At 50.8% G+C, this 71,932-nt stretch overlaps 1 protein-coding gene across 2 annotated transcripts; it reads right to left on the bottom strand.

Moving 5' to 3' along the window:
• Positions 1-33,390: 33,390 nt before the first annotated feature.
• Positions 33,391-62,920, bottom strand: PLA2G3 (phospholipase A2 group III). Of its 2 annotated transcripts, XM_078883977.1 has the most exons (6): positions 60,584-62,910; positions 58,072-58,204; positions 50,169-50,303; positions 43,385-43,674; positions 37,987-38,169; positions 33,398-36,373 (listed from the first exon to the last, which is right to left on the bottom strand). In XM_078883977.1, the coding sequence occupies exons 1-6, from the start codon at positions 62,109-62,111 to the stop codon at positions 35,520-35,522; spliced, it is 3,123 nt and encodes a 1,040-aa protein (XP_078740103.1). In that variant the 5' UTR covers positions 62,112-62,910; the 3' UTR covers positions 33,398-35,519. The 2 variants fall into 2 exon arrangements, with proteins under 2 accessions (XP_078740104.1, XP_078740103.1); XM_078883978.1 differs by lacking the exon at positions 37,987-38,169 and having other exon boundaries at positions 33,391-36,373; positions 60,584-62,920.
• Positions 62,921-71,932: the final 9,012 nt, after the last annotated feature.

The following is a 71,932-nucleotide window of genomic DNA, read 5'->3' as shown; positions in this document are numbered from 1 at the left end:
ACGCCCTGAGACTAACCCCCCTCCATTGAGAGAGAGTGCCGTGTGCGCCACAGAGATCCCTGCAGAAGGAGCCAGGGACCCAGTGAACCACCCGGCGGGCACGGAGCCCACACCCTGGGGCCCGACGGGCCACTCAACCCTGCCTGGTCGGATCCAAGAGGACGTCGGCTGTGCATTTCCGGGCCTGGATGACTAGCAGCTGAGACGACCCAGCAGCAGGACCCGGACCTGGCGGCAGTGGAGGCGGCACTGCGGGGGGAAAAGGTCGCCCTACAGGGACCCTGGAGTGTTTGTATGCCCGGTTGTGTGTAAAGAATGGGGTTGTGCGGGAACTAACCGAAGCCGGGCAGCCAGGATGCATCTCTGTTCCCGCCCAGGTGCAGCCCCAGCTGCTATTGTTGGTACACGACCACCCGCTCGGGGCCATGATGGGGAACGGCGTACTCGGGAGACCTTGCGTCGCCAGAATCTCTGGCCCAAATTGGCACAAGAAGTGGCCGCCTGGGTACAGGGCTGCCATGCACCGGCGCAGTATCAGGTGCCCCTGAGGCCGTTCCACGTCAGCCGGGCGAACCAACTAGTGGGGATCTTTCGATCTGCCTCTAAGTTTGTCCCCCAGCCCACAGGTGCCAGGGGGCAGGAGGAGCCTTTGGAGTGGTGAAGGAGACCGCTGCGGGAGCCCCAGAGAACGGAGCAACCACCCACAAGACCGGCAACGAGGGCCGGTCGAGTCCAGCGGACTCCGCGGTGCTACCTCGTGGGGGCGGCCCAGGCAAGGTGCTCCAGTCAACCCGGGACGCGGATGGGCACCTCGGAGGGCTATATGGTGCCACAGCCACGAAGCCACTCTGCCAGCGTTGCCACCCCCGCGCAAACCCCCCACACGAACGCACGCACCCCCCTCTGAACACACACATGCACTCACGTAGGGCCTCGTGGGGGGGTTACCTGGCCCCTGGGCTTCAACCCGAGATCCCCCCTTGTGGGAGTGTTCCACGCTTTCCCAGGGCCAGGAAATTGGCAGACCCTCCGCCCCCAGGTCGAATTGCACTGTGGCGCCGTGGACTAACTTAAACCTGTGTGGCCACGGCGAGCTCACCGAGCAGCTGTGATGAGAACACACCCAGCACAGGGTGGGAGCCGAGTCCCCAGCGAGTAGCAGGGGAGGCAGCACTAGGAGGGCAGGCGCGTGGACAATGAACTAGGGCACAGTGGGGGGGGCTGAGCCTGGTAGGGGGGGCGGGGCAGCGAGCGGGCTAAAGGAAAAAGACGGCCGAGGCACGCCAGGTATGCGCCGATTGGCCAGCAGGATAGCGCGTGCTCGCTGCCCAGCTCCGCGCGGGTGGAAAGGTCGAGAATGATTGGCTAGGAGGGCAAGAGAACTTGGCCATGAATTTTTCAGGTGGGAAGGGATACAAGGAGGCAAGTAGGCGAGCGACGCGGTCAGCCTTCCAGCCACTCGAGCGTCCAAAGTGACGCTGACGAGCGCAGCTAGGACACGACCCAGGCAGGGACCTCCTGGACCCTCGACCCTCCCACTCCCAGCACGTCCGTGAGAAATCCTGAGTACGCAAGAGGGGTGAGGGATAGTGCGAGGGCTCCCAGATCGCTTTGTTAAGAGATAGGTGAGGAGGGTTGGGTACAGCTAGGTGGGACGCTGCTCACTGTATAGTTTTGGCTCTGGGCCACGCAGAGTTTTCTTACAGTCGCCCCAATAATAAACTTTAGCATAGAACAACGACGCCGCGTGATTTCTGTGGGTGTGGAGAGTGTGGACGTAGTGTGGGTACGTGCCTGTGTGGTGATCGGCGCGAATTCAATCATGAACGATCGAGGACGTTCGCGTGCATGTGTGAACAGTGGATTAACGCGCATGTATTGTCATCGATAGTTCGCCGTGGCACTGGAAATTTACGCACGTACAAGGTCATCGACTGTGTTTGCACTGGGGATTAACACGCGAATCCTATCATCATTAATTCGCCGTTGCACGTGGTGCTTGTCCGCGTGGTTACATGGCGCGCTTCACGCAGTCTCCGCATAGCGACGTTAACGCTCCACGGTGCGATGCACGAACATTTCCTAGTAATTTGAGCAGGGGGGTTGCGCTGTAACCCATTACCTGCGCAGAAGCTGCGCTGTTTTAGTGCGTGCACGTGGTGGGCAACAGATGCGGGTGGCTGCGCGTGCACGTGGTGGGCAGCAGGTCCGGTTATGCGCGCCCGCAGCCCCCGCAGCGTGGGTGGTGAGTTATGTGAGGAGCGTGTTGGTTAACCCGAGGTGGTGAAGAGCCAGCCACGAGCCATGTCCCACAGGGATCGGCCGCAGCCCGGTGCGAAGGAAAGGAGGTCCAAGGGGGAGAGGAGGAGGGGGGAATCGGCCCTCACATCACCCACATATCTAAACCAAGCAGATGGTTTCAGTGTGCTTGAAGGGATTGCTTTTTGTAACAGCGAGTCCTTTTGGGACATTCTTTAATGGGTTTCAGTTTATACCCGCAACCCTAGCTAGCATCACTGTTATTTAAATTATGGTATGGCCCCTATTTCACACGACGTCCCAAATGACCGTGTGCAGAATATCACCAAAACCACTGCCGTTATATTCCAAATGTATAGGGTTTACTTAGAATTCAATCTCTACACATCTTACATTGTCAAAGGGCAACAGGCTTACTACTTCCGCGGAGGAGTGCACTCATCACAAACCACTATACCAAGGCAAATGACCCTCGCAACAACACAACCAACATCGTCATACAACCACCCAACATGATCAGTAGTGGAATAAATCCCGCCTGCCACAGTCCCCATCTCCAGCACAGGAGCTGCCTCAAACAAGCCAATGAGCAGAATGAAATCCCCCACCCTTTCCCTTGGTTCCCCGCGGCGGGGCCTTTTGTTCAATCACACCTTTGGGCCCCCCCCCCCCTAATTTAATTAGCACGGCGTGCCCACGAGTCCAAACCCCCGTGCCCACAAGCTAATCCAATCCCACACACCTGCAACCACTCTCACACAAACCCCCCCTCCCTCCCGCAAGTCCCCAATCAAAGAAACACCTCACCCCCAAAACCATCACTCCGACTGCCACACTTTTGTTTCAAAATCTTCCATGTACAAATTCCCTATCACAGGAGACAATGGAGAGCCCATTGCTGCTCCTTCTTTTGTTTATAGAAGTCACCTTGCCACAAGAATTAAGTGTTCTTTAGACAGTGTTCAGCTAGACTTGGGATATATTTGGGTAAACCTTTGTTCGTTACCAGAGTGTCGAGTAATTCAATTAACTTTTTGACCGGAACCCTCGTGAACACAGAGGTCACATAAAAACTTACGAGAATATCATTATGGTTAGGCTTAATATATTTAATTATATTTACGCGATGTTCTGAGTTTTTGAAGAATGAAGAGGTCCTACCGACGTAGGGCTGTATTTGTTTCGTGCTAATTTGTACGTGGCAGAGCCTACTGTACTAACTATAGGTCGTAATCGGACATGAGGTTTGTGAATTTTTGGTAGCCCATAAAGTCTTGGTGGTTTTGATGCCCTTGGTTTGATCAGGTATTATTCTTCTTTGGGAATTCATGTCTTAGCAATGATTGCCATTGTTTTACGTTCCAAGGTGCTGGTTAGTTCTCGTTTAATTTTAAGGGAGGTACCTTCATCGAGTAAATATTAGATTTTATTATCGTAGTCCTCGCGGGGCATCACAACAGTTGATCGGCCCTTATCAGCAGCAAGAATTTGGAAGAGAATAATCAAATAATACATTATTTAAATACATGCCTACGAGGGTCAGCATACTTCAATAGGGATTACCATTGGTAAGGCTATTTTAATAAACACGATATACATGAATGACAAGTTCAAAGGGCTGGCATAATGTACATGCATAATGTACGTTGCCTCAGTAACCCCCCTCCCCCACATTGTGCAAGAGCGCAGAAGTGTGGTCACCACATCTACGCCTCTAGATAAGGAACGAAACAGTAAGACTTCTCCACAAATCTGGCTGTCGACTGATGAAGCTCGTTGTAATTACTGGCGAAACGTCGAACTCGGATTGTAAATGTTGTGGTTTGGCTCTCAAACACACTGGTGTATTGTACTAGTGATGAATTGGCATGTTTTCTTTACGTGACAATCCTTACTCGTTGGCTGTGTCGGGTGGTCCCAGAGAGAAACAAAGCACAGACACGGAGACACACAGACAGACACACAAGCAGAGACAGACACAAGCAGAGAGAGACAATATAGACACACAGAGACCCAATGCCTGTGTTGTGGCCTTAAATAGAGAGAGAGGGGGGCAGAGAGAGAGGTGGGTCTGTTGGAGTAGAGAAATTAGCATGGCAATTTAGCACGCTTGCTGGGTCTTCTCTCCCCCTGCCGCCGCGGGGGTGGATTTTCACACAGCTCTCTCATTGACATGCTAATTTCTCTGCTCCAGCAGACCCACCTCTCTCTCTGCCCCACCCCCACCCCCTTTCTCTCGATTTAAGGCCACGACACAGAGGCATTTGGTCTATGTGTGTCTATGTTGTGTGTCTCTCTCTGTGTGTCTCTGTGTTGTCTCTCTCTGTTTGTGTGTCTGTCTCTGTGCCTCCGTGTCTGTGTTTTGTCTCTCTCTCAAATGTAGTTCTACCTGATGACGACTGCTTGTGTTGCAATCAAAACGTCGTATTCTATTTAATTTATTTTCTTTCTTTTGACTTTACCGAAAGAACCAATGAGTAATTATTGCAGTCATTAAAGCTTCAAATCAAGTTTGGAAGCGTCTACTCGCTTAACGACCAAATCACTTAACGACTGGTTTTGTGGAACCAATTACCATCGTTAAGAGGGGTTCTACTGTAATCCCATTGGTTTTATGACGTCGTGTGACACGCCCTTTTTTTTGATTGGCCAATAAATGCACTATCAGTGATGCCATCAGGAGTCTGCTTGTATGTTACCACAGCGCCCTTGGTGGCAGGTCCGACTAATTACATAACAATACGGGGTGGGGGGGGGGGCTAAAATAGAAAAAATGCTTATTGCACAGTTTAAAGGTTATAATTTGCATAATATTTAAATTTCAAGATTGGATTAATTTTATATTTGCAAAAGTGTCTGCTCGTAATTGGAAGTAGCCTGGGGCAGCGGTTGTTCTCAATCTTGTTAGGCTACTTCTGTACACCCCCCCCCCCCCTGATGAATTTAGTTTCAACCGAGTACCGCCCTTGCCTGATCCAACATGGTTCTGAGAAATAAATTTATGGATAATGAACATCATAATGTTAACGAATTGTCCATTTTTTTAGGTATCCTAACTCGATAGTAATTGCAAGATAATTAAACTAATATATAATCATACGTGAAGTAATGTTTTTCGCTGGCTGGTTACTCTTGTAAACCACATTGTTTACAATCAATGAGTTACCATATGGATTGAAATGTTATCGTAGTTATTTAATATTGACAGATTCATACGGGATTGATTCACCATTGACTCTCACGTATGATATACAGTAATTGCACACATTTATAATACACCTCACATATTCCCTGGGACAATGCCACGTGTACCCCCAGTGGTCCGCGTACCCCTGGCTTAGAACCAGTGAGCGGGTGAGTGATTGCCAATTCCCTGCCGCTTGGGCTGCCACTAATCCGCCACATGCCATAAAGGGATTACGCGCTGGGTATTAATACAGACGACAGGGGGCACTCGTGCATTGTGTTATCGTGGCGTTTTTTTCCCACTTCTGGGCATGCCTTGCTGCGCATGCACCCGTCATTTTTGACATGCTTTTTTATTAAATATTTTTTTTATTAAACCCGAAACCACGATCATGACAGAGGGCATATGAACGTACATGCAGGGTTTAGCATATTTAAACTAAACTATAAACGAAACTCAGCAATAATTGGAAGGACGTCATCAACCAGTTTAATTCATAACTGGCTGTGAGGTTTCTGTACCTTTTAAAAACAGCTTGCCTTTAGTGCACCCCCCCCCTCCTTTTTTCCATCTGATGACGGTCGGTTGTGCTGCGATCAAAACGTCGTGGTTTTTGTTTTTAATTTATTATTTTTTATTCTATGGGGCCGTCCATAAATGATGTCACGCGATTTTGGAAGATTTTTACCCTCCCCCCCTCGTCACACGGCGTCAAAAAAAGTCAGACCCCCCTCAAATATGACGTCACAAAGCTCTGCCCCCCCAAAAAATATATAAAACATGCTTCAAATCGCTTTAAACTATTGTCATTGTAGTGCGTAATAAATGTGGCACTGCACTCTGATGTTATAAAATTATATTTAATTAAGTAGAACGTGTTTATATTTATTTAAAGTTGCGCATTTTGATGTGACGTCACATTTCTCAAACTCCCCCCCCCCCCCCTCGTCACACATCGTCATAAATGTCTGACCTCCCCCCCCTCCTAGGTGCGTGACGTCATTTATGGACGGCCCCTATCTACGCGACTTTACTGAAAGACCTGAAGAATATAAGCGAAACTATTTTATTGCTACCAGGCAAGGCCCACTGAGCTCTGTAGCTGTTTTTCAGAAGCGACCTGGCTATCACAAATGACAGCTTAACGAAGTGGCGATTTATAGCAGCCAAATACTATAAACGTGTGATGTTGATTCTAACTGTGGAGGGAAAACTGGAGGACCCGGAGAAAAATACATTGTTTTCCATTTACTCTCGATTCTGCTTCCCCATTGACCCTGGGACATTCGACGGCTCTGTGATTGGCCGTCTGCCGGGTGTCCTCGATTCTCATTCACCTGGAACAAAGAAAGATGCTGGTTTCCTTCTGTCGTTCAAGCTACACGATGGGTTTATAAGTCCCTCAAAATACCTCACAATCTAAGTGAGTAAATGATGTTACGTATCACTCACACGGTGCCTGTGTAATGTAGTAACTCGGCGGGAGACGACTTCACGGGTAACACACTCTTTATTTTATCAAACTCGTTCACAGGTGACTAACACCTACTTGTATCTCGGGTGACAAACACCCACTTAGTATCTCGGGTGACAAACACCCACTTAGTATCTCGGGTGACAAACACCCACTTAGCTACTTGGCGACTAACGCCCACTGAGCTACTCGGATGACCAACATCCACTTAGTACCTCGGGTGACAAACACCCACTTAGCTACTCGGCGACTAACGCCACTGAGCTACTCGGATGACCAACATCCACTTAGCTACTCGGCGACTAACGCCACTGAGCTACTCGGGACACTCCCTGCCCGGGGTATCCGTCTCGACTGTGGGTCCCCAGCCCGACCCACGGGGGCGTCGGACCCCGGGTCCCACAGCCTCGCCTCCGAGCCACACAGGGCCCCGGTCCCCGCAAGGACGGCGGGACTAGGGGTCTCGGGGCACTAGGTCTTCAGCTCCGTCTTCGGGTCTTCAACTGGGTAACTCTTCCCGAGTGCTCTCGCGCGTCCCCCTTTATACCCCACCTGCGGACGTCGCTGCGAGCACCCACTTATTCGACCAATCGCTGGGCGCTGGCTACGATCCTGTTTTCCCACATCTCATCGTGCCTCACCACCCACGCCGCGCCGCCCCGTCATCTGTCACTCCCGGCGCGCGCGTCCACACCACGCCCACAACGCGTGCCCAACCCCGCACCCCGCGCCGCCCCGTGATCCATCACTGTCACAGTCGGCGCACGTCAACACCACCACTACATCACCCCCTACCACATAGCTCGCAGCCGACCCGGCTGCTATAAAAATATACAAACCGCCCTGTGTGCCCCGTAACACAACACAACAACAAGAACAACAACTAACGTAACAACACAACACGACGCGAACACTACCATCCGCAACCATCAACCAATGCCACCGCGACAATAGAACAATATATACAAACCGGCGAGTGACAATAGCAATGTGTATGCAGAAAGGAAAATAAATGGAAATTTTTTTTTTTTCTTTCGACTCGTGCAGTGTCCCATTCTTTCCGAGCGTCCCTACAACGGGACATTACCCCGGCAGAGGGGAACACCGGGCGAGCTCGGTGTTGAAAAAAAACGTCTTCATGAAAATTGTTGTGCCTTAGCCCGAGTCCGCCTTGCCGGTCCGTCGTACGGCACCAGACGCGGTTGAACGTCCGGTGGTGCCGGCGGTTCAGGAAGACATCGGCCAGGCATCGAGGACCCGTGCGTGCCGCGGGGTTCAGGCTCCCGACGGTCAGCAGCCGTCAAGCCCGAGGCACCTGGGGGTGGGTCAGGTGGAGACACGTGAGGAGCAGCCTGCGACACCTCCCTCCCCGAGTCGACGGTCACATCACACGCCCGGTCGTTACGGCACAGAACGGGGTCACACGGTGCCGCATAGGGCTTCAGTCGGGAGGGGTGCACGTACCAACGGCGTTTCCCCCATTTAATCTGTATACTCTGGGGTCGTGCAACCCGCACAATTTCCATCGGTCCCCTCCAAGGTCTCAACAACTTGGGGGACGTAGCCAACGGTGCATGTGGACAATGCAGCCAGGCCTTATCGCCTGGTTTCCAATCATGCGTATGCACCCTCCGCTCATGCAATCTCTCGTTCGCAATTTGCCGCGACCGCGAATTCAACCTCGCCGCCTCCCGCGCTTCAGTCAATTTGGCGATATTAAATTTGATGAGGTCTGCCAATTTTGATTTTGCACGTGGCTGGGAAATCCCCAGTTGGACGTCCATGGCCGGATCGGCCTCCCGCCCATACATAAGAAAAAATGGGGAAAACCCCGTCGCCGCATGAGGGGCCATTCGATAGGCCGCGAGTACCCCCGGCACCTGTAAGTCCCAATCAACCTGATCGTCGCAGACCTGTTGGCACAACAAACACGTAATCGTCCTGTTCAGACGCTCAACCATCCCGTCAGTCTGCGGGTGGTAGGGGGAAGCACGCACCCTCATTGTACCCAACAGGTCGCACACCTCGCGCAAAAAACCGCTCGAAAAATTATTTCCTTGATCCGTCAGCAAGCGTTCGGGGGCGCCCTTGTCCAAAACATAACCCTGGACGAAGGCGTCCGCCACCGCTGCAGCCGACTGGTTGGCGAGTGGCCATGCCATGGGCCATCGGTTGAAGTATTCTACGCCAACCAGCAGGAACCTATTTCCCCTCGGTGTAGCAGGAAAGGGCCCCAAGATGTCCAACGCAACCAATTCATTTGTGCGCGAAACTTGAATGGATTGCAGCGGTGCATTAGCTGCCAATGGTGGCGGTTTTCTTTTGGCGCACCCTACGCATCCCTTAAGAATGCTCGCCACGTCGTTACCCATCCCCGGCCAATAATAGTCTCGCTGGATTAGGGCGAGCGTTTTGTGAAAACCCCGATGCATGAGCCGTTCATGAGCTGCCAGAACGACCCTACCCCGCATAGCAACAGGCACAACGAGCACGTGACCCCGGGACATGTTGTCCCACTTCATCAAAAGGCCCTGTCTGCACACCCAGGAACCGACCCGCGCATCCCCTACCTCGGGAGCGCCAACTTTGCGACGTAGCGTAAGTAGGGAGCTGTCGGACATTTGGAGACGGCCCCACTCAATGAGGGGCAATGACAACAGCGAATCCCTCCCCGTGGGAGCGTCGACTCCCAATTGCACTTTGGACAAGTTAGCAGAACCGGCACACAACGAGTCCAACCACTCTGTCCCCTCATCACTTGGAGGATGCGACTCGACAGTGAAATCCGCTTCAGACACGAGCCGTTCCTCAACGGGTAGCGGCGCGGCGTGAGCCAGCACCGTTCCCTGCGCAATTTCGGCCGGCCGCGACCCCGTATTCAGGACCCTTACGAACGGCTCACTGTCCCCTCTCACCATGGTTTGAGCAACCGCTAAGTCGAGGCCCCTTCTGGCCCTGTTAGACGGCCCCAACGGCACCCCCTGTGCCACCGCGCCCACCTCGAGTGGCTTCCTCAACCGACGGGGTACCAACATTTTCGATCCCGGGGGCACCCTTACAGTCTGAGTTGCCAGCGCCTGCACCGTCGCACAAACCGTGCGTATTTTGGTAGGGCTCGTCAAGAACGCAAGCCGCCGACCTGACGGAAGCTCAATGCAGGCCTGATCTATGAGAATTTTGATGGGCATTTTGGACAAAAAGTCCGTACCTAGCAAACAGGGAACGGCCAGCGATGATGATACAAAAATAGGGCCCGCCAATTTGATGTCACCAATGCAAATAGTCGCCCGAATCTGGCCGATGATCCCCAGGGATCCCCCATTCGCCGCATTAAATGGCACGTCTACTGGCAGAAGGGGTCTACTTTGGACGGACAGAATGTTATAAATAAGGTCCGAGATGATGGTGGCCGACGCACCCGTGTCAACAAGCACCCGGACCTCAACCCCGTCAATGAACCCCGTTACCACGGACGACCCGGCCGACGCAGCCACGATCCTGTGGGCCAATTCGGACCACTCGACTGCTTGCGGGCCGCGTACGGACCCCCCTCGCCGAAATGAACCCCCGGCACCCAGCCGCGAACCCCCCACCGCCAAGCGGCGACCCGAATGTGCCGTGTTTGTGGACCGAACGTGTGAGGTGCCGCGACTTGCCGGGTTTTGTTGGGATGACTTGCGGCCCTGGTCGTCGTCCCGACGTGGTCCTGTGGCGCGCTGACGCGGGGCCCGGCACCCGGCTGCGACGTGACCCCGAAGGCCGCAGTTGTAGCAGACGACGGACGTCGTAGGTTTCAGTTGCTCCAGCTTGCGGGGTGAACGTGTGGGCGAACGACCTCCCGTTCTCCACTCCCCCGGACGCGATGCAGCGAAGGCCTGCTCCTGATCCGCAGCTGGCTGAGGTTCGGCGATCGTGGCGGCCAGTACCGCGTTCCCCGCCAAATTGCAGACGACCCCCGGCTTGCGTTTGAGGACCTCGTACGCGTGAATGCTCGTGGCGATCGCCAGGGAGCAGATATCCATCTCGTCCCCCACATTGATGGGGACCCCCAACTCGTGGGCCAACGCCAGCAGCTGCTCTGTCACCATGGCGTCCTTCCCCTCCCTATCCATGCGGGGAAAAGCTGCGTCCGCCAAGGCGAGCAGTGCCGTGCGATAGGCGAGCGTCGTTTCTCCAGCCACCTTCCGCCGATCGTAGAACTGGTGGCGACACGTGGAGGGCGGTCCGAACACCTTCGCCATCAGGTGTAGTGCGGCCTGGAGCGTAGAGCGGGACGACCTTGCAGCAGATGTGAAGGCTGCAAGCGCGTCGTCGTCGAGCATCGCTGGCAACGCACGCAGGGCAGTGGTGTCGGACCACCCCGACATCTCCTGATGAGCGAGGAACCTTCGTTGGAAGGCTCCCCAGTCGCCCCCATCCGCCTTGAACGCCGACAGCGCGGGCAATCTTTGCTGGAGGACCCGATCGTCGTCGACGTCGGAGAGATTTTCCCGCGCTCCGCTGTAGTTGTGTAAAATGTCGGCTCGGTTGTCAGGCGCAAAATGGAGAGCTCCGGTGCGCGCTGATGATGTGGGCTGCGCTGAGCGGAGGTCTCCGGTCACGTGGTGTCCGTGTTTCCCGCCAATCGATGGCGGCCCCTCTAAAACGGCGGCAACTTCCAGACTTTTGGCGCGAAGCGCCTTTTGGCGGGATCCCGCCAGCCTCGCTCCTTCCTCCAACCCCGCAGCCGTTTTCTCGCCCGCTGGAATGGAGATCTCCGCCAAGATTGCAGCGGCGGCGAGCAGCAACTCCGCCAACCGGGAGTGTGCGTCCTGCAGGCTGGTGTCGGAGGCGAGCGGAGCGCCGGCCATCCCCGCGAAGGGCTGCATCGGCGGCAACTCCTCGTCCTCTCCTCCCGAGGTTGGTGTCCCCGGTACGCCGTCGTCGTCCCGACCTCGCTCGTGGGTACGGGTAGTCTTCCTCGTGTCCATACTTCTTGAAGACAGGTTTACTTCTGACGCCAGTTGTAATGTAGTAACTCGGCGGGAGACGACTTCACGGGTAACACACTCTTTATTTTATCAAACTCGTTCACAGGTGACTAACACCTACTTGTATCTCGGGTGACAAACACCCACTTAGTATCTCGGGTGACAAACACCCACTTAGTATCTCGGGTGACAAACACCCACTTAGCTACTTGGCGACTAACGCCCACTGAGCTACTCGGATGACCAACATCCACTTAGTACCTCGGGTGACAAACACCCACTTAGCTACTCGGCGACTAACGCCACTGAGCTACTCGGATGACCAACATCCACTTAGCTACTCGGCGACTAACGCCACTGAGCTACTCGGGACACTCCCTGCCCGGGGTATCCGTCTCGACTGTGGGTCCCCAGCCCGACCCCCGGGGGCGTCGGACCCCGGGTCCCACAGCCTCGCCTCCGAGCCACACAGGGCCCCGGTCCCCGCAAGGACGGCGGGACTAGGGGTCTCGGGGCACTAGGTCTTCAGCTCCGTCTTCGGGTCTTCAACTGGGTAACTCTTCCCGAGTGCTCTCGCGCGTCCCCCTTTATACCCCACCTGCGGACGTCGCTGCGAGCACCCACTTATTCGACCAATCGCTGGGCGCTGGCTACGATCCTGTTTTCCCACATCTCATCGTGCCTCACCACCCACGCCGCGCCGCCCCGTCATCTGTCACTCCCGGCGCGCGCGTCCACACCACGCCCACAACGCGTGCCCAACCCCGCACCCCGCGCCGCCCCGTGATCCATCACTGTCACAGTCGGCGCACGTCAACACCACCACTACACCTGCATATGCCTTTTATAAATATGTATAGTTACAATGAAGTGATGTGACGTGAATCAAACCGTGCAACTGCATATACATTCTGATTCATCAGTGACCTCCACCTTGTGGGCAGCAGAGGGCAGTGCAGGAAAATTAATTTCACTACCGAACTTCAATGCGCCGACTACGTCCGTCTCTGTATCCTCATGCAGGAGTACATTGACACGGTTCTCGGGCATTTACTAAACTCATTGTGCAATGCACTGTCGTGAGAGGGTAACAACATGAACAATCTTTGAATCAACACAAAAAACCTCTCCCCCGTTAATTTGTAACCGGTAACTTATTTGTCCACATGCTTATGAGCCACGCGAAAGAATGTTTCAGGAATATTTTTGGTTGCATGTTCACCCCAAGTTCTGTGTGTGGTTAACGCATACTTCATTTCTTGCAAAATGTATCTATTTGTTGTTAGAACATCTTAACAGCTCCTTTTTTATTGCCAGAAAGGGTAAAACAAACTCTTATTTTTCATACCATGATTGTGAAAAAAATGTATCCCATGATATAGCTGCTCACCCCAACCTCTAACTGCTCTTATACGTGCATTGTCTTCGAACTGTTTGCCTTTTGTAGTTCTCTGATCTGACACTGGTCGTTAAGACTAGGCCATGAAGAAGGCTGCCTCTGGTATCGGCCAATAAGTTTCAAAGACAATTCATATATTATCAGAGCATGTTTTGTTTGCATGTTCACCACATTTACGTGTGGTTAATACAGACTTGAATCCTTGCAAACGGTATCCATTTGGTGTTTGAACATCTTAACACCTCTTGTTTTATTGCCAAAAAGGGTAAAACCTATTCCCATTTTTATACTAGAAATCTTTCTGGTACTGTGTCTAGTTTTCGTGGTTGTGTTGTACACAGCCCTCCCAATACATTCGTGGGTTGTGCTGCGTGTAGTTCCAAATGCTGCGGAGAAATCTACAAGCGACCATTATCTTTCACATACTGAATTCAGTTCCCGGAGAAGCGCCCAGTGCGTGGAGACAAAACGCCGCGTGTCATGCCCAGAAACGCGGCACAAATTGAAAGCAAAGGAGAGATCCGTTAAATTACACCCAACATCTCTCACGATGGAGCATGAGGTTCGTACTTGTTTGTGTTGTATTCTACACTGAACAGTTTTCCTAGAGTGCACTGAACTGTAATGCCATGCGCGTGTATCTGTTTAACAGCATTACTCGGCTTGAGGAATAATTCAATGGAAATAGGAGCAAACATTAGCTTGCTCAAACAAAATCTGAAGAAAAACATTTATCCACAAGGACTGTAGAGTGGTGTACTAACTGATGTGTTTCCGTGGGGAGTCATACCCTAGTTTATTTCGCTAACATCATTATAATCTAACGCGCCACTTTATAAACATAAAAAAATCAATTCTAGCATGGACAAAAAATATGGCTATGATAATGGCGTATTATACTGCAAAATCCATTGACCATTTGTTATTTAATTCACTCCTGTTCTATGTGTATCACTACTGGTGAGTCTCCTGCCCTCTCTCTCTCTCGATGGCTGCCTGTATGGTGGTTGTGGTTTGTGTGTAATGGGCGTGTGGTGTGAGTGGTAAGCGGGGCGAAAGCGGGTCACGGTGGTGAGATGTTAACTACCTCGTGGGTTTGATCCCGACCCTTACGCCTGCTGTATATTTGGAATTTTCATGTGGATTATTCTCCGGTTCCTCCGGTTTTCCCCTCCACATTTAGAATCAACGTGCGTTTAGAGTACAGTATCTGGCTGATTTAAACTTCCACGTGCTAAGCCACTTCGTTGAACTATAATTTGTGGCCAGGTCTCTTTTGAAAAAATGCTCAGTGGGGCCTTATTTATTAAATAAACAAATGTTTTGTTTTATTTTAGTTTAGAATGTGAGAGGTGTGTAATGCCCTGGCAGGGCAGCCACCTGGGGAAGAAAGCCCATCCATCAAGCATTCCCCAACAACCGCCAGCACACCACACACACACACGCTGCTCAATTACCCCGACATCAGACCTATCCGGTTTTTTTCCAGGCACCAGAGCGGGTAACCTCACCCAAATCGACTTCAAAGGGAGGGAAACATTGGCCCGCCGCCTGATGTGCAGAGGGTACGCTCAACCCATGTAATTTCTCGCGGGTACAGAGGGCCCAATATATGTAGGACTTGAAATATGACGCGCCACGCGTTCTGTTGTTCTGTTGCTATGCAAGCGAGCAGTGTACAGTGGGGGGTATCTGAGGACGGGGTTGTTGTTGTCGGGCATGAGGGAGACGTCGTTAAGATGGGCGACAGGTGTTAGGGGTAACCGAGGACGCAGGCCGGTGATTGGTTAGGAGGGTGAGTAGTAAATGACCGGTGCCGCTCTGGCGGGAAAAACAAGGTCACGTGAGGCTGGGGGCCTGGGGGCGAGTGGCGAAGCGGGGGTGAGATAATTGATTGGGACTGATTGGTGTGGGGATAAAAGGATAGCGTAACGGAGAGACGGGAGTCTTGATAGGGATGGGAGCTGGAGCGGTTGGTGCCAGGGAGAGAGACGGAGCAGCAGTGAGTAGAGAAGATACGATAAGGGTAGCAGTAGATAGAGATTGGATAGAGTACGGTAGCAGTGGATAGAGATAGGATAGAGTACGGTAACAGTGGATAGAGATAGGGCAGAGTACGGTAGCAGTGGAGAGAGAGAACGCAGAGTGCGGTACCAGTGGTAGCAGTGCATCGGAGGAATACAGAGTAGGGTAGCAGCGGAGTAATGGACCTTGGGAGAGCAGGAGAGCGAACGGAGAGACATAGAGTGTCGTTGATGGCGGATAGTGTAATGGAGCGAACGGGGAGACACGGAGCGGTGATGAGGAGAAGGTGTGAACTCTAAAGTGCGGATAAACGGAACGAGAAAGACAACCGGAGTACGAGTCCTACAACTGGCGTCAGAAGTGATTAAAGAACTACGCCGACATGTCAAAGAAAGTTACGAAGAAGAAGAACTTGCCAGCAGCCTCGTCGGCCGACAGCAGCGATGCGGACGTGATACCTCCATCGGGAGTGGAGTCTCCCACTTCCCCGGGGGACGCGACTGATGGGGTGCCACCGTGTGACGAGGGCGACCCGAACGACGATGACGAACCAAGCTCGCCTCACGTATGGAGGACTGCGATGGCTGAGTGGGCGGCCAACATGATGGCGCTCGCGAAGGAGTTCGAAAACGATACGAGAGGCGCCGACGGGATCGGACCAGCCGCCGCACGAGCCTGCGACACCAGCGGTGGCCGGCGGCGCAGCTGTGTCTCCCGCTACGCCAGGAGCGGAGCCGGACGCCAATGAGGCGCCGGGGTTGCCGACTCCGAGCTCACGGCGCCGGCTGCACGTGGAACGGTGGAGGCTTCGTGACAAACCAGCTGTGGTGATGGCACAGCCTCTGGTGGTGTGCGCCGGCGTGGCCGGAGTACATCGGAGTCGGAGAGACTGGGGTCTCTGGCAGCAGTGGCGGCAGTGGCCGCTCGCGAGCCTGCCTCGCCACCCCGCGGACGAGCTATGAGTACGGGCATCGAGGACGCTTCGCACGGGACTGCTGGAGACGGAGAGGCGTCTTCCCGCGGTCATCAGGGGACTACAACCACGGATTTTTCCCATCCCAGGACTATCAGGTGAGTCGTGACACATTTAAAATACAGCCGTATCCTTCTCATCACCCATCCACGACACCACACACTGTAAATTTCGCACTGTAATGCTCTATTGGGAACGTTAGTTCATCGCGTTTTTGTACCGTGCTGAGTTCGTCAAATGTGGTGGCGTTGTTCAAGGGGTACAGATTGGAGTAATTGTCATTACGGGGGCTTCAGCGACCCTCTTTTCTTGGAAATTCTTGTTAGTTGCCAACCTCACCAAAAATTTTGAACCAGAGGATGCTATGTGTATTGTGACAAATGGGGGCAGTTGAGAAAATTGGCTCGCGTGCTTGTAACAATTTAAGTTGGGATGGTGTGTGTAACGGGATACATTTTTGTTCATCTGTTCTGGCCGTGCCATGTTGTTGGGCACAGATTTTTGCAAAAGATGCCAATTAATATTTCGAGTGAAAAGGAACGGTTGGAATTGCCATCGGGAAAATGCCTTAAATTTTTGTAAACTCCATCTACATGTGCTACGATGATTGGGGCGACGATTGTGACGATGTTGACGTTGATTGTGCCGATGATGCTGATGTTAACAATAATGACGATGATTGTGCCGACGATGACGGTGATGACGATGGTTGCGCCGATGAGGGCGATGATGTAACGATAGTGACGATGATTGTGCCGATAAGGACGATGATGTTTGCGATGTTGTGTGAGCAACGGGTGTGGTTATTAATTCACTTAAGTGTGGTAAGTCGAACAGTGCGTGTTCCGCCTGCGATGCTGAAGCTCGTGCCTTTGTGCTTGAAAGTGCCTGTTTTCGGATAACTGGGAGAAAAGAGTAAATTGTTGACACCATTAAACGCCATGGCACGGACGCCCTCCTTGGCCGGAGTTTTTACGATGGTGCGGGAAATTGCGGGCATTTATATAAATTGTCAATAAAAAGGGTATAGGTTAAAAGGAATAACAGTTAAATGGATAAAAGTTAAACGATTTAAAGTTAAAAAGTTCACGAGTCGGTTGTTATTTAAAAAGGGAATGCGTTGGGAATACGTTACAAGAAATACGGAAAAAGGGAATACGTTAAAAATGGAATACGTTAGATCATACATTGGCTGCTCAGAATTCAGAGTGGGTTGCGTGCTTGGCAGCGAGCGAAGGGAAATGCGCTGCTGCAGTGTGACGAGGAACCAGAATGGTTCTGGGATTTGCGATGTATGCGTGCTTAGCAGCGGACGTAGGAAGTACGCTACCGCAGTGTTACGAGGAACCGGAGTGGTTCTGGGATTTGTAATGTATTGATGATTTGACATCCGAGCAGGGGACGCGTCTCCGTAAGCTGCTTTTGAAATTTTCATAACGTCTTTAGCTCAGGGAAATATGGTGTCGGTCGCGCGTCCCTGTTGAAACATCACAGGGTTCCAGTGGGAGTCATGTTGATTTACCTGACGACGTCATTGTGTTTGCAAGAGTTTTTAGGCAAAATTGCAACGGTTGTGAACTGTGTTGGCTGGATACGGGACACTAATTTGAAATTTAAACCCAAATATGCCATTTTATTGAACACCTGTCAAGTATTGGGTCATGTTGTCAGCGCGGCGAGAGTGCCACTGACCGGGTGGAAAACGAGTTGGGTACGCACGTGGCCAATGCCGAAAACAGTATCAGAAGTGCGTAGCTTCATGGAAATTGCGTCATACTACCGTCGATTGGTTGATTTTTTTTTTGTTACGATTGCAGGGCCACTGCATACGCTGCCGCTAAGGGTGAAAAGTTCCTATGGGATGATGAGGAACAGCGTTCGTTGAAACGCTTCGAGACGCGTTAGCAGACGCACCGCCGCTCGGATATCTAAATTTTGAAGGGATGGTTGTTATTGCGGGGATAATCGATGGAGTGGAAAGAGTCATTGCATACGGCAGCCGTGTGCTGTCTGCCAGCAGAGCAAAAATGTTGTGTACCGCGCAGAGAATTGTTGGCGATTATATGCTTCATGCAGTTGTTAGACCATGTTTGTTTAGGTTATCGTGTTGCTGAAATTTTGTTTTGTGGTATCATTCTGCTTGAGGGTAAAACTTATTTGCGATGCGCGCGAGTGCTGATGCACTTGGGGGTAAAGGTAACCGAATTGACTTGGGTAACGATTTTACTGGCCGGGATTGCATAACGATGTTTATTGTACGCAAAGCATGTAAAGGGTGCGCGCGGCGAGAGGCGCCGGCGCGACCATATCGGGTGCCGTTGCGAGCACCGGTGGGTTAACTGGGTGACACGAAGCGGAGGCAGGCAGTTAACGGGCGCCTGTACGGTATATAGCCTCCGCGGGAACCATGACAAGTGAGAGACAGGGCCGGGTTATATTGTCTGATGGTGCCAGTGGGCACGTCACAGAAATTTTATCGGAACCTTGGTAGGGTCCCGTCGAGTTGTGGAAATTTGTATGGACCAGAGTATGAGGATTCGGTGGGGTCGCCGATGGTGGCATGTTCACCCGTCGGGGTTAAAGAAAAATGTCGTGCCTTATGATGCGTCATCTCCCATCCCGGAACGGCCTGTATTGGATGTGTCTGACGAGCGTACTGTGTGGCGACTGGAGAACGAACCTCAGCAGTCTCCTCCCCGTGTGCCTGCAGGATCGCCATTTTTGAGTCCGGTGACACCCCGGGACACACGAGGCCACGTTGGGGTCTCATCGAGGAATGGCCGGTGTAACGAAGATGGGCGCACGTTTCGGGCAGGACGCTGCCCTGCACTCGCGGACAGAGATGCCCTGTTCCCTGTTCAATCGAGCCAGGGCGATGGACCGGCCGCAGGATCCCGCTCAAGAAGATAGACTTTTTCATAAAATTTGGGAGACATGGACTTTGCGGGGATCACATGCATTGTTGGGTTGTGTTTAGCCGGGACGGCTAACTTTTTCAACAGGGGGGGGGTGATGTAGGACTTGAAATATGACGCGCCACGCGTTCTGTTGTTCTGTTGCTATGCAAGCGAGCAGTGTACAGTGGGGGGTATCTATGGACGGGGTTGTTGTTGTCGGGCGTGAGGGAGACGTCGTTAAGATGGGCGATAGGTGTTAGGGGTAACCGAGGACGCAGGCCGGTGATTGGTTAGGAGGGTGAGTAGTTAATGACCGGCGCCGCTCTGGCGGGAATAACAAGGTCACGTGAGGCTGGGGGCCTGGGGGCGAGTGGCGAAGCGGGGGGTGAGATAATTGATTGGGACTGATTGGTGTGGGGATAAAAGGATAGCGTAACGGAGAGACGGGAGTCTTGATGGGGATGGGAGCTGGAGCGGTTGGTGCCAGGGAGAGAGATGGAGCAGCAGTGAGTAGAGAAGATACCATAATGGTAGCAGTGGATAGAGATAGGATAGAGTACGGTAGCAGTGGATAGAGATAGGATAGAGTACGGTAACTGTGGATAGAGATAGGGCAGAGTACGGTAGCAGTGGAGAAGAAGAACGCAGAGTGCGGTACCAGTGGTAGACGTGCATCGGAGGAATACAGAGTAGGCTAGCAACGGAGTAACGGACCTTGGGAAAGCAGGAGAGCGAACGGAGAGACATAGAGTGTCGTTGATGGCGGATAGTGTAACGGAGCGAATGGGGAGACACGGAGCGGTGATGAGGAGAAGGTGTGAACTCTAAAGTGCAAATAAACGGAACGAGAAAGACAACCGGAGTACGAGTCCTACATATATATATATACGTCGTTCCGCACTCACGTCGCTGACTTTTTGAAGAACGCACAACGTAAAATGTACCCAAACAATATTTGTCGTTGCTTCGTTTTCGACTTAGTTCGTCCTTTGTGGGGTGCGGAGCAGGTTAGCGCTACGAGACTGGCAACCCGGACTTCGATTCCCGCTCACGGCCAACACCAGTGACGATTATTATTTTCGACTCCGCTCTTGAGGGTTTGAGGGGGTTTAGAAGTACTGAACAACTCAGAGTTCGCGCATGCGCCGGCATTTTTTCAGTCCCATCATGTTCTCTCGCGTGCGTAGCTAAAGGTGCTCGTAGTTGGCGTGGAACATCATAGCGAAATTTCGCCGCAACTCATCCACTCCTCGGAAAATCATACAAATTAAAGGTTAAGGTGAAGTCTTCTAAAAGTGCTGTTTAAGATTATGTGCTTTTTTCACTTAAAAATGCGTATCAGTTTGATGCATTGCTTAAAAATGTCACGACAACTTTTCTATTTTAAACAAAGGTACACTTTAAAAGTACAAATTGTTTTCAATTAAGCGTTTGATGTGTGAATACTGTTTCAAGGTTTTTTTAAACCCAGAATTAGTTATTGATGTGTACATCATGTGCTGTACAGTATAGTACGGGTGGTGTACACGTACCACACGTATTTTGTTTGCTAGTTATTCTCATGGGGGAAAATTCCCCTTTATGATAGACGTCATTTCACTACGAGTCGCAACTTTCCGGTCCCTAACACTGACGTATACGGGGACCGCCTGCACCCCTAGCATTGCGCCACCTCCGTGCGTGTTGGTATGGACCAAGGGCCTATTATCTACTCCGCGTCGTCAGGCCATAGTAGCAAACCACTGAAGCATGCCACGGTAGCATCTTGTCATGCCACGGTAGCATGCCGTCATGCCAGAGTAGCATGCAATCGTGCCAGGGTAGCATGACGTCGTGCCAGGGTAGCATGACGTCGTGCCAGGGAAGCATGCAGTCGTGCCACGGTAGCATGCAGTCGTGCCAAGGAGGCATGCCGTCGTGCCAGGGAAGCATGCAATCATGCCAGGGTAGCATGACGTCATGCCAGGGTAGCATGCAGTCGTGCCAGGGTAGCATGACGTCATGCCAGGGTAGCATGCAGTCGTGCCAGGGAAGCATGCAGCCGTGCCAGGGTAGCATGCCGTCGTGCCAGGGAAGCATGCAGTCGTGCCAGGGTAGCATGCAGTCGTGCCAGGGAAGCATGCAGTCGTGCCACGGTAGCATGCATTCATGCCAGGTTAGCATGCAGTCGTGGCAGGGAAGCATGCCGTCGTGCCAGGGTAGCATGCAGTCGTGCCAGGGTAGCATGCAGTCGTGCCAGGGTAGCATGCAGTCGTGCCAGGGAAGCATGCAGTCGTGCCAGGGTAGCATACAGTCGTGCCAGGGAAGCATGCAGTCGTGCCAGGGTAGCATGCAGTCGTGCCAGGGTAGCATGCAGTCGTGCCAGGGAAGCATGCAGTCGTGCCACGGTAGCATGCATTCATGCCAGGTTAGCATGCAGTCGTGGCAGGGAAGCATGCCGTCGTGCCAGGGTAGCATGCAGTCGTGCCAGGGTAGCATGCAGTCGTGCCAGGGAAGCATGCAGTCGTGCCAGGGAAGCATGCAGTCGTGCCAGGGTAGCATGCAGTCGTGCCAGGGAAGCATGCAGTCGTGCCAGGGAAGCATGCAGTCGTGCCAGGGAAGCATGCAGTCATGCCAGGGTCGCATGCAGTCATGCCAGGGAAGCATGTAGTCGTGCCAGGGTAGCATGCAGTCATGTCAGGGTAGCATGCAGTCGTGCCAAGGTAGCATGCAGTCGTGCCAGGGAAGCATGCAGTCGTGCCAGGGTAGTGTAGTACCGTTGAGGACGCGTGCACACCGGAGTAGAGGCACACGTATTTATTTCACAACAGTCACTGGGGACATACAGTACTGGAGGGGGTATCGGCCCCCTCACCCGGATAGCTGGGAACACACGGCTAGCTACCCCTAGCCTGCCTCCTAATCCTCCAATTACTGGGCTAGGGGAGGCTGTCTGGCCCGACACTGGTCAGTTGGGCTACGGTACCCGGAGTCCCAGAGTCCTGGCTCTGGTTCACGGGACCACGCCGCTGGCTCGGTCCTGCGCGGCCCTGACAAGGGCGGCGTCCCAGGGGAGTCCAGGGCTCTAGCTAGGCAGTCTTTGGTCTTCAAGAGTTTACTTAAACATTCTGCCCCGAGCCCTCTGACACATCCCCCTTTATACTCCACCCCCGCTGAGGGGTGGGGCCCCGGGCTGCCTGGTGCGGACGTCGTTGAGAGCACCCCCCCCGTGCACTCACGTAGCCCCGCCCACTGTGTTTGTTTCCCATAAGCTGCCATGCATAACGGCTCTCTCTCTAACACCCCTACATCACCCCCCCCCCCCCCCGCATAGCTTGCAGCCGTCCCGGCTGCCAACATACAAAAAAAACGACAATAAAAGCGCATTTACCCCCTGACCGCGCGTGTGCCTCACTATTTTTCAACAATAACGCAACGAGAAGAACAACAGGAAGGGAAAATAACCCGACGCACCCCACCCCCGAATAAATACGAAATCCGTACAACCAACGTATATACATTTTTCCAGGAAACCCCCCAGCACACCCACAACACACAGCGAACACAACATTCGTCCAATGCAATGTGCCAGGAACACACCACCGACGCCGCACACAGTGAGCATAACATGTGAATGTACACAGGAAAAAAAATATTTCCAAAAACATTTTTTTTCTTCTTTTTTTTTTCCCATTTTCACTCCGTGCAACACAAGAGTCTGCGCATTTTTGCGCGCATCCTCGCCGCAGGCCCGTCACACGGGATAACCCCGGCCGGCAGGCCGTCGGGTGGCAAGTGTTCATCTCCGAGTGAGTCTGTTGTTGACGTCGCAAGACCCTCGGCATTCCCCGTGGGGGTCGTCGGGCGTGAGCCCGTCACTCCCGGTGCACCTGGGGGCGGGACAGCCGGCAACACGTCAGGCGAGAGCAGCGGAGACGAACTCTTTGAGTCGGTCGCCCCCCCACATGTTTGGCCACGCGTGTGTGTAGTGGGACCTCGCACCGCAACGAAGGGTTTGAGCCTGGAGGGGTGTACAAACCACCGGCGCTTCCCCCATTTAATGCGTACGCACTGAGGTCTCAGGACCTCAACCACCTCGACGGGGCCCCGCCACGGCCGCAGCAGTTTTGAGGAGGTCGCGAGCGGTACCTGGGGACAGTGCAGCTATGCCCTGTCCCCCGGCTTCCACTGTAGCACATGCGCGCGACCCAGTCTGAGACGCTCATTAGCCCTCTGCCGCATGTCAGAATTCTGCATGGCAGCATCCCGCGCCTCTGTCAATTTTTCCAGGTTAAATTTAACATGTTCGGCCAATTGAGTTTTTCCCTGTGGCGCTGGGATCTGCAGCTGGGCCCGAACAGGTGGGTCAGGTTCGCGGCCATACATGAGGAAGAAGGGGGAAAATCCCGTGGCAGCATGGGGGGCCAATCTGTATGCTGCCAGGACCCCCTGAATTTTCAAGTCCCAATCTGTCTGTGAGTCCGAAACCTGCTGTGACAACATCGACGTGATGGTACGATGCAACCGCTCGACCATCCCGTCGGTTTGTGGGTGATATGGAGAGGTACGAATCTTTTTCGTGCCCAGTATCTCACAGACCTGTTGGAGCAATTTGCCAGAAAATGTTTTACCCTGGTCGGTCAGCAGCCGCTCGGGAGCACCTTTGTCAAGGACATATCCCTGGACAAAAGCCTCCACAATGGCTGCTGCCGACTGGTTGGCCAGGGGCCAGGCCATAGGCCAGCGCGTGAAGTACTCCACCCCGGTTAACAAATATCTATTTCCCCTGGGGGTGGCGGGGAACGGTCCCAGAATATCCAGCGCGACAAGTTCGTTCACTCGGGAGACCCTGATAGACTGCAGGGGCGGGTTCGACTACCTCGCTGGTGGTTTCCGCTGCGCACACCTAGGGCACGACCCTAACAGATCCCCGACATCCCTTGTCATGCCTGGCCAAAAAAAATCAAGTTGGAGCAAGGCCAGGGTCTTTTGGGTTCCCAGGTGGAGGAGGCGCTCGTGAGCGGCCCACACCACCCTACCCCGTAACCCCGAAGGGACCACCAGCCGGTGTCGATGGGATTTCCCGTCCCAATGCATTAACAACCCACCGAGCATTTCCCATGCGTCGGCATCACCCCTCCCCCGCCCCCGGTCCCCGACGCGGCGGCGCAACGCAAGGAGGGAGGTATCTTCCATTTGCAAACGCCCCCATTCCGTGGCAGGCAACCCCAACAGGGAATCAGATCCCTGTTGTGCGATGGAATTCGTCATTGACGCTGCGTCGCCAGCAGCCGCCAAGACCGGAACAGGCATTTCACCAGGATGCCTGCACCGACCCGACCCCAGGAGGCATGCGCATTCGGGGGTGGTTGGCATGCGCGACAGAGCGTCCGCGTTGGTGTGGCGAACGCCCTTACGGTACGTGGTCTCAAAATCAAAATTCTGGAGAACCTCCAGCCATCGAGACAATTGTCCCGATGGTTGTTGGACTCGCAGGGCGTACTGTAGCGCCGCATGGTCTGTACGGACGGTGAAACGCTGCCCGTACAGATATGGCCGGTACTGCTGGATGAAATAGACAATTGCCAGCAGTTCCCGACGGGTGACACAATATCGTTGCTCCGCTGGAGACAACACTCGACTACCGTACGCGACCACCCGTTCCACAGCCTCAACCACCTGGGAAAGCACGCCCCCAATACCTGTGTTGCTCGCGTCGGTATCGAGCACAAAGGGTTTTGAAAAATCGGGATAAACCAGGGGAGGGGCATTAACCAGAGCGTCCCGAAGGGAGCGGAACGCAGCCTCCTCCTCCTGTCCCCAATGGAAGCGGACCCCCTTTGACGTCAAAGCGTGCAGGGGCTTAGCAATGGTGGCAAAGTCCGCGACAAAGCGTCGGTAATATCACGCGAAACCAACGAAGCTCTCCCACCGAGGTGGGAGTCGGCCAGGAGCTGACGCACTGCGTTTTGGCGGGATCGGTAGCAATACCCGAGCGTCCAACAATGTGCCCCAAATAACGTACCGATTCGCGCAATAAATGACACTTTTGAGGTTTAAATTTCAAATTAGCAGCCCGCATTTTGAGGAAAACGGCCCGCAACCTCTGGAGATGCTCATCAAATGTTCTGCTAAAGACGATAACGTCATCCAAATAGATTAAACACGAATCCCACTGCAATCCAGCCAAAACCAATTCCATCAATTGCTGGAAAGTCGCCGGCGCCGAGTGTAATCCCATCGGCAACCGGTTAAATTGGAAGAGACCATGTGGTGTACGGAATGCAGTTTTAGGCTTAGATTCATCGTCCAGAAGAAGCTGCCAGAATCCCGAAAGCAAATCCAATGTGGAGAAGAATCGCGCCCCCGCCAAGGCGTCCAGCGATTCGTCAATACGGGGAAGCGGTATGCATCAGCAACGGAAATTTTGTTGAGGCGGCAAAAATCGACGCAAAACCGCAACGATCCATCCTGTTTCTTAACCAGAACGATCGGCGCCCCCCACGGGCTGGTAGAGGGAGAAATGATGTCGGCGGCTAACATGTCATCAACAGCCGATTTGACATGGTCCTTTTCGGCGGGACTCAGCCGGAAGGGGTTTTGGCGTATGGGCGCGCTGTCACCCGTATCAATATGGTGACGCAGCAAATGGGTATAGCCTAAATCGAATTTGTTCTGACTGAACACGTCGGCAAATTCGCGCAGGAGTGTCCTAAGTTTTTGACGCTCTACATCCGACAGGTCCGTCGATCCCGCACAAAGCGCCTCAATCCACCCTTCATCGGTGTCCGAATGTGGAAGAGGCAGAGTGGCAGTGCCAACGTGATTGGCGACAGGTTCCTCGCAGGGCACCGGCGTTGCGTGAGCAAGCACGGTCCCTTGAGGAATTACCACGGCCTGCGACCCCACATTGAGGACCGCGATGAAAGGGTCCCCGTCCTTACGATGGTCTGGGCGGGAATTAAATGCGGCCCACTAACCCCGGCCCTAGATGGCCCCAGCAGGACACCCTGGTCCCCAACACCCTTAGCGAAGGGCCTGCGAAGTTTTAGGGGCACCAACATTTGTGCCCCCGGCGGCACGCGAACCGTTTGAACGACAAACGCCGGTACCGTCGCGAACGCCGACCGAGCCGCAGTAGGGGAAGGCAAAAACTCCATCCGTCGTCCCGACGGGAGCTCAATGCAACCTTGATCAATCAAAATACGAATTGGCATTTTGCCCAAGAAGTCCGTCCCCAGCAGGCACGGAACCGCCAGCGAGGAGGAAACAAAAATCGGGCCGGACAATTTAATATCACCGATCGAAATTTGTGCGCGAATCTGACCCATGATACCCAATGAACCCCCGTTAGCAGTGTAGAATGGGACATTAACCGGTAGCAAAGGACGGCTCTGGACAGGGAGAATGTTGTATATGAGTTCCGAAATGATAGTCGCCGACCCTCCTGTATCGACGAGGATACGCACTTCGACCCCGTCAATGTGCCCTACTACGGCCGACGACCCCGACGACGCAGCCACAACGCGATGGGCCAATCCGGACCACTGCCTGGGTTCGATTTGGGTCCCCATAGTGGTGCGTGTTGGCCCGACGGTGCGCAATGTTGGCCCCCCGTTCGTTGCGGTGTGCTTGTGTGTAACGGGTGTGTGCTTTGGCCAAACATGTGGGGTGTCGCGACTCGCCGGGTCATGTTGATGGAGCTTGGAAGGAGGAGGAGGGCCGGCGTCCCGGCGAGGCGTCGTCCCCCGCTGTCGAGGAGAGCGGCACCCCGAGGCGACGTGGCCCCGGATGCCGCAGTTATAGCAGCGCGGGAGCGCAGGCGGTGATGACGGACGGTCGGAGCGGCCCGACCCATCCCGGCCCGCCCGTACTCCCACTCTCTGCTGCTGTCGGAAGTCGGTGGCGTAGACTTCCTCCGTCGGGGGGGTGACGGCAGCCACCGTACGCCCGGCCGCTGCCCTGCTGGCCTTCCGTCGCTGTGACAGGAGGTTAGCGTGGAGGAGCCGCGCCGCCTGGAGGGAACCCATCTCCGTGTCTTCCTGTGCAACGATGGCGATGTCCAGGTCGTCCGCCAGCCGAAGAATTTTCTCAGTGACCATCGCGTCCACGCCTTGGTCATCCATACGAGGGAAGGCCGTCTTTGCCAATGCCAGAAGGCTCGTACGGTAGGCGAGGGGCGACTCCTTTGCTCCCCGCTGGCGGTCGTAAAATCGCTGTCTGCATTCCGCCGAAGGTCCGTAGACCCCAGCCAGCAACTGCAGCGCCATCTGAAGAGTGGAGCGCTTGTCCCTCGGTGCCGACGTAAGAGCGGCGAGGGCGTCGCCGTCGAGGAGCGCCGGCAGCGCGCAGAGGGCTTCGGCGTCCGACCACCCCGCCATTTCTTGGTGCGCGAGGAAGCGCCGCTGGAACCCCCCCCAGTCGCCCTCCTCAGCTACAAACTCTTTCAGCGGGGGCAGCCTTTGGTGTAGCGCAGCGATCGCCGTGGAGGCCCGCGCTTTGCTGTCCCCGCAACTCGGCTGAGCGTCGGCACGAACGACAGATGGAATCGCCTGTCGTGCTGATGGTGACGCTCCGTCCATTGGTGATGACGCGGCAGCCCCTGCGAGGTCGATGTCGGACCCCAAGTTGAGGCTGGCCACGCCCTCGGCAGCTGCTGCGGCGATGGCGGGAGATTCGAAGTTGAAGTCAGTAGAAATGGCGGGAAGGCGCAACGGTCGTCGGCCGTCCTCGCCCCGCGGCGGTCCAGCAGCCCCCAGCCGAGTGATGCTCTCGAGTGTGGCGGCAGCAGCATACAGCAGCTCCGCCAGCCTCGCGTGCGCCAGCCGAAGTCCGTCGGATGGCGACTCCCCTTCCTCCCGATGCCCCGGTAAGGATGCATTCGGCCCCGGCTGCTCGTTGCCCCCATCAGCCGTCTCTGGCACCGCACTTCCCGCGGTGTCCTCCGCCTCCTGCACCCCGGCCCGAGCTGTTCGGCGCGTGTCCATGTTCGTATTAGTTCACTTCTGTCACCAGATGTAGTACCGTTGAGGACGCGTGCACACCGGAGAAGAGGCACACGTATTTATTTCACAACAGTCACTGGGGACATACAGTACTGGAGGGGGTATCGGCCCCCTCACCCGGATAGCTGGGAACACACGGCTAGCTACCCCTAGCCTGCCTCCTAATCCTCCAATTACTGGACTAGGGGAGGCTGTCTGGCCCGACACTGGTCAGTCGGGCTACGGTACCCGGAGTCCCAGAGTCCTGGCTCTGGTTCACGGGACCACGCCGCTGGCTCGGTCCTGCGCGGCCCTGACAAGGGCGGCGTCCCAGGGGAGTCCAGGGCTCTAGCTAGGCAGTCTTCGGTCTTCAAGAGTTTACTTAAACATTCTGCCCCGAGCCCTCTGACACATCCCCCTTTATACTCCACCCCCGCTGAGGGGTGGGGCCCCGGGCTGCCTGGTGCGGACGTCGTTGAGAGCACCCCCCCCGTGCACTCACGTAGCCCCGCCCACTGTGTTTGTTTCCCATAAGCTGCCATGCATAACGGCTCTCTCTCTAACACCCCTACAGTAGCATGCAGTCATGCCACGGTAGCATCCCGTCAAGCCAGGGTAGCATGCAGTCGTGCCAGGGTAGCATGCCGTCGTGCCAGGGTAGCATGCCGTCAAGCCAGAGTAGCATGCCGTCCTGCCAGGGTAGCATGCCGTCCTGCCAGGGTAGCATGCCGTCGTGCCAGGGTAGCGTGCCATGGTGGCCCGCCAGCGGGCATATCAAAAGGCAACTAGGAGCAGGGAATTTGGAACCTGGGGAGAGTTTAAAATGGGAGCCGACAAAAGGCGACCTCTCTTCTTCTTCCCAACCCAGCGACCACTCAGTAGCACCTGCAGGGTTAGTACTTCCCTCTGCTGCCCGAGGCCTCTACGCGATGCTTTCGGTGTGGAGGGGGGGGAGCCAAATGATAATACGAGGTGACACCACAACGGGCAACTGCAGGGGGGATGAGACTCCCGACTCGTGGTGCAGAATGTGAACGTTTTCAGCACCATTGGGTGGACAGAATATACACGATTGCCAGCGTATCTGACTGTTTATATATAGCAACAGTTAGGTGACATTACACAAGCACAGATACTATTTGATGTACATTTAAATGTGTCAAGTGTATTTCACCTTTTTTTACTCGGCTATATCATGCTTTCATTTATTCACGGTTTTAATATCTGACTGGAGGAATCCGATTAGCTGTGTAGCTCTTTTTCATACACGTCCAGCATGGGCACGTGTTTTCCCCACGTGCCCCGGGTGTGCCCCCACACCCCACGTGCAGGAAGAAGAAGTCGGCGTGGAAATTTACTCCATGAGCGGGACGTTTCATAACTCCACCGAACTGCGATTGTGGTGAGGTCCACACTGTCAGGAACATCATTGACAACTGCCCGACTCAACACGAGTGCTGTGGTGGAGCGAGTGGACTCTACTCAGCTACCCCAAACAACACGCTGTATTCGTGTGGAACAAGCAGACTCTACTCAGTTACCCGCAATACAATACGCTGTGCTCTGGTGGAACACGTTGACTCCACTTAGCTACCCCAATACAACACGCTGCATTCTGGTGGAACAAGCGGACTCTACTCAGTTACCCCACATGCCGTGGAATGGCTTCTAACATAAACGATGCAATGGCAGCCCTGTCACCTTGTCCGAACTCCATACGAAAGAAACAGAAGGGAGTATCATGACATTTGTATTCTGATACACCAACTCTCGATCACTCCAACAGCACTGAATTACAGACTACGTGGGGCATAGCCATCGCCTCCAGATGGCGATGGTGGCGATGGTGCTTCTCGTGTCTCCGCCTCGTGCCTCTGGGTTGGAGCCCATGCCGGGCTCCCCTCGTGTGGTCTTGGTGGCATCTGCAGCTGCTACCATGGCGAGTACTACGGCTGGGGCCCTGGGTTCGTGGTTGACTGTGTGGATAAACGTCTGCAATCCGTGCCAGACGGGGTCCCTGCCAACACGGAGTTCCTAAACCTCGCAGTCAACCAGCTGCAACGTCTCTCCCCTCTGCACTGGGAGTTGGTAGCGGCTACAGATTCACAGAGTCCCAAGCCATCAACACGCACGGTGATGACCAACAACAATACCAAGTGTGCAGCCTTGTTCCATCTACTGCTGGATATTAATCATAACAGTGAGTGCCGTAACGACACTATCAGCTCAGGGAGTGCGGAAATCGGTCAGATGGGGCCCCAATATTTGATTTGGTTCACACAGTCGCACCCAGGCTATTATATATCGCGGCTCCTCTTGCCCTAATTGCATCATTCATCATTCCGCTCACGGTCTTGAGAATTTAACGCTGTCGGGGCGCTTCGTCGTTGCAAACGCAGCAAATACAGATCCGTAGTATGGTGGTAATCAAAGGTGCTCAACTCGTAGCTTTGGCAACCGGGGAGTGGGGGGCAAGGCACCCCCTGCTTCCACGCTCGTTTCGCGACTGGGAACAGTTCTTGCATGCACAGATACTATTTGATGTACATTTAAAATATTATAGTGAAATTCACCTTTATTGGCCCATATTAGATGTTATCTTTACTTGCCTATATGGGCGCCACGGTGGTGAGATGTTAACTACCTTGCCTGGTATACATAAGGTTTGTTCCCGATCCTGATGCTTGTGTATTTGGAGTTTGCATATCTCTCTCTCCTTGGTCGTGTGGATTTTTCGCCGGGTCCTCTTATTTTCCCCTCCACATTTAGAAACGTGCGTTTAGAGTATTTGGCTACAATATATTTCTACATTATGATAAGCAACTTCGTTTGTGGCCAGCTCACTTCTGAAAAAGAGCTCTATAGCTCAGTGGGGCATTACCTGGTCAAATAAAAAAAAGTTTACTTTTACTGTATTAGTTCTTTAATATCGTTACATTTTAAATCTTATCTAACATATAATTCTGAATTTAACAAGCATCTTTTAGAGGGTCGTTACTTGTACAAATCTGGAAATTGACAAGCATTGGTTCAAACAAAACCTGCTTCTGCTGCTGATGAGATGCTGAATGTCAAAGCTAGTCCAATGTTGCTTGTCTCGAATCATCGGAGAACCGCGTAGTTTTCACTCCACGGCGGGTTGATACAGATGAGCGTCGGGTCGCACTCATCACACAAAGTGCTTGCCACAAATTAACCACAATACTTTGCTGATCTCAAGGACCATGAATCGTCAAGCTAACTCCGCTCATCCTCGCAGCAACCGCTTTTGGCTCACCATCGAACAAAGATGGTCACCGCATCGCGCGCTTTCAGATGCGCTTCTGCAACCGTCTGGAACGCTGTTCCTTCCAAGCTTAGGAAGCCACTTGAGCTATGCACTTTTAAATCATCTAGATTGACTAACACATTCCTTTAGAAATATGTTTGTGTTTAGTTTGTTGTTCTCCCCACACACCTCCGATTAACACGGTTGGCTACGTACGGTGTGTAGAGCACCAGACGGACATGGTTGGATCTTGCAGTACCCGGTCACGATAACAGGCCAATTAATTTTGTACGTGCTGCAGCTTGCTAATGTTTTTTGCCAGATTCCTCGTCGAGAGTGAGTTGCAATCGTCGATAATCGAAGTAAGCCTCGTGCTTGGTTATCCAATAAAAGACGTGGCCTGCTGCTGCGCCCTGCACGTGCTTCTCCACTTCAAAAGCATCAAAGAAAGTCGAACATTTTACTTTGAAACCACCAAATCTTATAGAACTCCCCCGGTATCAAAGACTAAGAAAACAGATACTACAAATCAAATGCACCATTATTCTCGCACGAGCAAATTCCCTGGCTAACACCGCTATGAGAAGTAACTTTACGATTCGTGTTTGGTTCCTGGGTTAGGCCATGTTAATGAGCTCACACAATCTGTTGATGAAAAATAAGAATATGCTTTACCCTTTCTGACAATAAAAAGTTGTGCTAAGATGTTTCAAGACCAAAGCAATAACCTTTTGCAAGGCATCAAGTCTGCATTAACCACACACAGTACTTGTATGAACATGAAAACAAACATGCTCTGATAATAATGTTACATGTGTAATGTAGTAACTCGGCGGGAGACGACTTCACGGGTAACACACTCTTTATTTTATCAAACTCGTTCACAGGTGACTAACACCTACTTTGTATCTCGGGTGACAAACACCCACTTAGTATCTCGGGTGACAAACACCCACTTAGTATCTCGGGTGACAAACACCCACTTAGCTACTTGGCGACTAACGCCCACTGAGCTACTCGGATGACCAACATCCACTTAGTATCTCGGGTGACAAACACCCACTTAGCTACTCGGCGACTAACGCCACTGAGCTACTCGGATGACCAACATCCACTTAGCTACTCGGCGACTAACGCCACTGAGCTACTCGGGACACTCCCTGCCCGGGGTATCCGTCTCGACTGTGGGTCCCCAGCCCGACCCACGGGGGCGTCGGACCCCGGGTCCCACAGCCTCGCCTCCGAGCCACACAGGGCCCCGGTCCCCACAAGGACGGCGGGACTAGGGGTCTCGGGGCACTAGGTCTTCAGCTCCGTCTTCGGGTCTTCAACTGGGTAACTCTTCCCGAGTGCTCTCGCGCGTCCCCCTTTATACCCCACCTGCGGACGTCGCTGCGAGCACCCACTTATTCGACCAATCGCTGGGCGCTGGCTACGATCCTGTTTTCCCACATCTCATCGTGCCTCACCACCCACGCCGCGCCGCCCCGTCATCTGTCACTCGCGGCGCGCGCGTCCACACCACGCCCACAACGCGTGCCCAACCCCGCACCCCGCGCCGCCCCGTGATCCATCACTGTCACAGTCGGCGCACGTCAACACCACCACTACACATGCATTGCCTTTGATACTGATTGGCCTACACCAGAGACAGCCTTCTTTATGAACTTGTCTCTGCACCAGTGTTAGACCAGAGAACGCCAAAGGGAGAACAGTATTAAGACAATGCACGCATCAAAACACTTATAGCGTTATTATCGTCAGAACGATTAAAACCGATTCTTGTTTTTCATCATTTTGGATACTGCAAAAAAGGTCCCCAATAGATTTCAATCAGTGTTGTTAAAAACCCTCCACCAACTTAAATTGTCACCGGGTGCACAAACATTGAACGGCGCCAATGGTTATGGTGTCTGCTCACCGGCAAAGTTAACGAAAAATTTTCACAACCAAAGTTAGGTCTGACATTTTATTTGCGACTATTTTAAGCATACATGTGTAATGTGAGGTTACACCTGGATGATAAATGGGTTACACCTGGATGATTAATTGGTTACACCTGGATGATAATGATTGCCTCTGCCGGCCTCAGCCCACAACCAATGGGGAGTCGAGCCAGGGCGCGGCCCTGATGTAATGTGAAGATTACACCTGGAAGAGGATGATTGGCTCTGCTGGCTTCAGCCGCAACCAATGGGGAGGCGAGTTAGGGGCGTGGCCCTGGGGGCTGGAGGATGGGCTCTGGAAGGTTCCAGGGAGGTGGCCGAGGATTGGCTGCGAGGCACCACGTGGGCCAGGGATTAAAAGGGGTGGAGACGGACAGCACGTGGTCAGAGCTGGGAGGAATGAAGGCGAAGCCACGCTGGTGCCGTGGTCCGGAGCCTGCCACGTGGCGGGCCAAAGCAGGCTCTCCTTCTCCCTCTCACGCTGTCTGCCAACAGCGTGAAGGAGCCATAGAGCAAGAGGGACGAGTATAGGGAGAGCTGTGACAGAACTTAATAAAGAATACTGAAATTCAGAAGTTGTCTCAACGACCTTTATTACACATGTTAAACATCTGATTCTTTGCCTTTGCGTTGATAATAGCAACAACTTCAACTCATACCGCACTGCAAATTATCTATTTACTCTCGGAGACAGAAAACGATTCGAGAATAAGGAACTACAGAGAAGCAGGGAGGCTGCCACGTGGTAAGCAGTTGCCAACAATTATCCAAGCTCTGTCGTCCTCATAAGATGTTCAAACACCACGGTACGCTTCCGGGAGCACATCGTTACAGAGATGTGCTTGTATTGTACCCAATGCTGCTGACAATATTCATTCTCAGACGTCCGTGTGGCTGATGCGATGTGGAAAAAAAAATACATTGGGGACAAATAATGGGAAGAAGGCGTATTGGCTGCCCATGTTTTTGTTGTTCACTAGAGTAGTGAATGATGTGCTGATTCCTTCTGGTATGGGCTTAGCTTTTTGTTACGGGAGTAGCCTTCAAAACTATTGGCCATTCATTGTCAAGAGCCAAGGGTCGTTTTCAATGTTGTTGACCATTCTAACGTATCGGTTTTTGCGACCAATAAGAATCAGATCGCGTGAGTAAGATGTGTGTCGTACACCTCGCTCCACCCGACATGACCAATGAGTGATCCACACACATTTAACAATTATTTTGTCGGATATTTAGCGAACATAATTTATGATAATCTAACAACATGAATATTTATGGAAATCCGTTCAGCTCCAGGTATTACTCCCTACCACTTCCTGCTGCTTTGTAGCTGCATATTGATGACATCTTCACACCACTTATTTCAGGCTCAAGACTGGAGGACAGAAATTATATCCCTAAAAGTGTAAAAATATGCAATCTGTTAAAATAGAGTAAGGACAAAAAGATTGTTGCCATACAATGGTGCATAGAGTTCTGTTAAGTTACATTGTAGATGCTGCTACTCTTGGGCGATGTTGTTCACGTCCAGTAAGGAAAATTTTCATTGCTATGCTGACCATACTCAGCTGTACTTATCGTTTAAACCAGGCAACACCTGAGCCATAAAGTACACTGACGGCTTATCTTGCTGACGTGAAAATGTACAATATGACATTTATCAAGGTTAAGTTGGGATCAAACGGAGGTGGTGTTGTTGGGAGCCTGGAGCCAAACAGAGTTCTCTAAGTTGACTATGAACCCAACGTGAATTCTTCTGGTATAGCTTTCCTTGTGATTTCAGAAGAGTTGGGAAATGAGGTCATTTTTACCCAGATCTGTCATTCGAGCCACACATTCAGAATGTGCTTAAAGCACAGTATATCAATTTCCATGAGAAAAAATATGACCAAACGACAAAGTTTGTTGTGATTTTCCTATGAATATAGATGTGGCTACTTGGATACGATTAGCCAACTGATTCAGGGCCTATTTGGGGTTACATGCCCCTTGCCTCTGCCTGTCATATTCACCCATTTCTTTCTAATTGCTCCAGCCTATGGTTATGTGCAAAGAATCTATAAGCAAACAGACAAAAGATAGACCTCTAATATTCGTATAAGTCCACAGCAGACCCTGCATTCTATTCTAACTATGACTGGTAGTTAACTGCCAGTCGCTAAGTAAGCCAAAGCCTAGAAAAACGAGAAGGCTTCTCTGCTGGTGAATTATCGAGCGACTGTGTCGCGAGCAATGTCGCACTTTTCTTTCTCTTTCTGCCCTTTTTGCGCTTTGCCTTGAGAATAACTGTGCCACCAGTGGCGACATTGTCACCGTTCACGAGCGGTTGCACCGTTATTCTACCCAGAGGCTGGAGAGCAGACGACGTTGGTGCAATCATTGCTCTCAAACCAGTGCCTGCAAAGGCAGTGGCCTTCAACGCGTTCTTGCCAGCATGGTAAAACGATCGCCCATCTGCCACCGCCACTGCTGCTGCTTTTGTGAAGAATGGGATCTGTTGCCCTGGCACCATCGTCGTCGTCATCGCTGCTGATGTGATCGACACCACCGTTTGCAAACCAAAATCCAGCGATGCCGCCGCCATTTTATTGTGTGGGCGTGCTGGTGGCCTCCTTGGTTTTCCGCGGGATAGCAGTCGCGCCATTAGCGAGAGCCCATACGGGCACTTGGCGACCTGCTGACGGCCAGCTGGCAAGTGCAATTGGGAGACCACGACAGACGTTTGGTTGTTGTTGGGGTTGGAGGTGGTCGTTGGGAGGCTGTTTAAGGTTGAAGGGGGCAGGGAATAGCCAAGGCTCATTTTACCATTTCCCCGAATTGCTCTCTTCGGGGGGATTACAGCTGGCAATGTTCCTGCGGCCCGTGGATGGGTGCCCAGATGTTTGAGCAAATCAGCAAAATGTTGACGCCTTCTAGCCAGAAAAGTCTGAGGGCTTGCAATGGGGCGAGAGCCCGGGGCTGAGCCAGTGTCCGCTCTCGGTGCATTTGTAGACGTATCCATAGGTCTGCTTTCTGTATGAACGAGAAGGGAGAGAAGAAACGGTTTAAAACGTAGGAGGCTTTCGCGGCCAATATCTATAAGAGGTTTTTGGGTTAGATTGTGTAAATATAAATGTGTCATTAAACCCGCCAACACGTGACAGCCAATTAGTAAGGTTTCTCACGTAAACAAAACATGCCAATTCGTTACTAGTACAGTATACCGGTTGTGTATTGCAGAGTAAACACATTTAAAATGCGAGACAACTCTGGCTGTCGCCTGATGATGCCGACTGTAAATGTTGTGGGTTTACACATCGGTGAGTGCTGAACTAGTAAAGAATTTGGCATGTTTTGTTTACGTGAGAACTTTCCTAATTGACTGTCAGGTGATGGTGGCAGGTTTAATGACACATTTATATTTACACGCTCTAACCTAAAAAAAAACTATTATGGAGAGAAAATACATTCACACAGTGGAGGCAGCCCTCCACTTTCTCCCCTACAAGGCAGGCATGTATTCTCATATTCACACACACACTCGTAAGTGCACGACGTTGTTTAACCAATTTAACAATTCGCATGGTACAAATTTGTGAATGAATCAAAGTAAAGCAAAATTAATTGCACTTTTAATTATAAATATGTAACAACGACCGACACGCATTCTTGCTTTAGTAAGAGCCTTTATTGTAGACACAAACACTTTTCTTTAGGCCTGAACTTCGTCTTCTCTCCAACCATCCCTTCCCCTTGAGCCATCTCCTTTTTAGATTTCCTCCAGCCCCCTTTCTCGAAGATTCGCTCGCCCAATTTCCCTCGGCCAATCCTCGTCCTTCTTATCTAACGGTTGGCAACCATTACCCCGGCAGTCAATCATCGTTTCCCAGCCTTTAACGTTGGAATTTCTCCTCCAATCAATTTAATTCTCTGACCATAACCAATATTTTTTAGGCCTCCCTACACCAATCAGAAGCCTTTAACACAAACGGGCAGTCAGGACGTTAAAACAAACAGCCGATTGAGGCATTCACAAACCAAGTTAAACTCTAAACTCAACTATATATTTTTATTTTACCAGCTACGGCCCACGTAGGTCTTTTTCAGATGCGACCTGGCCACAAATGATAGCTTAACGAAGTGGCTTATCATGTGGAAATTTACATCAGCCAAATACGCTAAATGCATGCTTCTAAATGTGGAGGGAAAACCCGGAAGACCAGGAAAAAAATCTACACAACCACAGGGAGAGATACATGCAAACTCCAAATATACAGGCGTCAGGGTCAGGATCGAATCAACGACCTCCTGTATACCGGGAAAGGTAGTAAACATCTCCTAACCGCTGTGGCGCCCTTTACGTCTACATTTACATCAAGCCTGAACGTACCTTCTCTTTCAAACCCTTCCACAAATGTGAAGCGTGTGTTTAGACGGACAGGATCACACTAGCGCATGAGCAGGAATTGCATTGGTTTTGTTTTATCTTATTATTGATCGTGCATCACTGCCTCAACGCAGCAACACAACGTAGTCGTTGCTTCGCTCCACTTTTCTTTAATAAACAGCCCTAAATCTCCACGTCGGGTGAGACAGAAACACGATTGTGTCCTCTCTTCAGCCGCTCCCTATATGGGTGTACAGACCTCGGAGGTCCAAGATCGCAGGTTGCTGCATCGTTGGCAAAGCTGCCTTCCCACTCGGCGCCGAGTTGGGGTTTCCCTTCCTCTTGCGTCCTCGTCTCTTCTTGCCCCGATTCTTTTCACGGCCTCTGCCCCCCTTGCCTGCAGCCGTCCTTGGCTTTCCTTGCTTCGTCGAGGTGTCCTTGTCTGTCGCAGTTAGAGATCAACATTCAAGCGGTCACATTTCCGCGTGGTTGACCTTTGGCAGGCAGTAAGTACCTCCGTATCTCAACAGCCCAGCCCACATTTGAAAGCGGTCAGAGTGATTGATGAACCCCGAATCGCACTAACCCCGGTCGCTCGCTCGCTAGCAGACAGTAGCCCTCCCTGTTACTCTTCGTATTGGTAATAACGCGGTTACTGATCTCTTGAATGTCACTCATCGATTCCTCCTCCCGTGATGGGGACTCTTTGTCCAAAATACTAACTCGTTTAATATTTTGTTCACTCACCACCAACACTGCAGGTTACAACAAAGCACTTACTCACACAAAACACACACACAATCACTCATTGCTCACTCAGATACTCACCTGCAAAGACAACTGTCTACCGTATAACGTTAACAGACTTTGGGCAAAAGTGCTGTTACGAGCACTCATTAACGCCCTCACCCATCCAGTAACACACTCACATACTCAGACACACAAGACAACGGTCTCCAGTAAAGCCCTAACAGACTGCTGGGGCAAGTGCTGGTAGCGAGCACCTATGAAGGCCGGCATGGCACACGAGAGGATGGGTGGCCAGCACCACTCCCGACCGCCTTTGTCTCCCTAGTGGCGATGTTTACACATGCACTAGGTACTCATTTTGAAGCTGAGTCGACCTAGGGGAGGTCCAGAACCGGTTCAGATAATCGTCACTGGTTTTGGCCGTGAGCGGGAATCAAACTCGGGCCGCCGGATTCATAGCGCAGTGCGCTAACCCCGACACCCGCTCAGACACACACCCACCCACTTACCAACTCACACACTCACATACCCACTCACCTAACAACTCACCCACAACTCACTCACCCACACACTCACCTACTCACCCAACAACTCACTCACCCACCCACGCACCTACTCACCGACTCACCCACCCACTCACCTAATCACACACTCATCCACCCACTCACCAACTCACCACGCTGCAGATCACAACACTCCTCTAGCTGCTTCTTCTCTTGAACTTTTTCATTTGGGAATTCCCTCCCCAATCTGTTGTGAACAAACTCAATATTTCAACTCACGTGTTACGCCACTCCGATTTCTAGAATATGCGATGGTGCTGTTTGTTGCTTGCCATTTGATGTCCATGCCTGCGCTGAGTAACCGTGTGGAAAAAAAACCCACTCAGCAGGAAGTCGCCAAATTAATCAGATAAATAATCTTTTTTCATATTATTTAGATTAACCTCAAAGAGAAGCTCAATAACTCTTTGGTTTTTTCGGTAAAGTCACGTAGGTATAAAATAAAATGAAGCACGACGTTGCGGGCGCAACACAAGCGTCCGTCATCAGGTGGGATGCTTGTGTTGCGCCCGAAACGTAATTTATTTTATTTTATACCTACGTGACGTTATCGAAAAAAACAAAGAGTATGGATTCCTGCAGTCACGAAAGCTTCAAATCAAGATAGTAGCTCAATTGCCGCTGGCTTTGACGTTCTAAATATCAAGAAATGGGCAGATGTTGCTGTTTGCTGCAGTTTATACTCATGTAGTGTGGTAAAATACGCGGTGCGCACTGTTGGCCGAGGGCAACTGAGGGCAGGCAGGTGCGCGTGTGCAACGTAAGGTTGCACGAGCAAACCTCCACCTCATTAAAATGAGAATCTGTTGCAGACGGGGTCGGCCCGGAAATGTGGAGGAGCTGGATAATTGGGAGGAGGATAAAAGGGGGTGCGTGAGAGCGAAGCAACGGAGCGAGAGTTTGGGTTCCTGCGACCAAGGTGAAGACATCTCACCGCTGCCGCTCAAGCCAGGGATGGACCTCAACCCTCACGAGTCGCCGGGCAGGTGATGGTTGATCCCCCCGCACGGATCGGACGAGTGAGTGGGTCTGAGGGAATGTAGGCTAGGGCAGCGGTGCAGAGGGAGAGCAGCTGTCTACAAGCTCTGTGTGAGCGAAGCCTCTGTGTGAGCGCTAATGTGTGAAAGCTCTGTGTGAGAGCAGCTGTGTGCAAGCCCTGTGTGAGCTGCGGTCTGTGTGCGGAGTTGTGAGTGCAGAGCCGCTGAGAGAAAGAGCTGCTGCAGGCAGGTCAGCGAGGTGTAATGTAGATAGGGGAAGTTGGTTAACAAAGTGACCATATAGACAGAGATAAGAGTGCCTACAACTGGTGCAGGAGTAGAGTAATAAAGTGTAAGCAGGTGACTTGGAACAGCGTGTCCGACTGAGTGATTCTACACGACACTACACTCGCGAAGAGTGGCGTTCAAGTGGAAATTGTGATGACTTTTTTTTACTATAAAAACTCTAAAATATATATATTTTTTTACATGTAAAGCCCACTCAGTGATGTAGCTCTTTTTCAGAAGAGACCTGGCTATCACAAATTATAGCTCGACGAAGACGCTTATCGTATGGACATTTATAGCAGACAAATAATCTAAACGCATGTTAATTATAAATGTGGAAGGAGAAATCAGAGGATCCTGAGAACAATCCACGCGACCACGGGGCGAGAGATACGCAAACTCCAAATATACAGCAGGCACCGTCAGGGTATGGATCGAACCCACGAACCTCTGTATACCAGGCGAGGTAGATAACATCTCCTATCGTGGTTGTAGAGAGAGATGGTTGTGAGGTGGATTGCAGGCAGTAAGATGGTATTGAGATATCATGTTAAGATATCCAAACACCAAATAGATACATTTTGCAAGGAATCAAGTCTGAATTAGCCGCACGTATTTGTGGAAAACATGCAAACATGCTCGGATAATATATGCCTTGCAAAAGGTACCTAATTGGTGTTTGCACATCTTAACACCCAGAAAGGGTAGATGTCAACTGTGGTCAGATGTGAGGACTCAACATTAGCCGAGTACACAGCTTCGGTCACAGTACGGGGCAGGGGGGGGGTCGGTGATCTACATCGATTGTATACCAGGCGAGGTAGTTAACATATCCGAGCCACCGTGGCGCCGAGCGAGAAAAACCAACAAGGAAAGTCTCCTAGCGACGCGTCCAGCTGTGTAGCTGGCTTGGAGGTGACAGGTACCGCTCACGCGGATCTCTGGTATTTAGATTTTTTTAAAGTCGAATTCACCCTTAGTTACAACCCGATAACAAACACAAAATAGACATTCCTATTTCACGGCTCTGCTGAGTAACCCATGGCCGGGAGCTCGATTAAAAGTCAGGCGTCACTCTCTGGACCCCCTATTGTATCATATATGGTTTGCTGTTCATAGCGTGAACAGGTGGATGTAATTGCAAACAATTTCCAGGCTTCTGGAAGTCCACAAAGGCTGCTTATAGGGCTTTCTTTGGTTAAATCCGCTTGTAACTGGCATATTTGTATGTTTTATACTCAGGTTCTGACGGTGCAATGTGTGTGTAGTGACATTGTTGAGCGCGATCGCCACTACTCATAGCCGGTAGTACCGGCCCCGTGTCAACAGGGGGCAGAATAGAGGCTGAGCCGGCGAGGTCGATGAAGTCGGGCCGTTGGGCCAAGGTAATCCCTGGGGATCATGGTGACCAGGGGTGCGGACCCCAGACCCCAAAAAGGGGGCTGGGGGATGACGTCACACGCTAGGTCCCTCAGGAAGATTCCAGAAGGAAGGTGTGACTAGGGGCGGAATGAGCTGGGAATGTGTATAAAAGCTGGGTCCCTGAACGGGCCCGATAGTTGTCATCCACTCGAAGACTCAAGAAGTCACCTGGAAGACCTGGAGCCGGGGGCCAGACCCGAGGACCTTGGCTGGGTCGGGTCGGAGCAGCCCTGTGGATAGGACCCGAGGACCTTGGCTGGGTCAGGTTAGCCTCCCTAGGTCCCGCTAGCCAGAGGACCCTTAGCGGACAGCTCTCCCAGTGTGTAGGGCACGCTAGTGAGGACATACCTCCTTAGGATATCGGGTGAAAGGGGCTGTAACCCCTTTGTGTTAAGCTGTATCGTTATTGAATAAAAAAAACGTGTTGCCTCCAGAGAAGCCTCCTTCCATTTGTACCCACTAGATGTGTATGTTGAACTTCTTCGCACTGTGCATAGCCAACCATGCTAATCAGAGGTTGCGGGGGAAGAACAACAAACTAACACACAAAAAGCAGTTATAAAAAAACGAGTTTTCAATTTAGTATAGTGGTGTAGTGTATGGTAGTGTAGTATACAGTCGCATAGTGTACTGTGTCGTGTATAGCCATGTAGTGTATCGTGTAATGTCTGTAGTGTCTGTAGTGTATAGTGTAGTGTATAGTGTTCGCACCGTACATAGCCAAAAGCGTTAATCGGAGGTGGTCAGGAAGTCTGCCCGCTGCCAATAAATCTGGCTGTCGCCTGATGAAGCTAGTTGTAATCCTGACGAACGTCATACTCAGATTGTAAATGTTGTGGCTTGGCTCTCTAACACGCCGGTGTGCTGTACTAGTAACGAATTGGAAAATTCTGTTTACGTGACAAATTATCAAACCCCCCAAAAAAACAGTATTATATAATATTCTGAAATAGCCTTCCACACAACTCAGTTAGCCCCGCCCACTACTCAGGTGGGACCGCCCACTACTCAGGTGGGACCGCCCACTACTCGGGAAGCCCCACCCACTACTCAGGTAGTCACCGCCCACTACTCAGCTAGCCCACGCCCACCACTCAGGCATCGTGAACCCAGGATTCGGCCCGAAAATATTAAACCGGGGGATTAAAATCCGGATTTTCACAAATGGTCAGGATATCGTGAAAAACATTTTGAAACTAAAACTGGCACAGTTGGTAGCTTTATAATATAAATGTCCACCACCACAGGTATGGCTGCATGAGGCAGTACAGCAAGCGGTAAATATCCGCGTCTCTTGTGGCTGTAGGGCAGCGCCTAAACTACGGTGATGAGATGTTTACTAACTAGCCTGATATACAGGAGGTCATGGGTTCGATCCCAACCCTGATGCCTGCTGTATATTTGGAGTTTGCGCGTCTCTTTCCCTGTGGTCGCGTGAAAATTATCTGGGTCCTACAGTTTTTCCAATCACATTTATAATGAACATCACGCGTTTAAAGTATTTGGCTGCTGCTATATATTTCCACGTGATAATCCACTTCATTGGGCTGTCATTTGAGTCACAACACACGCAAATTAAAATGCTTAAACAACATCAGCAGCTAACACTCCTTAGTAAAACTCGTGGACTGACAGAATCGAGGTGATCAGAGCTCACCTTGACTCTGCCGCTCTGTCGCGGCTTTGACCGTCGGCTTCTCAGCCACGGCGACCCCAGCCATCCCCTCGGCCCCAGGGGAGGAGATCCCCGGGCTCCGTGCCCCGTCCGCCGCTCCCTCCTCTGCCGTCTCCCCTCTCTCCTGCGTGCCCGGCACCTCCGTGCCCTTATTCCCCCGTGCCGCCAGTGTCGGTGAGGTCACGGGCAGGTCGATGAGATCCACGGCGCCGTACTGGTAGGGCTCCTGATCCCGAATGATAGCTCTGTAGACCGTCTCGTGCCTTTGGCACCTGCAGTCGAATGCATGCCGTCAGTCCCTTTGCTTGTATGGATTGATGCTGGCGATCGATTTGCGAGTCTCATATCGCCTATCGACTGCCCAATGTCACCACGCTGCCAGCACCTGGCGTCTGTGAGTTGATGAGTGGATGGGTGAGTGGATGGGTGAGTGTGTGGGTGGCTGAGTGAGTGAAGTTGTGAGTGAGTAAGAGATTGGCTTCCTGGGTGGATAAATGAGTGGGTGAGTGAGTGAGTGAGTGGGGTAGTGAGTGAGTAAGTGAGTTAGCAATTGGGTTAGTGGGTGGATGAATGACTGAGTGAGAAAGTTAGTGGGTGAGTGAGTGAATGATTTGGTCAGAGAGTGGATGAGTGGGTGAGTGAGTGGATGACTGAGTGAGTGGGAGAGTTCGTGGATGAGTGAGTGGGTGGGTGAGTGAGTGAAATAGTCAGTGAGTGATTCAGAGATTGGCTTCCTGCGTGGATAAATTAGTGAGTGAGTGGATGAGTGAGTGTGTGAGTAGATCAGTGGGTGGGTAAGTCAGTGAGTGGGTGAGTGAGTGGATGACTGAGACCAGTCTGTCTATCATTGTCTCTAGACCAGCTCAGAGACGGATCTCTAAGTATATTGTCTAGCGACCCCATCAGAGTCCGGGCTGTTGTCAGTCTCGAGATGTAGTTGCATTTCGAGACTGTCGAGTTACCATCCAGAGGGTGAGTGCTGGTTCACACTCGAAAACGAGATTTCGATTCCCAACCATGGCAAGCAAAAGCCTTCTAATTTCGTGTGGATGCAGATCAACAGCTATAATTTCACATTCAGGTGGTCAAGCCAGATAACAACTGCGTCAGAGAGATTAACATTAACATGGCCACCTCCGCACCTTTGCCGTGGATGTCGCCCTCCGATCTTACATTAACATGCTAATTTCTCACATTAACATCACTAGCCCCGCCAACTTCGTTTATGACCCTTGGGCTACACCGATTTTACACCTTTAAAACAGTCTGCCTCAGCAGCTTTCCTCTTTTTTTCCTCCTAGTGATGATCGCTTGTGTTGTGATCGAAACGTCGTAGTTTTTTGTTATTTTCTTTGAACCTATCTACGTGACTTTACCGAAAGACCCAAAGAAAACATGTTGTATGGTCTGTTCTGGATGACGACAGTCGCACACTGGAGAGTTTTAACATTCCATAGTTTGTGCATCAGGTATCCGCATCTGTTGTCATGGTCTGTGCAGTGTCCAGTTTAGGGTGGACCATGAACACCTTCGTGGAAGATAACACCCAGGGATCTTCTGCGTTGGGTCTGTCACAATAATGAGCCGCAAGTGAGATCATAATTGGTCCCTTGATCCCCCCCCCTCTCCTAATCTCCCCATTCGCCAATTCACACGGCATGGAGAGGGGAGGCTTTCATCCTACTGTGGATTGGAAAAGGGCCGTACATGATTACTATCACTATGAGATCTCTTTTACCAGTGGCAAAATATAATGGTAGGTTTTTACCCTTTTAACTGGTACAAAACTGACACCTTTATTCAAGGCATCATGTTTGCAATGACCACAACACAAGTAGTCAATAAAGCAAACAAAAAGAAGCAACTCTGATAAGGATAATAATATGCACTGTCCTTGAAGTTGATTAGCCCACACCCGAGACGGCTTTCTTTAGAGCCTAGTCCCCATTGGTGTAGGGCCAGATGACACCAGAAGGCGTACAACTCAAAAACAGTGCAATATCAGAGTATTGAGAGTTCGGGGTAAACATTTACACTATGAGATCTCTTTTACCAGTGGCAAAATATAATGGTAGGTTTTTACCCTTTTAACTGGTACAAAACTGACACCTTTATTCAAGGCATCATGTTTGCAATGACCACAACACAAGTAGTCAATAAAGCAAACAAAAAGAAGCAACTCTGATAAGGATAATAATATGCACTGTCCTTGAAGTTGATTAGCCCACACCCGAGACGGCTTTCTTTAGAGCCTAGTCCCCATTGGTGTAGGGCCAGATGACACCAGAAGGCGTACAACTCAAAAACAGTGCAATATCAGAGTATTGAGAGTTCGGGGTAAACATTTACACTATGAGATCTCTTTTACCAGTGGCAAAATATAATGGTAGGTTTTTACCCTTTTAACTGGTACAAAACTGACACCTTTATTCAAGGCATCATGTTTGCAATGACCACAACACAAGTAGTCAATAAAGCAAACAAAAAGAAGCAACTCTGATAAGGATAATAATATGCACTGTCCTTGAAGTTGATTAGCCCACACCCGAGACGGCTTTCTTTAGAGCCTAGTCCCCATTGGTGTAGGGCCAGATGACACCAGAAGGCGTACAACTCAAAAACAGTGCAATATCAGAGTATTGAGAGTTCGGGGTAAACATTTACACTATGAGATCTCTTTTACCAGTGGCAAAATATAATGGTAGGTTTTTACCCTTTTAACTGGTACAAAACTGACACCTTTATTCAAGGCATCATGTTTGCAATGACCACAACACAAGTAGTCAATAAAGCAAACAAAAAGAAGCAACTCTGATAAGGATAATAATATGCACTGTCCTTGAAGTTGATTAGCCCACACCCGAGACGGCTTTCTTTAGAGCCTAGTCCCCATTGGTGTAGGGCCAGATGACACCAGAAGGCGTACAACTCAAAAACAGTGCAATATCAGAGTATTGAGAGTTCGGGGTAAACATTTACACTATGAGATCTCTTTTACCAGTGGCAAAATATAATGGTAGGTTTTTACCCTTTTAACTGGTACAAAACTGACACCTTTATTCAAGGCATCATGTTTGCAATGACCACAACACAAGTAGTCAATAAAGCAAACAAAAAGAAGCAACTCTGATAAGGATAATAATATGCACTGTCCTTGAAGTTGATTAGCCCACACCCGAGACGGCTTTCTTTAGAGCCTAGTCCCCATTGGTGTAGGGCCAGATGACACCAGAAGGCGTACAACTCAAAAACAGTGCAATATCAGAGTATTGAGAGTTCGGGGTAAACATTTACACTATGAGATCTCTTTTACCAGTGGCAAAATATAATGGTAGGTTTTTACCCTTTTAACTGGTACAAAACTGACACCTTTATTCAAGGCATCATGTTTGCAATGACCACAACACAAGTAGTCAATAAAGCAAACAAAAAGAAGCAACTCTGATAAGGATAATAATATGCACTGTCCTTGAAGTTGATTAGCCCACACCCGAGACGGCTTTCTTTAGAGCCTAGTCCCCATTGGTGTAGGGCCAGATGACACCAGAAGGCGTACAACTCAAAAACAGTGCAATATCAGAGTATTGAGAGTTCGGGGTAAACATTTACACTATGAGATCTCTTTTACCAGTGGCAAAATATAATGGTAGGTTTTTACCCTTTTAACTGGTACAAAACTGACACCTTTATTCAAGGCATCATGTTTGCAATGACCACAACACAAGTAGTCAATAAAGCAAACAAAAAGAAGCAACTCTGATAAGGATAATAATATGCACTGTCCTTGAAGTTGATTAGCCCACACCCGAGACGGCTTTCTTTAGAGCCTAGTCCCCATTGGTGTAGGGCCAGATGACACCAGAAGGCGTACAACTCAAAAACAGTGCAATATCAGAGTATTGAGAGTTCGGGGTAAACATTTACACTATGAGATCTCTTTTACCAGTGGCAAAATATAATGGTAGGTTTTTACCCTTTTAACTGGTACAAAACTGACACCTTTATTCAAGGCATCATGTTTGCAATGACCACAACACAAGTAGTCAATAAAGCAAACAAAAAGAAGCAACTCTGATAAGGATAATAATATGCACTGTCCTTGAAGTTGATTAGCCCACACCCGAGACGGCTTTCTTTAGAGCCTAGTCCCCATTGGTGTAGGGCCAGATGACACCAGAAGGCGTACAACTCAAAAACAGTGCAATATCAGAGTATTGAGAGTTCGGGGTAAACATTTACACTATGAGATCTCTTTTACCAGTGGCAAAATATAATGGTAGGTTTTTACCCTTTTAACTGGTACAAAACTGACACCTTTATTCAAGGCATCATGTTTGCAATGACCACAACACAAGTAGTCAATAAAGCAAACAAAAAGAAGCAACTCTGATAAGGATAATAATATGCACTGTCCTTGAAGTTGATTAGCCCACACCCGAGACGGCTTTCTTTAGAGCCTAGTCCCCATTGGTGTAGGGCCAGATGACACCAGAAGGCGTCTCGGGTGTGGGCTAATCAACTTCAAGGACAGTGCATATTATTATCCTTATCAGAGTTGCTTCTTTTTGTTTGCTTTATTGACTACTTGTGTTGTGGTCATTGCAAACATGATGCCTTGAATAAAGGTGTCAGTTTTGTACCAGTTAAAAGGGTAAAAACCTACCATTATATTTTGCCACTGGTAAAAGAGATCTCATAGTGTAAATGTTTACCCCGAACTCTCAATACTCTGATATTGCACTGTTTTTGAGTTGTACGCCTTCTGGTGTCATCTGGCCCTACACCAATGGGGACTAGGCTCTAAAGAAAGCCGTCTCGGGTGTGGGCTAATCAACTTCAAGGACAGTGCATATTATTATCCTTATCAGAGTTGCTTCTTTTTGTTTGCTTTATTGACTACTTGTGTTGTGGTCATTGCAAACATGATGCCTTGAATAAAGGTGTCAGTTTTGTACCAGTTAAAAGGGTAAAAACCTACCATTATATTTTGCCACTGGTAAAAGAGATCTCATAGTGTAAATGTTTACCCCGAACTCTCAATACTCTGATATTGCACTGTTTTTGAGTTGTACGCCTTCTGGTGTCATCTGGCCCTACACCAATGGGGACTAGGCTCTAAAGAAAGCCGTCTCGGGTGTGGGCTAATCAACTTCAAGGACAGTGCATATTATTATCCTTATCAGAGTTGCTTCTTTTTGTTTGCTTTATTGACTACTTGTGTTGTGGTCATTGCAAACATGATGCCTTGAATAAAGGTGTCAGTTTTGTACCAGTTAAAAGGGTAAAAACCTACCATTATATTTTGCCACTGGTAAAAGAGATCTCATAGTGTAAATGTTTACCCCGAACTCTCAATACTCTGATATTGCACTGTTTTTGAGTTGTACGCCTTCTGGTGTCATCTGGCCCTACACCAATGGGGACTAGGCTCTAAAGAAAGCCGTCTCGGGTGTGGGCTAATCAACTTCAAGGACAGTGCATATTATTATCCTTATCAGAGTTGCTTCTTTTTGTTTGCTTTATTGACTACTTGTGTTGTGGTCATTGCAAACATGATGCCTTGAATAAAGGTGTCAGTTTTGTACCAGTTAAAAGGGTAAAAACCTACCATTATATTTTGCCACTGGTAAAAGAGATCTCATAGTGTAAATGTTTACCCCGAACTCTCAATACTCTGATATTGCACTGTTTTTGAGTTGTACGCCTTCTGGTGTCATCTGGCCCTACACCAATGGGGACTAGGCTCTAAAGAAAGCCGTCTCGGGTGTGGGCTAATCAACTTCAAGGACAGTGCATATTATTATCCTTATCAGAGTTGCTTCTTTTTGTTTGCTTTATTGACTACTTGTGTTGTGGTCATTGCAAACATGATGCCTTGAATAAAGGTGTCAGTTTTGTACCAGTTAAAAGGGTAAAAACCTACCATTATGATTACTATCATTTTAATAACTATCCCTGTAGACATCATATCTCAGTTAGGAATGTGAATGAGATGAATGATCAATAGTTGTGTTTAATCTCGTAAAATGCGGTGATGTGCCCCTCTGGATGTATCTCGTAAGATAGGTGGTGACCGACAGAGAGCGAATTACGTTGTATATGTAATTATTTAGCAGTTGGTATTATTCATGCAACGTGACACAATTATTTACGTTGATACAACAAAATAAACTAAAATCTCTCCATGGCCTTACCCACCTCATCTCACATCTCATCTCCTTCCTTGTCCCATCCTCTCGTCCTCTTTGGTCTCAATCTTCCCTCTCTGTCCCTCCTATCTGTACCCAATCCCGTGATCGGTTCTTCTCCCTCCTTGCATCCCTCCACTGGAATCAACTTCCCCTGTACACTGAACAGCAAGGCCCATAGATTCACTACACCATAGACTCAACACTGCCCATAGACTCAACACTGCCCATACACTCAACACTGTCCATAGACTCAGCACTGCCCTTAGACTCAACACTGCCCATAGACTCAACACTGCCCATAGACTCAACACTGCCCATAGACTCAACACTGCCCATAGACTCAACACTGCCTATACACTCAACATTCCCATAGACTCAACACTGCCCGTAGACCCACCACTGCCCGTAGACCCGTCGCTACTAAACATTTGTGGACAAGAGCTTCATAGCTCATCGGATTAATCCATTATACGCACTGTGTGAAGCAGTGCGTATAATGGATTGATTCTGACATGGGTGGAGACAATGCGGGTTGGAGGAGCGGTGGTGGCAGTGTCGCATCGCACAGCCTTTACCATCCCAGCCAGGACCTCTCGGCACACTCCTCGTGCTCCTCGAGAGTGAAGCAGGGCACGCTGATGACGTTGAAGTATGCCTGGCCCATGACGAGCGACGCCGTGTCGTTGGACCTCCGCAGGCACTGCTTGAAGCTACAGAATGAGAGGGAAGGGGGGGACAGTGGCAAAATGTTAACTACCTCGCCTGGTGTGCAGGTAGGTCGTGGGTTCGATCCCGACCATGATGCCTGCTGTATATTTGAAGTTCTTACGTCTCTCTCCTCGTGGTCGTGTGGATTTTTATCCGGTTTTTCCTTCCACATTTAGAATCTACGTGCGTTTAGAGTATTTAGCTGCTGCAATACATTTCCACGTGAAAATAAGCCACTTCATTGAGTTATCATTTGTGGCCAGGTCGCTTCTGGAAAAGAGTTACATAGCTCAGGGGGCTTTACCTGGTAACCTTACATTTTTTAAAAATAGTTTTTAGTTTAAAATGTTTCCAGGTCCTCCGTGTTTTCCCTCCACATTTAGAATTAACATCATGCGTTTTATATTATTTGGCTAAATCTTGATTTGAAGCTTTCATGCCTGATGACGACCGCTTGTGTTGCTATCGAAACGTCGTGATTTGTTTTCTTTTCTTTTATGTCTAACTACGTGACTTTACCGAAAGAACCAAAGAGTAAGTATTTGGCTGCTATACATTTCCACATGGAAAACAACTTCGTTGAGCTATCATTTGTGGCGAGGTCGCTTTTGAAAAAGAAGCTCCTATCTTATTGGGCTCTACCTGGTAAAGTAAATGTATTTTATCTCGTTTTTGTATTACCTTTCCTATACCTTGCACCCCTCTGTGAAAAAGAGCTGTCTTTCCGACAGACCTGTTCTTCACCTGAGGACGGCTGCTTGCGTTGTGGCCGAAACGTCGTGAGAATTGTATTTTATTATCGAATTTCTCCAGTAAAAATAAATATTCCGAATATGACTTTTCTCTACGCGTCTCTGGAAGTTACCACATATCTAGGAGGCTCAACTCGGACACGTGGCCAGCTGGAGGCCCCTCCCTCTTTCAGCCTCGCATACTTTTACACAGCCACACCCACTCAATAACAAGCTCACATGGGGTAAAGGCTCCACTCTGTACCTGATTGCACTAAGAGTAAAAAAATACCGAGCAACAATTGTCCATCTTACCTTCCAGAGTTTTTTTTGCATTGCTCGCAGGTGAAATGAGGTGCCCAGGGTTTGTCTTGATCCCTGACAGGAATGTCGAAATATGCCTTGTAGGCCTCACACATCTTAGCAGATGCTTCCACAGAGTACGTTTTTGCTCTTTTCTTGATAAATTGGCTACAGACATAGCAAAATGCGTCTACCGGATGCTCGCAGCCTCTTCATGCCATCTCAGAAAAATGTAGATGTGTATCCACTTAAGCAGTTGGAACTAAACTGAACTGGTGGGCTTAAGGCCCCTGTATTTATACTACTATTTATATTACTGGAAAGTTCTAGAATGTTCTAGAAGTTATTCCAAGTTTACCCAGCACTGAATCTATCTGGAATGTTCTGGAAAATAGGTAAATTTCACAAAAGCAAAGTTTTGGGGAATAATAGCCATTTTCTGTATTTTTGAGGCATAAGCATTTAGGAAATCAGACTTACTACCCAGGGACAAAAAAATTGTTAAACAGTGTAATCAAAGGCCAGACAAGAGAGACGGAGTGGATAATACCGTACTTGTATAACACAAACCAAGGGACCTGCTGAGATTTAAAATGATAAAAATATAATAATTTCTGATGCCTATTTTTGTTGTTGTAATATGACATGATTAAGTTACACTAATAATGAGAATAATTACCAATGCGCAACGCATGAATAGCAGGAAACAAAAACAGAACCAGGGAAAACGACCAATCAAAAGAGGGAAGGCCACTTTAAAGAGATGGGTTTTCAAAGCGGACTTAAATATATCAACAGTCTCCGATTGCTGATTTTAAGTGGCAAGGCGTTCCATAGCTTGGGTGCCACGCTAACGAAAGTCCCATCACCAAAAGAGCGCAACTCTAGAGACCTGAGAGTGCTGCGCAGTTGGAGATCAGGAGATCTTAAGGACCTTGATAGAATATATAAATGTATTAGTTCCTGCAAGTAATGTGGGGTGGGCCCTTTTAAAGCCTTATAGGTTAATAGCATTATCTTAAAATCCACTCGGAATTTGGCTGGTAACCAGTAATGGTAGCTGTTGTGTAACGGGCAACCTCCTTTAATAATCAAAAGTATGACTTCGAAGCACACGACTTTGTATTAAAAGTGTTGCTGGCGCAGTGCATTTTGCGAAGGTTTGTTGTTGAAAACAAGAAAGAGCTCACCCCATGGCGGTGCCATTGTTTTGTCTACAAGGCCACGCGGTGTTGCTCGTATCGACCGTGTTGAGATGTTATTGTTGTCTGTGAGTGTGTGCGAGTGGGTGAGTGAGCAGAGTGTGTGAGCGAGTGTGCGGGTGGGTTGGTGGGTGAGTGGGTGGGCGAGTGTGTGAGTGCGAATAAGTTTGTGGGTGGGAGAGTGTGTGAGTGTGAATGAGTGTTTGGGTGAGTGTGTGCGTGGATGAGTGCGTGAGTGTATGAGTGGGTATGTGTGAGCGTGAGTGAGTGAATGAGTGAGTATGTAGGTAGGTGGGTGAATGTGTATGTGCGAGCGAGTTTAACACGTAGGCTTTCGCGATCAATATTATTCATAATAAAGGTTTGTTGGTCAAGTATAAATGTGTCATAACCCTCCACCAACCGACACAGCCAGTAAGGTTTGTAATGTAAACAACATTCCAGTTAGTTACTACTTCAGCCCACCGGTGTGTTGGAGAGTAACAACATTTATAATTTGAATACGACTTTCGCTGTTAATTACATTCAGCATCATCGGGCGATTTGCCAGAATAGTGAAGCCATCCACCTGCTTCCAGTCTTAGATAGAGCAGGATGACGTCATCACTGAAACCATCAGGGGCAGCAATCAGATGCTGGGGAGGGGGGGGCTATTGTAATTATGTAATAGATTAGTAATCATTTAATTAGTGTGCGTTTCCTTTATAAGTAAGTGTAATATCTTCTTCTTCCACGCGTTTGTCCCAGTCATGTGGGGTCCGCCATCTTTGCCAACCTTCTCCACACTGCCACGTCCCACGCCATCTCTCCCTCCGCTCCTCGGGCCACCATGTCCAACCGCACCACATCGCCCCACCTCTTATTCGGCCTTTTTCTTGATCTCCTCATCTTACAATTACTTAATAATACCCTTCCAGGTCGCACTAAGCCAGTAGTTGTCAGAGCGGTTAAATTATTTGTATTTCTCTCAATTTCAAAGGATTCTCGAATTAGTCTTGGCTAGTAATAATACGTTTTACACAACACTTCAACTTTATCAAAATCAATTGAGTGTCATTTTAGCAAGCATGTTCTGCAACTGCCGACAGTTGTGTTTGAAAGTTTTTAATATTTATTTGGTGTTCTTTTAGTTTGACGCTAATGTTACATCCTGTCTGTCCAATAGAGCATCTGCCACATAGGCAATTAATCCTATACACACCTTTTGTTGATAACTTAGGCAATTAATATTTAGTACAAGATACTAATTTTTTTAATTTTGTGGACCGTGCCAAATTTGAATTAGATTTTTTTGCTTTTCCAAAAGTCGAGCTAATTTGTCAGTTACTCCCACGATATATGGCATTTTAATTGTTTTAATAACTTGATCGCTTTCAGCAGTATTTCTGTTCGATCTTGGTTTGGCATTCAATGCTCTGTTAATTTGAACATTATTGTAGCCCTTCAATCGTAGCGCTTCTTTAAGATGTTTAATCTCTCTCCACCATCTGACACTGTTTTAGGCCAATGTATAAGCATCTTGATGATAGAGCATTTCTGTGTGGGGTGATGATGATAATCTGTGTTATTTTACAATTTAGGCTGCGTCCGAGCAAAAGAACCAGAAAGGGGAGTATGTTATTCACCTCCATTTCCATGATGAACTGGATGGCCGGGTTTTATGAATTGAAATGATTTAAAAATGCATTAAGTGTATCTTTCTCATGTGGCCAGACAACCAAAGTGTCATCTACATATTTAAACCATAAATATGGTTTTAATGTACTTGAAGCAAGTGCTCTTGCTTCAAAGTTTTCCATGTGTAATAAAGGACTCGATCCTGGGTCTGTCTCCGTTGTCCTTTATTCGAGTTCTTACACTTTTCCCACACGGCCCTCGCTCAGAGCTCTCCCCTTGGCAGCTCCATAGCTGCCCTCGCTCACGTAGCCTCCACACCTCTGCAGCTCCGCTGCAGATCCCCTGTGCAGTCCTCCGGCTGCCCTCACTGCAGCTCCACCGCTGCCCTCACTGCAGCTCCACCGCTGCCCGTCGTTCCCCCGTGCTTGGTCACCGCTGGCCGACGGTGCCAAGTCTTACTCTCTGTGTGTGTGGCGATCTCGCCACTCCTCGACCTCCGCCCTGCGTGGCCTCACTCTAACTCTATCTCCCACACTCTCTCTTCCACCCCGCTGGCTGGCGCCGTCATGAGCCCCTCAGCCACCAGGCTGAGGCACGGCGACCACCCAACGTGGTCTCCACTCTTCACTCCCCCGACTGACCCAGATGTCTTCCTGTCTCCCCGCTATAACATCTCCCCCCCACGTGACCCTGACTCCTCCCTCTCGGATCGTCACATCCGACCCGCCCATTTACGCCCGCATTACACATGTACAGAAATCACCTCTCCATAAAAAAATTCATGTGTTATTTAGACAATGGTCAACTAGTTTTGGAATATCTTTTGGTAAACCTGTCTTATTTACTAGCGTATAGAGTAATTTAAGTGACTCGTTAACTGGAACCTTAGTAAATAGATAAATTACATCAAAGCTCACCAGCATATCACTAGGGTTAAGTTGAATATCTTTAATCACATCCACAAGATGTTCTGAATTTCTTATGAATGAAGATGTCCCCCTACCCCGCCTCTGATTTTTGAACCTGATGGTTTCAGTGATGACGTCGAGGGTGGGTGAATTTGTGGGTGGGTGAGTGTGAATAAGTGTGGGTGGGGGAGTGTGTGAGTGTATGAGTGGGTATGCGTGAGTGTGTGAATGAGTGAGTGTGTGAGTGTGAAAGAGTGTTTGGGTGAGTGTGTGAGTGTATGAGTGGGTATGTGTGAGTGAGTGTGAGTGAGTGAGTGGATGAGTGGGTGAGTATGTGGTGGGTGAGTGTGTACATGAGTGGTTTATTGTGAGTGTGTGAGTGGGTGGATGAGTGTTTGGGTGGATGAGTAATTGGGTGAGTAGATGAGTGAGTGGGTGAGGGTGCGTGAGTGGGTGAGGGTGCGTCAGTGGGTTCGTGTAAGCCAGTGTGTGAGTGATTGGTGGAGTGGGTGAGTGTGTGTAAGTGGGGGGTGGGTGTGTAGCGGTTAGCGCGTTGTGCTACTAACCCGGGTAACTGAGTTCGATTCCCGCCACGGCCAAAACCAATGACGAATTATCTGAACTAGTCCTGGGCCTCCCCTAGGTCAACTCAACCTCAAATGAGTAACTGGTGCGGTGTATAAATATCGCTACTGGGGAGACGAAGGCGGCCGGTTGTGGTGCTGGCTATCTACAAGCCGTGCCGGCCTTCCTTGGTGCTCGCTAACAGCTTCTTCCCCAAAAGTCTGGGGGGGGGATCTTTGTCTTGTATGAGTGTGTGGATGAGAGTGCAGGCGAGTGTGGGTGAGTGTGTGAGTGGGTGAGTGTATGAGTGGGTTAGTGTGAGTGAGTGTGTGAGTGAGCTGGTGTGCGTGAGTGAGTAAGTAAGTGTGTGGGTGTGTGTAAGTGAGCTGGTGAGTCTAAGTGAGTGTGGATGTGTGAGTGGGTGAGTATGTGAGTGGGTGATGTGAGTGAATGGGTGTGTGTGAGTGTATGAGTGGGTTAGTTTGGGAGCGGTAGTGTAGCGGTTAGCGCGCTGCACTACGAACCTGGCCACCTGGGTTTGATTCCCGCTCATGGCAAACACCAGTGACGATTATCTGAACCGGTCCTGGGCCTCCCCTAGGTCGACTCAGCATCGCCACTAGGGAGACAAAGGCGGTCGGGCGTGGCGCTGGCCACCCACCCCCTCGTGTACCGTTCATAGGTGCTCGCTAACAGCACTTGCCCCTACAGTCTGTTAAGGCTATATGGGGGATCTTTGTTTTTTTTGTGTGAGTTGGTGAGTATGAGTGAGTGTGTGGGTAAGTGAGCTGGTGAGAGTGTGAGTGAGTGCGTGGAGCTGATAAGTGTGGGTGAGTGAACTAGTGAGTGAGTGTATGAGTGAGTGTATGTAGAGCTGGTGGGGTGCGATAGCGTAATGGTTAATGCGCTGAACTACGAACCCGGCGACCCGAGTCCGTGCCGAGTTGCTGTTCCGATAGCGATGCAATCAGTGGGGCGGAGGAGGAAGGAGCCTCGTACGGGATGCGGAGTTCGGAACACACGTGGATGAAGTCTCCTGAACCCCCTCCCAACTTGTACTCCTCGCCCCTTGTACCCCCCCCCCCATGTACTTCCTCCCCCCTAAACTCCCCCCCCCCTTGTACAACCTCTCCCATAAATTCCTCACAGCAGCGGCTTTTGGCTAACAATCGAACAAAGGCGGTCTCCACATTGCATGCTTTAAGATGCGCTTTTGCGGCCGTCTGGAACGCTCCTCCTTCCGATATTAGGAAGCCGCTGGAGCTCTGCACCTTTACATAATCTAGATTGACAAACATCCTATAGAATCGCATTATGCGTTTAGCTTGTTGTCCTTCCCCTGCTCCTCCGCCGATTAGCACGGTTGATTTAGTACGGTGCCAAAGAAGTTCAACATACGTACATCAGGTTGATGCACTAGTGAGAACAGTAAATAATACTGATATTGTAATGAATCATATATTTTATTGCTAATACGTAAGAATTAACGCTTTAGGGAACGCCTCCCCATGTAGTGTTGGCTATGTACGGTGAGGAAGAAGTTTAACATACAGACAGACTACTATACACTCCACTACTACAAGACACGACGTGGCACGACGTGCCACCGATGTATCTCACACGGCCGAACACCTCCGGACTCTCAACTAAATAATATTAATTTACCCAGTAAGTCCCCACTAAGCAATACATCTCTTTTCCAGAAGCGGCCTAGCCATCACAAACGGTAGCCCAACAAAGTGGTATACCAGCATGTGGAAATTTATAGAAGCCAAATGCTATCAACGCGTTATTTCGATATATGCAGGTGTAATAACAGCCATAGAGGGTTCACGTGGGGATTGGCTTGCCGGTCCTGCTTGTAGCCAATAAGGGTTGAGATAAGGACCATGGCCCACGCGTGATCACGACAGGTCATCATGAGTGATTGGCCTAGCTATTCGGGGCCCCAGCTAATGGGGAGCCGGATGAGGGGCGTGGTCCCGGGATTGACAGGGAACCATCGAGAATGGTCGAAGCTGTCCATGAACGATTGGCGGGGGAACCACGTGACGAAGGTATTAAGAGCGAGTGAGAGAGAACGATCGGGAGCAGACTGAAACTGACAAGAACAGGGTCACGCGCGGACGGGGGCTCGGGGTGCCACGTGCGCGGTGGGGACTTAGTGCGTAGTCTGTCCTCTCTCCGTTGTCTGCCAGCAACGGAGAGTGAGTGAGCAAAGTGTATTGTGGACTGGAAATCAAAGGACTGATTCCGAAGCCGTCTCCCGAAAGATTATTACACAGGGAAAACCGGAGGGCCCGGAGGAAAATACACGCGACCACGGGGAGAGAGAGAAAGACATGCAAACTCCAAATATACAGCAGGCGTCAGGGTCGGGATCGAACCCACAACCTCATGTATATCAGGCAAGGTAGTTCACATCTCCGAGCCACTGCGACTCACCTGTGGTCGCACGCGCAGTGCGAGATGGTGTACCAGCGGAGGTTGCGGTGTCCGTATTTGTATCGGAACGCGTCGATCACGTGCTCGCAGTGGTCATGGTCGCGGCAGCAGCGATCCGTCTCCTCGAACTCGCCTGTGGGTGCACCGGAGAAAACAGAGGTCCCCCATGTAGCCTTCAAAGGGACTCTCGAGTCAAGTGCTGTTAGTTCGCAAGCAGCAGCAGTAACGCCTGTGAAGGGCTCGGCGTAGTGGCACACCCCTGGGTGGTGGAGCAAAACCACCACAACCACCACGCCAGCCTGGCCGCCAGTGCCAATGTCTACTATGCACCGCACCAGGTATACTCATTTAAGGCTGAGTCGACCTAAGTCTAGGCCCCCAGGACCGGTTCCAGTGTTCCTCGCTGGTTAACGGGCGCCGCGGTGTTGAGACGTTATCTCTCTCGCCTGGCATGCAGGAGGTCATGGGTTCGGCCCCGACTCTGCCGTATATTTGGGTTCTGCGTGTTCTCTCCCTCCCCGTGGTCGCTTGGATTTTTCCTCCAAATTTCGAATCAACATGCACTTCAGAGTATTTGGCTAATGCTATACATTTCCACGTGATAAACCACTTCTTTGAGCGATCGTTTGTGGCCAGGTCGCTTCTGAAAAAGAGTTTCATAGCGTGGAAAAATAAAATTAATGTAATCGTTTATTAGTTTAGTTTATTGGTCGTGAGTGTGAATCCCATTTAGGGGTCTCTTGCCTCCCCTCCGCCCCCCACTCCAATCCCACCCCCCCCCATAACCCCCGTTACCCCTTCCATCATCTCGCACTTGCCAATTCGAAACCTCTCGGCCAATCTCGTGGCCTCGAGGTCCCCAGCCGAGCAGAGAGAGCCAGTGGGAGGCTCCCTGCGGTGGCTCTTTAAGGACTGCTTCGTGCTGTTTATTCTTAAGGACCATCACCGTCTCGTATTCACATTGCATTATACGGCTGTTACTGAATGCCCGACCCTGATTCTGACTTCATCTCCACACGTGGCCAACGAAGTATTTTCTCAACTGTGTCACGAGATCTTTAAAGTCCACATGATTACAGCCGCAGTCTCTTCCATCAGCCATCATCGATTAAAATACAAAGATCCCCCTAAAGCCTTCAACAGACTGTTGGCGCAAGTGCTGTTCGCGCGCAGCACTGATGAAGATCGACACGTGGGGGCGAGTGGCCAGCACCACGCCCGGCCTATTTTGCCTTCCCAATGGTGATGTTTTCACACCACTCCAGGTACTAATTTGAGGCTGAGTCGACCTAAGGGAGGCCCAGGTCCGGGTTAGATAATCGTCACTGGTGTTGGCTGTAAGCGGGAATTGAACTCTGGTCACCGGGTCCGTAACGCAAACCGCTACACTGCCGCTCCCCACAATTAAAAAAGACATGCACACATCACAAATACTGAGCCTTTATGATTGGACTGTGGCGGGAATGTTGCTAAATTATAGTAGGAAATCTAAAGGAATGGCGCTTATATATTATGAATCTAGGCAACTGCCTTGTATGTTGCTTATCTAGGGTAAGATATATAACATGAAGTGGGAGTGTTGTTAATCCATATTAGGAAATCTACGTGCATTTTCGCAATGCCATTCTCACCATTACTTGTTAATCACTAAGGCTCACAGAGCAAGGCTAGGGCTCTCATAGTGTTCAGTGCTAATCACTGAGGCTCACAAAGCCAGACTAAGGCTACCATAGAGTTTAGTGTGAATTATTTAGTCTCAGTCAGATTAATACTCTCTTATTGTTCAGTGTAAATTCATGCCCAATAGTAAATTATGCCGTGAAAAGGCATCCTATTTATTTAACAAATTGAAAACAGGTAACTATATATATTTTATCTCAGTTGGAATGTGGCCTTAATAATGGACCCTAAGTTCATAAATGCTTTTGAAAAGTAGCGGTGAAAACTACGTGCTTCTGAAGAGTGGCAACGATTCCTTTTGTAAGGGACACCGAGAGGGCGAACTCTCTTATTAATTAAGTAAATACATGCTTACCTGGTCTAAAGGTCGTATGAGTTCAAATAGCGTTCTCAACTTCAATTGGCGAGGAGCTACACAAGGGGGGGGGAGTTGACATAGGGTGCTCAATCTGATTGGAAGGTGGAAAATCTTTAAAATCTGCTACAATTTTTCTGAGTGTGGTCGATCTGAAGACCAGTCTCCCATAATACTTACAAATGATTTTGCACATTTGCTTTGTTTGCATCATTTTGACAGCGTCATGGCTATTACCAAGGCGCTATGTTTCACAGGTGGCTATTGTATTTAGTATTCCAGCGTGGGGGGAGGGGGCGATATCACTCTATTTTTATACCCATTGAATTAATTTCGCGAGTAATTTTCCAATTGTGCTAAATGTTGGCCCCGTGGTTTATGGCGCACGTGGCCTCCTGTGTTTTTTTGGCGAATCGTTTCACGGGATCTCCCATGTCCATTGTGAAGTAAGCAACGGCCGTGCCACCTCCAACTCACCCAGGTGATCGAAGTTGTCTGCGCTGTTCCCGGCCCCGCACCACAGCGTGCCGGGGTATGTGAAGCCCCTCCTCACCCGACGCTTTGCCCCAGCGACGATCGCCATCGATGCCCCAACTTTCTCCTCCGTTTCCACCTCTCCATCCTCACCTTCCCCAATCGCCACGTATCCTCCAGTCGATGCTGCCCCTTGTGACGATGCACCCTCCGGTCCTTCCTTGCTCACCCCGTGGTCTTTCCCCGAGGTTGCTTCTATGGAGCTCTCTTCGAGGGCTGATTTCCTCAGCGGCAGCGGAATCCATTTGCTCAGCAGCAATCTCGCGACACGAGTCTGGTCTGACTCATTCGTTCTCTCCCAAGGTAAGTCAGTGACTTGCCGCCTGACAAAAGTCCACAACCGATTGGTGATGGAGCTGTCGGGTGATTTTCGTTTCGACGACCTTCCGGTGAGGACTGCCCGTGGCATCTTCTCACTGGTGCTCTCGCCTGAGCCACTGTGGGACATCTGCTGCGCGTATCCAGAGCCCCTGGCGTTGTGGCTCGACAGCGCCGCGCTGCACGCTGTTCTCAGGCTGCCAAAGGCCTCGCTCTCGGACACGACGCTCAACGCTGCGTGGACGAGTGCCCCAGCCCCTAGACGCAGGGCCCAAGCTCCAAAGTCCAATGCATCTGCACCCAGCTCAAAGACTTCGGCTCCGAGATCCAACGACTCTGTTCCGAAATCAATTGATCTGGCTCTATAATCTGACGGCTCTGTTCCAGACTCGAATGCCTGCTTCTGAAAATTGGACTCTGGTCCGAAATTTGATTCGGTGCCAAAGTGGAATTCTTTTGAGTCAAAGGCAGACTTCTCTATCCCTAAATTAGATGGTTTTGATGCAAACTTGAATGCTTCCATGCGATGATTTAGCTGCTCTGTTGAAAAGCCTGAATTCATGACCAATTTGACTGCCTTTCTCTCACCGTCGGAACTGTCCATTCCAAGATCCAATGACTCTAATCCAAGCACTAACAAGTTCTTAAAAAAAGCTGAGTTTTCCTTTCCAATGCCCGATTCCATGCCAAAACGAAACACTTTTGCACAAAACCTGTACGTTTCGCTTTCGATGCCCGGAAATTCTGTGCCCAGCGCAAACGCTCCCAACGTTAAGTCTGAGACCACATTTCCTAGCTGCGATATTTTCCGCTCGACTTCTGACACTCTCTTAACCAGCTCCGACGCCCCTGCGCCAACCTCGACCGCACTTGACCGGTTGCGAGACGACTCCCCAACCACTACGAGTTGATCCCCCCGCCTCCTCTCTCTCATGTGCTCGCCGCCATTTAAACTTTTCCCATCAGATTCTACTTCCTCCCTCTGGCCACGTGGCGCCCGGTCACATGATACTCGGTCGGATGTGTTTCCGCCCACATTGCCGCCACCGCCCAGGACTACGCCAGGGTCATGGTTGGACACGGGTTTGTGTGAGGGTTCGCTCCCGATACAGAGGCACAAGGAGAGCGTGGTGAATGCGAGTGTTAGCCACATGGCCACTCTCCTGTGCAGTAGCTTTGTGCGTCACTCTCTGTGCCCGTCTATACTCTCACTATGTATGCCCAGTAGAATATTTATTCGTGTGCCTATTCTGTGTGTATATATGCAGTTCTCAATGTATATCGATAATAGTTCCCTTGGTTATCAATATATTTTGTATATATTATGTGTGGGAGGGTGTCAGTGTGTGTGCGAGGATGCGTGAGAGAGTGTGAGTGTGTGAGAAAGTGAGTGTGAGGGAGCGTGTGTTTTTGAGTGTGTGTGTGAGAGAGCGTGTGATGCTTTGAGAGTGTGTGAACGAGTGTGTGTGTGGGTGAGTGTTTGACAGAGTGCATGTGAGAGAGACTGTGTGATTGCGGGTGAGTGGGTAAGAGAGTGCGTGTGAACGAGAGAGTGTGTATGAATAGGTGTGAACGAGTGTCAAAGATAATGTGTGTGTGAGGGTGTAAGACTGAGCCTGGGAGAGAGTGTGAGCCTGGGAGAGAGTGTTAGACCGGGAGAGAGTGTTTCACTGACTGAGTGATCCTACCTGTGCGTGTAGAGCCCTAACCCTCCACCTGTGTGCCTGGGCAGTCGATGCCTCTACACGAGTCCGTGTGACCCACGTGTTGTGAGTCCCTGTAGCCCCACGCGTTGTGAGGAGTCCGTCTCACTAGCTGGTCAATATGATGTATCCACTCCCTCTGTGGGTGTGAGATGAGGCTGGAGCCAAGGGGACCGGCCACGTCGCTGGTGATGGAGACTACGAATGCGCCAAAGCGATCTGCGCTCCTATTTATGGGCGAGCGAGGCTGGGTGTTTATGTGTGTGTGCGTCTGTGTGCGTCACTTTTGTGTCTGCCTGTGTGTGTACGCGTGCCCGTCTTTGTGTGTGTGTGCGTGCGCGGTAGGGTAGTGGTTAGTGCACTGTGCTACGAGCCCGGCGACCCGACTTCGATTCCCGCTCACGGCCACCACCAGTGACGATTATCTGAACCGGTCCTGGGCCTCCCCTAGGTCGACTCAGCCTCAAATGAATACTTGGTGCAATGTGTAAACATCACTATTGCCGGGCATGGTGCTGGTCACCCACTCTTTCGTATGCCACAGTGCCGGTCTTGTGTGAGCTCGCTAACAGAACTTGCCCCAGCAGCCTGTTGAAGGCTCTACGCGGCATCTTTGTCTCTTGTGTTTTTGTATGGCCACGCAGCCCCTTTAAAGTGATAGCAAATTCATAATTAAGTCCTCCCATTTGTTACGAAACATTCACCAAGCCCCCCACCAGCCCCCTCCCCGCAAATCCCCCCCTCCCCCCGCTTCCTCCATCCCCCTGATAATGAATGAGCGAGACGCAATCAGAGTGGAGGTGCACGGGTGACCCAGAGGGGTTCATAATGGCCGTGTCAAAGACACTGACCCGACACGGTGGATAGCCTGGGTTCGAGACCTGGGTCTGGGTCTCTCTGAGTATTACTCAGGGCGTTCATAATGGCCGTGTCAGAGACATTGATCTGACACTGTGGATATATCCTGGGTTCGAGCCCTGGCTCTGGGTCTCTCTGAGTATAACCCGGTGGGTTCATAATAGCCGTGTCAGAGACACTGACCCGACACGGTGGATATCCTGAATTCGATCTCTGGGTCTGGGTCTCTCTGAGTATTACTCAGGGGGTTCATAATGGTAGTGTCAGAGACACTGACCCGACACGGTGGAGACCCTGGGTTCGAGCCCTGGGTCTGGGTCTCTCTGAGTATTACCCAGGGGGTTCATAATGGTAGTGTCAGAGACACTGACCCGACACGGTGGAGACCCTGGGTTCGAGCCCTGGGTCTGGGTCTCTCTGAGTATTACTCAGGGGGTTCATAATGGCCGTATCAGAGACACTGACTCGACACGGTGGATATCCTGGGTTCGAGCCCTGGGTCTGGGTCTCTCTGAGTATTACTTAGGGGGTTCATAATGGCCGTGTCAGAGACACTGACCCGACACGGTAGATACCCTGGGTTTGAGCCCTGGGTCTCTCGCTTTATGTCCGTGGAGGTGGGTGCTATATTGTATTCCACCTCTGAGGAGCAACCGTGCGGGTGGCTGAGAAAGTGTGGTGATGCCGGGCACGTGAGAGTGTCAGTGAGTGTGTCAGTGAGTCATTGAGTGTGTGAGAGTGTGCCAATGTGAGTGGAGTGTGAGTGAGTGTGAGTGAGTGTGTCAGTATATGTTTCAGTGTGTGGAGTGAGTGTGAGAGTGTGAGTGAATGTGAGAGTGTGAGTGAGTGAGAGTTTCTCAGTGTGTGTTTCAGTGTGTGTGAGTGAGCGTGAGAGTGTGAGTGAATATGAGAGTGTGAGCGAGTGCGAGTGAGTGTGTGTATCAGTGTGAGTGAGTGAGAGTATGAGTGAATGTGAGAGTGTGAGTGAGTGAGAGTGTGAGTGTCAGTGTGAGTGAGTGGGAGTGAGTGTGTGAGTGAATATGAGAGTGTGAGTGAGTGAGAGTGTGTGTGTCAGTGTGAGTGAGAGTGTGAGTGAATGTGAGAGTGTGAGTGAGTGAGAGTGTGTGTGTGGAGTCTGTGTGTTGTCTCCCTGCGTGAGTGCGTGGGTGAGTGTGTGAGTGAGAGTGGGTGAGACAGTGCGTGTCAGTGTGAGTGTGTGAGTGAGTGTGTGGAGTCTGTATGTTCTCTCCCCGTTCTGTAGAGTGTTGGAATTCCCACACTTTATCCCACTACACCAGACCTGCCAGGAGGGCGTGGGGAGGAGGGATGGGTAGATGAGGGAGGGGGCAGGGGGAGAAGGGAGTAGGAGGGAGGGGTGACGAGGGAGGGTGGAGGAGGGGGGAGGTGGCCAGAGCTGAATGCAAGAAATGCGCACAGCTGATGTAAGTGCCTCGCCGGTAGGTCGAGGTGCCCCTGCTGTGACCGTGGCGCCGCGGCCGGGAGCATCACCGCCATGTCCCGCCGCTGCTGTTTGTGGATCCCCCCCTCCCTGCCTCTCAAGGCCGCGACCTTGCGCTCCATCAGCGATGTGAAGGGCTGCGGAGGATGATGATGATGGCAGCGTGGTTACATTCCTGTCACGGTGGTCGCTTCGTCGAGCCAATTTTGTCGTGATAACTTTTTCTTGTTGTTGCTGTTTGTGCTGCATTTTGTTATGGGGCCCATTTCTTAATTTGTTTATTATTTTTTTGTAGTTTTTGCTTGGTAGTCGTAGTTGTCGGTATGTCCATCTGTGAAAAAGAGTTTCATAGCTCATCTGATTCCTCTAGTATCAATACAGATTCTACGTGTGTTTTCGTAGCCAACTGCGTATATGACTTGTGGCCCTTGTATATATAATTAACGTCGAGCGTTGCAGGATGCTATTGACATGATGAAACTGCTATATAAAGTGAAACTATTATTATTATTGCTATCATTTGTGATTGCCAGGTCGCTTCTGAACGAGCGAATAGCTCAGTGGTCTTGTCCTGGTAAGATAAAAAAAATAGGTTATACTTACATTTTTATATTTTGCTGAAGTGTTTTTCTTACCTTTGCACTCCAACGTGTTTGTGTATTGTGTTGTTGTAACGTTCTAACCTCGTGCCCCTTACCGGACGTCTGTGAAAAAGTGCTTCATAGCTCATCGGATTCCTCCAGGATAAATAAAGATTCTGACGCTGAACTAAGTAACCAGACAGCCAGGCAGCCCGGTCACAGAGAGAGAGAGAGTTGGTATATAAGTGGGTGGGCTTTCCAAAGCCTAACGCTCACTGCGAGGTGATCCCATTGCTGTGTGGTGTCCCCGCTCATCAGTGCACACGCTGTGTAGCCCTCAGATGAAACACTGACAGGTGACCTTTTGGGCAATAGCTCTTTCGAATAGAACGTGAATAGAGAAGAAGGGGTGAGTGAGTGTGGGTGGGTGGGTGAGTGTGAGTGGGTGGGTGAGTGTGGGTGGCTGAGTGGGTGGCTGGGTGAGTGTGATTGGGTGGGTGGTTGAGTGTGAATGGGTGGGTGTGGGTGAGTGGGTGGGTGAGTGAGAGTGGGCGAGTGGGTGAGTGGGTGGGTGAGTGTGAGTGGGTGGGTGGTTGAGTGTGAGTGGGTGGGTGGTTGAGTGTGGGTGGGTAAGTGTGAGTGGGTGGGTGGTTGAGTGTGAGTGGGTGGGTGAGTATGAGTGGCTGAGTGAGAGTGAGTAGGTGAGTGAGAGTGGGTGGGTGAGTGTGAGTGGGTGGGTGAGTGTGGGTGGGTGAGTGTTAGTGGGTGGGTGAGTGTGGTTGAGTGGGTGGCTGGGTGAGTGTGGGTGGGTGGTTGAGTGTGAATGGGTGGGTGTGGGTGGGTGGGTGGGTGAGTGTGAGTGGGTGGGTGGTTGAGTGTGAGTGGGTGGGTGAGTGGGTGGGTGAGTTTAAGTGGGTGGGTGAGTGGGTGTGTGAGTTAGAGTGGGCGAGAGTGAGTGGGTGGGTGAGTGTGCGTGGGTGGGTTAGTGAGAGTGGGCGAGTGGGTGAGTTGGTGGGTGAGTTTGAGTGGGTGGGTGAGTGGGTGGGTTAGTGTGAGTGGGTGGGTGAGTTTGAGTGGGTGGGTGAGTGTGAGTGTGAGTGGGTGGGTGAGTGTGAGTGGGTGGGTGGGTGGGTGAGTTTGAGTGGGTGGATGAGTGTGAGTGGGTGGGTGGGTGGATGAGTGTGAGTGGGTGGGTGAGTGTGAGTGGGTGGGTGAGTGTGAGTGGGTGGGTGAGTGTGAGTGGGCAAGTGAGTGTAGGTGGGTGGGTGAGTGTGAGTGGGTGGGTGGGTTAGTGTGGGTGAGTGGGTGGCTGGGTGAGTGAGTGTGAGTGGGTGGGTGGTTGAGTGTGAATAGGTAGGTGTGAGTGGGTGGGTGGGTGAGTGTGCCTGGGTGGGTGAGTGAGAGTGGGCGAGTGGGTGAGTTGGTGGGTGAGTTTGAGTGGGTGGGTGAGTGAGAGTGGGCTAGTGTGAGTGGGTGCGTGAGTGTGAGTGGGTGGGTGAGTTTGAGTGAGAGTGGGCGAGTGTGAGTGGGTGGGTGAGTGTGAGTGGGTGGGTGAGTGTGAGTGGGTGGGTGGGTGAGTTTGAGTGGGTGGATGAGTGTGAGTGGGTGGGTGAGTGTGAGTGGGTGGGTGGGTGGGTGAGTTTGAGTGGGTGGATGAGTGTGAGTGGGTGGGTGGATGAGTGTGAGTGGGTGGGTGAGTGTGGGTGAGTGGGTGGCTGGGTGAGTGTGAGTGAGTGGGTGGTTAAGTGTGAATAGGTGGGTGTGTGTGGGTGGGTGGGTGGGTGAGTCTGAGTCGGTGGGTGAGTGTGGGTGAGTGGGTGGCTGGGTGAGTGTGAGTGGGTGGATGGTTGAGTGGGAATAGGTGGGTGTGAGTGGGTGGGTGGGTGGGTGAGTGTGAGTGGGTGGGTGAGTGTGAGTGAGCAGGTGGGTGAGTGAGAGTGGTTGAGTGTGAGTGGGTGGGTGGGTGTGAGTGGGTGGATAAGCGAGTGTGAGTGGGCGGGTGGGCGGGTGGCTGGGTGAGTGAGAGTGCACGAGTGTGGGTGAGTGGGTGGGTGGGTGAGTAGGTGGGTGAGTGATAGTAGGTGGGTGGTTGAGTGTGAGTGGGTGGGTGTGAGTGGGCAAAAACAACCCCCTACCTCCTCGTGGTACCGAGCGGCAACGCTGTGGTAGGCAGTGCAGTTGGGGGAGGGCCAATTTAGATTAGCCTTTCCCCTCATGGCGTTTGTACCCACAACAGCAGCCAAATGGGGGCTCTGGACGGGTGCGATGGGCTGGTAACCTATGCATCTTCAATTAATTACCACAAAACCACAACAAAAATTAATAAGCTCTTGCCGGAGGCCCCGGGGGGACAGGCGTCTATGATGTCTCCTCGCCAAACCCCATTTGGTGGAGCCAGGAGACTGAATCCTTACCCTCGGGGCTCCTTCAGAAACAACAAAAAACCACTACGTGTGGCCACGTGCAATGGTCGAAGGCTCACTGCGGAGGAGAGGCTGCCACTGCTCTGTCAGGAGCTAGATTGGTGCTGCCTGGATCTCTGTGATATTCAGAAGGTCCGGTGGACCGGCTCTGGCTCTTTCCACCATGAGGGGTGGACAGTCCTCTTCTTGGGGCAGGAGACTGCCAAACAACAGGGAGTGGCTCTTCTTCTGAACAAAAGAATGAAGGGGGCATGGGAGCGTGGCGGTGAGGTGTGGAAAGCTGTAAGCCCTAGGCTATTTTGGGCTCGCCTTCCCATCAACCAAAGGCAAGGAGTGGTGGTCGTGGCTTTCATTTCAAGTTAATTTATTAGGTATAGCCTTGTGAGCCATTCGGCTACTTATGCCCCCACCAAAGACGAATATCCGTGGAGGGATGCAGGCAATGCCGATGAGTCAGATGCCTTCTATGACCTCCTGTCACAGGTGCGAGCTAAAGTTGCCTCTCAGGATCAAGTTATCTTGTTGGGAGGCTTTAATGCCCGAGTTGGTGATGATACTGGCACCTGGTCTGGAGTGATTGTAAGGCATGGGACAGATCAGCTCAATAACAACGGCAGGAGGCTGCTAGATTTTTGTGCAGCCCATGGGCTTGTAATTACCAACACGCTGTTCCAGCATCAGCGCATCCACACAATATCATGGATGCATGCCGGGTCCAAGCAAGAACATCTGCTTGAACATCTGCTGGACTACATATTGATGGAACAGCGGATGTGGGCCAATGTCCTTGACACCAGGACCTTCCATGGAGCTGATCTGCCCACTTACCATCGACTTGTCATCTGTAAAATGCGCCTGAAATTCTTCCACTCCATTGGTGGGTGTACACCCAGGACCTCATTCAAACCCTTAGTGGCATGGTCTCAGTTAGCTGATGAAAGTTGCAAGCGAAAATTTCATCATCGCTTACGGCTGGGGTTGGCATCGTCCTCCACTCCTCCTGATGTCGATGGGAAATCGGCGAGGCTTAGGACTGTGGCTCATGCAACTGCAATGGCTGCTTTGGGTACACGATCCAGACCTCCCCAGAGAACCTGGCTGACAGAGGAGGTGTCCCACGTCGGAGAAAGAGGAGGCTTACCACAGCATTTGCTCGGAGGTTATTCAACATCGCCTTGCTAGGCACGCTGAGGAGAGGCTTGCGGAGCCCCAATGCGGTTTCAGGTAAGGGCTGTCTTGCACAGATGCCATATTTTCTGTCTGTCTGATACAGCAGAGATGTAGGGAATTCCAACAAGACCTACATCTTTGCTGTATTGACCATGTCAAGGCCTATGATACCATCAGTAGGCCTGGGCTCTGCGTTGTTCTTCGTGCTTTCGGAGTCCCTGACCCTCTGCTCACGATCATTCAGTCCACCTGTGGCATCTGGGTCTGCCCCGTGACCTCCTGCCAGCGGGCGTTCGCGAAACGTCACGTGGCCTCAAGGTGCACCTAGCCTGGCACAAGCGTCGTGGTGACGTCACCGCCACTTAGTGGCGAATGGCGGTTGTTGTTGTTGAGTGAGTGTGAGTAGGTGGGTGAGTAGGTGGGTGAGTGAGTGTGAGTGGGTGACCCCCCTCAACCCTCCTTGATCCACCCAACACTCCTTGATCCCCCAACCTTCATTGAACCCCCAACCCTCCTTGATCCCCCAACCCTCCTTGATCCCCCTAACCCTCCTTGACCCCCCCAACCCTCTTTGACCCCCAACCTTCCTTGAAACCCCAACCCTCCTTAACCCTCCCAAACCTTATTGACCCCCAACCTTCCTTGACCCCCCCAACCCTCCTTGACCCCCCCAACCCTCCTTGACCCCCAACCTTCTTTGAACCCCCAAACCTCCTTGAACCCCCAACCCTCCTTGACCCCAACCCTCCTTGACCCCCTAAACCTCCTTGACCCCCCAACCCTCCTTAACCCCCCCAACCCTCCTTGACCCCCCCAACCCTCCTTGACCCACCAACCCTCCTTGACTCACTCAACCCTCCTTGACCCCCCCAATCCTCCTTGACCTCCCCAACCCTCCTTGACCCCCAACCCTCCTTGACCCCCCCAATCCTCCTTGACCCCCAACCCACCTTTACCCCCTCTACCAACCCTCCTTGACCCCCCCCACCACTCCAACTTCACCTCCTCGTGCACCGAGGCGGCCTTCATGGGCAGCTCGCCTCGTTGCCAGCACTTGTCCCGACGAGCCGTACAGGCTACACGGGACGGGGACTTTTGTTCTGTGTGGATGGCAGGCGAGGCGAGTGGGGAGAGGGGCCTGCGGGTGGGGTTCTGGACGGGGACCTGCGAGTGGGGTTCTGGAGGGGTCTGGGGGGGGGTGTCTGGGGGGGTCTCATGAATGTTAAAGGCGGGAGGCTGCCCGCGAGTAACCCTGCTAGGGTCGCCCTGCGTGGAGTCCCCGTGTGAGGTTTTGAGTCTCAGCTGCTCTCTGTGCTCATGGGGGACCCCCTCATACCACCCCCTATATAGCCTTAATAGGCTGTGAATGGGTAGGTGGGTGAATACGTGTGTGAGTGAGTGGGTGAGTGCGTGAGTAAGTGGGTGAGTGGATGGGTAAGTGAGTGAGTTAGTGAGCGAGTGGGTGAGTGGGTGGGTGGTTGAAAGAGTGAACGGATGAGTTAGTGGGTGAGTAAGTGAGTGGTTTAGTTAGTGGGTGAGAGAGTTGGTGAGTAGGTAAGCGAATGAGTGAACGAGTGAGTGGTTGAGTGAGCGGGTGAGTGAGTGGGTTAGTGAGCGAGTGAGTGGGTGAGTAAGCCGGTGAGTGAGTGGGTAAGTCAGTGTGCAGCGCGCTCGGTTATAAACACGCCCAACACCAGTGATGAACCGGTCATGGGCCTCCCCTAGGTCGATTCAGCCTCAACTAACAGCACTTGTCCCTACAGTATCTTAAAGACTATAGGGGGATCTTTGCATTTGTAAGAAGAACCTTTCCCAGAACGGTGTATATTGTACATATTCCTTTGGAGGCCACAAAGACAAATATCTCCCTTGTAGGCACTGGGGCAAGTGCTGTTAGTAATGGCTATGAAGGCCGGCACGGCACACCAAGAGGTGGTGTTCACATTACCATGCCCGGCCGCCTTTGTCTTTCCAGTGCTGACGATTGTACCCCCCATCACTACGTGTAACCTGGTTTCCTCCCTTAACATAATAAATCTTCCTTCAAAGAATATCCTGAAGCAGTAGAATATCGCTAGATACAACCACATTTTCCCATGTGCTTTTGTAACGATTAAACTATTAAAACTACTTTTTTATTTTACCATGTACGGCCTACTGAGCTACGTAGCTCTTTTTCAGAAGCGAACTGGTCACAAATGATAGCCAAACGAAATGGCTTATCATGTGGACATTTACAAGAACGTGATGTGTGATTCTAAATGTGGAGGGAAAACCGGAGGACCTGGAGAAAAATCCACCTGACCATGGGGAGAAACACACTGCAGGCTGCGAATTTGCAGCAGGCATCAGGGTGGGGATCGAACCAACATCTCCTGTATACTAGGCGACGGAGTTAACATCCACTTCTGTGAGCCTTTCTGGGTGGACCAGAGTATCACCAGACGAAGGGATTTCAGACATAGCTCTGTGATATCCACTTCCGTGGGAAATAACTGACATTAACATACCAAACGTATATATATGTTTGATTAAGGTTAATGTTAGTGTCTAGGTATGTATGTTGCACTTCTTTGGCACCGTACGTAGCCAACCGTGCTCATCGGAGGTGCGGGAGAAGGAAAATCAGAGAAGACACAAAAATAAGTTCTAGAGAAATGAGTTCGTCAATCTAGACGATGAGAAGGAAGAGCGTTCCAAACGGCCGCAAAAGCAGCGCATCTGAAAGCGACGCGCGATGATGATGATTCGGTGACGGTCTGTGTTCGATGGCCAGCCAG

The sequence above is a fragment of the Lampetra fluviatilis genome, chromosome 76 (assembly GCF_964198595.1).
Source record: "Lampetra fluviatilis chromosome 76, kcLamFluv1.1, whole genome shotgun sequence".
Taxonomy (NCBI): domain Eukaryota; kingdom Metazoa; phylum Chordata; class Hyperoartia; order Petromyzontiformes; family Petromyzontidae; genus Lampetra; species Lampetra fluviatilis.
This window is presented reverse-complemented; position numbering and strand designations above follow the sequence as displayed.

Bases quoted from the DNA above. Each gene is read 5' to 3' on its own strand.
- PLA2G3 (XM_078883977.1), bottom strand. From the start codon at position 62,111: ATGTGGCTAACACTCGCATTCACCACGCTCTCCTTGTGCCTCTGTATC. The intron at 58,205-60,583 runs GTGAGTTGGAGG...GTGCACCCACAG, and splicing joins AGACAACTTCGATCACCTGG to GCGAGTTCGAGGAGACGGAT. The intron at 50,304-58,071 runs GTGAGTCGCAGT...CTCATTCTGTAG, and splicing joins CACTGCGCGTGCGACCACAG to CTTCAAGCAGTGCCTGCGGA.